The sequence below is a fragment of the Coregonus lavaretus genome (genome assembly GCF_964263955.1).
Source record: "Coregonus lavaretus genome assembly, chromosome: 30".
Classification (NCBI taxonomy): Eukaryota; Metazoa; Chordata; class Actinopteri; order Salmoniformes; family Salmonidae; genus Coregonus; species Coregonus lavaretus.
Window position 1 is genome coordinate 4,569,990 of NC_140017.1, and position 72,089 is coordinate 4,642,078.

At 44.1% G+C, this 72,089-nt stretch overlaps 1 protein-coding gene and 1 pseudogene across 2 annotated transcripts; both read left to right on the top strand.

The window, feature by feature from the left end:
• The first annotated feature begins 5,779 nt into the window (after positions 1 to 5,779).
• On the top strand, positions 5,780 to 8,742 carry LOC311105718 (octanoyl-[acyl-carrier-protein]:protein N-octanoyltransferase LIPT2, mitochondrial-like; annotated as a pseudogene). Its single transcript has 3 exons — positions 5,780 to 5,853; positions 8,035 to 8,421; positions 8,526 to 8,742. The product of its transcript is annotated as an octanoyl-[acyl-carrier-protein]:protein N-octanoyltransferase LIPT2, mitochondrial-like (transcript).
• A 428-nt stretch (positions 8,743 to 9,170) lies between these two features.
• Positions 9,171 to 26,113, top strand: pgm2l1 (phosphoglucomutase 2-like 1). Its single transcript, XM_084148359.1, has 14 exons — positions 9,171 to 9,786; positions 10,661 to 10,828; positions 15,489 to 15,595; positions 16,786 to 16,870; positions 17,227 to 17,310; positions 17,766 to 17,959; positions 18,353 to 18,542; positions 18,817 to 18,914; positions 19,158 to 19,338; positions 20,016 to 20,109; positions 20,522 to 20,651; positions 22,179 to 22,368; positions 22,477 to 22,610; positions 22,897 to 26,113. Exons 1-14 carry the CDS (start codon positions 9,694 to 9,696, stop codon positions 22,991 to 22,993), a joined length of 1,845 nt encoding a protein of 614 aa, XP_084004485.1. The 5' UTR covers positions 9,171 to 9,693; the 3' UTR covers positions 22,994 to 26,113.
• The last annotated feature ends 45,976 nt before the right edge of the window (positions 26,114 to 72,089 follow it).

The following is a 72,089-nucleotide window of genomic DNA, read 5'->3' on the forward strand; positions in this document are numbered from 1 at the left end:
TCAGACACAAGTCACGTGGCCAGGAATCAGATTTGTATCTGACTTCAAACTACCTACGAAGGTGGTTTGAAATGTGGTTTGAAATATTTGATTTCATGTGCTTTTTGGCTGTTCAGGCTGCAGGAAAAAGAACAGACTCAAATCAGATATGCAAATAAATAGGAGTTGAGTCACTTCCAACTGCCAATGTGAACAAGGCTTTAGAGATCGGATTGCACTGTTGTCTCAGCTTCAGACTTAGTTCAAGTTTTTCTCTACACTGTACCCAACCACATCATACCCAGTATTATTCAAAACTCAGCAGAAATGTAATATCTTCCATTCTCATTTTATTCTGAAGTAGAGTGTTTTAAAATGTCTAACCATTTCATTTCAAAACATATTGTATGTGTGATAATCATGTCAGGGAAGCTGGAATTGAAGCAAAGTTTGAGGTGCATGACAATAATATGTGAAAAAGAAAAGGAGAGCTGCACACTAGGGGCTCAGATGGAATAATTTAATAACCAACGTTTCAACAGACAAGCTGTCTTCATCAGGGTATAATGACAAACACTGCAGTTCACTAGTTTATATAGTGTCACACACAGGTGTCTGTAATCATGGCCGGGTGTGGCTTGATATCATTGGTTAATTTACAGATATAAATATAACATATAAAAAACATTAATGGATAGCATACGATCATATCTACAATTTGGCTACATAGGCCTCCAAACATTTACAATGAATAGCAAAATCACAATAATCACAAGAATGGCTTCAGATCAAAGTCTACGTTGAGACCGAAGGGAGCAAGGGTCTTTAAATTAAAGATTTCGATGTTAAGAAACATCCATTTAAGGGAATACTTTAGCTCCCCAAATCGTGATATTTCAACTGAACATGTAGGCTGCTCACCTGCACATACTCCGACTCCTTTTAGAAGCCAATCGCAATCACTCTATTGAGACATATTGCAGACTCGTTGAAAAATATGTTGGTGATCTCCTTAAGAACAAACATGATTACATATCTTTCCATAATTTACCTAAGGATGAAAAACAAGCTTTGCTTGATTTACAATCCGATACGTCAGTCCTTACCCGCCCTAATGATAAGGGTGGGTCGGTTGTACTCATGAATAGGACAGTTTATGTAAATGAGTGTCATAGACTGCTTGACAACACCTTTTAAAATAAACTCAGAAGTGACCCCCACTTCCCAATTTCAGAACACTATCTTTACTGTCCTAGATGGGTATTTAAGTTCTGGTCAAATCACCAAAAAAGGACACGACTTTTTGGCTATTCAACACCCTAAAATTGCCACTTTCTATACTTTGCCGAAATTACACAATAATGTTACAAAACCTCCAGGGCGCCCTATTGTAGCGGGCAGCAAGGGTCTTTAAATTAAAGATTTCGATGTTAAGAAACATCCATTTAAGGGAATACTTTAGCTCCCCAAATCGTGATATTTCAACTGAACATGTAGGCTGCTCACCTGCACATACTCCGACTCCTTTTAGAAGCCAATCGCAATCACTCTATTGAGACATATTGCAGACTCGTTGAAAAATATGTTGGTGATCTCCTTAAGAACAAACATGATTACATATCTTTCCATAATTTACCTAAGGATGAAAAACAGGCTTTGCTTGATTTACAATCCAATAATCACAAGAATGGCTTCAGATCAAAGTCTACGTTGAGACCGAAGGGAGCAAGGGTCTTTAAATTAAAGATTTCGATGTTAAGAAACATCCATTTAAGGGAATACTTTAGCTCCCCAAATCGTGATATTTCAACTGAACATGTAGGCTGCTCACCTGCACATACTCCGACTCCTTTTAGAAGCCAATCGCAATCACTCTATTGAGACATATTGCAGACTCGTTGAAAAATATGTTGGTGATCTCCTTAAGAACAAACATGATTACATATCTTTCCATAATTTACCTAAGGATGAAAAACAAGCTTTGCTTGATTTACAATCCGATACGTCAGTCCTTACCCGCCCTAATGATAAGGGTGGGTCGGTTGTACTCATGAATAGGACAGTTTATGTAAATGAGTGTCATAGACTGCTTGACAACACCTTTTAAAATAAACTCAGAAGTGACCCCCACTTCCCAATTTCAGAACACTATCTTTACTGTCCTAGATGGGTATTTAAGTTCTGGTCAAATCACCAAAAAAGGACACGACTTTTTGGCTATTCAACACCCTAAAATTGCCACTTTCTATACTTTGCCGAAATTACACAATAATGTTACAAAACCTCCAGGGCGCCCTATTGTAAGGGAGCAAGGGTCTTTAAATTAAAGATTTCGATGTTAAGAAACATCCATTTAAGGGAATACTTTAGCTCCCCAAATCGTGATATTTCAACTGAACATGTAGGCTGCTCACCTGCACATACTCCGACTCCTTTTAGAAGCCAATCGCAATCACTCTATTGAGACATATTGCAGACTCGTTGAAAAATATGTTGGTGATCTCCTTAAGAACAAACATGATTACATATCTTTCCATAATTTACCTAAGGATGAAAAACAAGCTTTGCTTGATTTACAATCCGATACGTCAGTCCTTACCCGCCCTAATGATAAGGGTGGGTCGGTTGTACTCATGAATAGGACAGTTTATGTAAATGAGTGTCATAGACTGCTTGACAACACCTTTTAAAATAAACTCAGAAGTGACCCCCACTTCCCAATTTCAGAACACTATCTTTACTGTCCTAGATGGGTATTTAAGTTCTGGTCAAATCACCAAAAAAGGACACGACTTTTTGGCTATTCAACACCCTAAAATTGCCACTTTCTATACTTTGCCGAAATTACACAATAATGTTACAAAACCTCCAGGGCGCCCTATTGTAGCGGGCATTGATGCAGTAACGACCCCTTTATCGACTTTTGTTGACTTTTTTATTAGACCATTCGCAGAACAGCTCCCCTCCTTTGTAAAGGGCACAAGCGGTATGATCTCTATTATTTAATCTCTTGATCCTCTCCCTGAGAATAATTTGTTAGTTACTTTTGATCTATATCAATATTCCACACGAGGGCGGTATTGAAGCCATGGAACATTTTCTTCTGCAACGTGACCCTAATCAACTACCTTCCAGTGCATGCATTATAACATTGGATGAAACAGGACTCACACACTACTATTTCATGTTTCTAAATTATTTCTTTATTCAGAAGAAGGGTACTGCTATGGGAGCCCCTATGGCTCCTAACTATGCTAATTTGTATGTGGGTTACATGGAGAAACAGTCAATTCTCAATCCTCTCAAAAATGTTTCTTGCCTAACATTATTATTTGGAAACGGTACCTTGATGATATTTTTGTTCTATGGAGGGGGGTGATGCAAAACAGTTCCCGGCATTCCATGCTTTTCTTAACTCTTGTTCTGAGCACCTGAGATTTACTATGCAATCGCGGGGCAGAAATCACAGAGATCAATTGGTAAACTCTGATTTACCAACCCAAAATACCCCTGCACAACGACTATTTGCGCCTCTACGGGATGGAAACTACACGTGTAATGGCTGCGCTCAATGCAATGACACTTACAAATGTAGATCCTTCAAACACCCCCAAACAGGGAAACAGATCCCAATCAAAGGTGTTATCACGTGCTCAACTAAGGCAGTTATTTATCTTATAACTTGTCCTTGTGGTAAAAAGTATGTGGGTAAAACGAAGCGCGAATTAAAAGTTCGGAGCATCATAGCACCATTAGGTTAAAAAACTCGACGTACCCAGTTGTGGCCCACTTTTTGGAAGCGAACCACTCGATTTTCTCCCTACTATATAAACTAGTGACCCGCAGTGTTTGTCATTATACCCTGATGAAGAGAGCTTGTCTGTCGAAACGGTGGTTATTAGGTTATTACATTATTGCATCTGAGCTCCTAGAGTGTGCGGCTCTCCTGTTATTTTTCAAGTGTTCTACTCCGCTAGCCAGCACCTCGCCTAAACAGGTGTGCGTTTCTTTCGCCTCCAGCATGACAATAATATGTCTAATTTCATGGGGACATCAATGCAGACCAATGGGGTAGCTGTGAATGTCTGTCTTATAATCACGGTCTTCAATTGCAAGAGGATAAATGCCAAAGTGCATTGAAAAGTAACTGTTGCATTGATTCAGCTGGAAGTTTAGGCGCAGGAGAAAAACTGCATTTTAGAAGACATGGGCGACACAGCATCTGAAAGTTATAGATTTTTTTATAGTAGTCCTTTACATTGGCAGCCACTAAATCAATATTCAACACAACATTACAGCATTTTGAAAAGTACACAACGTAGCTCTCAGAAACAGAGCCTATGCATCATATTTTATGTACACACTACTACAGTCGTTTTATAACGTTAGTCAAGGTAATAATAAACATACACAAATCCTTTAGCACATCCAAAAGGTCCAAATGGTAGTTCTGCTGACAGGCAGACAGCACGGCAGACCCCGCTGTAGTTTGAGCATCCCCATGGAATTGGAAAAGCAGCTGCCTCATCTACATCACCTGTTTTTGTATAATTTTAAGTATCTTCATTTGATTAAATTACCTTTCACACTTTCATGAAATGTATGTACAGTATTATAAATAGGTTCTTAGATGTTTATAGCAATTACGTACTTATCAAGAGAGAAAATGTATCTGCTGAGCAACTATTAACAGTGTCACAGTTTACAGTTTTGTAACAGTTTAAAAAGACACGCAAATTATGGTCTGTGGTAAAACGAAATAGCAAAATATCACTCATAAACTTTACAGATAGATGAATCAATCATCATTTCAGTAATTCTGACCTTGTCTGTTTCACAAGTTGGTCGTTTTCAAGACTTACATGCAATGGCCAAGAAAGCGAGGAGCACCAAGAGCATCATGCAGTGATATTTCATGATAGTTTTCTGATATTGACTGTTCTTTAGAACAGTTGCAATGCGACAGTTTCTCTCAGGTTTAGCCTATTCTTTGCAATCAGTCCCAGTTAACTTAATAAGACTAGTAGTCAGAGCTTGTGCTTTAAATAAGGAGGGGGAAAAATGACCGGGAACATAGGGACCAGTGGGCAGTACATTTTGGAATTGAATCCTATCATGTGTAATTACATTAGCCTAGACCTGCCCTTCTTGTTCTTGTCTGAATAATGTTACAGAGCTACCTGTGAAATTAAAAATAGGTTCCACTCAATGTAAGACATGTCGCCCCACTTAATTTAAACACTCAAGGAACCTATCAGAGCTGCATGACAATAATCTAAATTGACTCCCTCATTCCATTCCTTTCATCTGCGATTATAAAAAAATACTGGATAGGTGAAAGCAATGTGGTGTGGTCCCCTATCCTACCTGGCATATGCTTTTACCAGTCCTGTTTTTCCAGGTCAGTGTACAGTAGATGGAGGGACATTGACAAGAAGGTAGATACCACCTCTACCCCCCAACACCCAGGCCTGGTTCAAGTACTTATGAAATCAATGTATTATTGTCTCCATATCCTGGATCTAACAGGATAGATGGGTGAAAGCAAGGGGTTCCATTAACTTTCACAAATCTACTACAGGCCTACTAGACTACCTTAGGAAAAGGGGGAATTTGCATTTTCAAAGTATTCAGAGGGGGCTCCATAAATATTTTCTCTCTGATGTTGTTCGAACACTGAAACGTTAGAGGGTGGTAACGTGACCCTCTGTGCCTCAAATCAGAAAGGCTTGCGGTTACAACCCCGTCCAGTTGGAGGCGATAACGCACCACTCACTAAAGATAAAATAACGAATCCAATATGGCTGTGCCCATGGCGACACCTGTGGGAGAAGTGTGGGGGATGATTAAGAGGATGAGTGTGGTCAGAAGAGAGTAGGATTATCCAGTGTTGACGAGTGGGGAGGATGTGGCAGTAACAGATGAGGAGAAAGCAGAGATGATGGCCAAAGCATTTGTCCAAGTGCATAGATCCGCAAATCTGTCAGAGGAGGGGCAGAGGGGGAGAGAGGTGCATCCTGGAGTGCTGGGAAGGAGGGAGGGTGTAAATGATGTGTTGAATGCACCATTTACCAGGGCAGAGGTGAAAAGAGCAATAGGTAAGGCTGGGTTAACTTCACCTGGGAAAGATGAGGTGTGCTATGTTATGTCAGAAGGTGCTAAATATGAAGGAGTGGGGGGCTGGGCGTTCCTTATTGAAGACCATGTATGTTGCATTGATCCGATCTGTAATAGACTATGGCAGTATAGCATATGGTTCGGCAGCCCGGACCTCACTGGAAAGGTTAGATATCATACAGGGGCAGGGACTCAGAATATGTAGTGGGGCGTTTCGGACGTCCCCAGTGGCTGCATTACAGGTGGAGATTGGGGATATGCCATTGCAGATTAGGAGACAGCAGCTGGCAATGAATTATTGGGTCAACCTACAAGGACATGGGGTGTCTCATCCTGCGAAAGGGATTTTACAGGCATGCTGGGAACATGAGCGAAGACAGAACACGAGCTTTGGGTGGGTGGGTAATACCCAGGCGAAGGAGATGGGACTGTATGGAAGGGAGTTTAGTCCAACGGTAGTTATTCCTGTAAATCCATCATGGCTACTCCCACCTCCAGTAGTTGATCTAGAAGTGTTGGAGAGACTACAGAAAGATAGGGAGGGTGTTGATCCAGCTGATTTCTTTAAGAGACATCTGGAAACTGTGTATCAGGATTTTGTGGCCATTTACACAGATGGGTCAAAAGATCCAAGGACAGGACGTACTGGGTCAGCATTTGTAGTGCAGGAATGTGGGGTGGAAGTCAGGAAACGTATTACAGATCATATGGCTGTATTTACGGCGGAGCTGATGGCCATAATGTTGGCCTTGCAGTGGGTGGAGGAAGTCAAACAAGACAGAGTAGTTATTTGCTCTTATTCATATGCAGTGTTAATGAGTCTCCAGTCCTTTAGCTCACGTAGCAGACAATACCTGCTTTATGAGGTGCTTCAAACCCATGGCAGGATTAAACAGATGGGTATTCAGATAAGATTTACTTGGGTCCCAGCCCATGTGGGGGTGGAGGGGAACGAGGCTGTAGATGAACAGGCTAAACAAGCACTTAGTATTGGGGATGTTGATGTTGAAGTTTCAATGAGCAAGGCAGAGGCAAAAAGACTGATATATACAGTGATGGTGCAGAGATGGCAGGAGCAGTGGAATAGAGATAATAAGGGAAGGCATTTATTTCAAGTACAGAGGAAAGTCGGGGAGGGGAGGACGGCAGGAAGGGACAGAAGAGAGGAGGCTATTTTTACAAGATTAAGGGTGGGACACAGCCAGTTGAATAAGACATTAAATGTGATAGGAAAGCATCCATCAGGAAAGTGTGATTATTGTCAGGAAATAGAGACCGTGGAGCATGTATTGCTACAGTGTGGGCAGTATCAGAGGGAAAGAGAGAGGATGAGATCTAGTATGAGGGAGAAGGGGATACAGGAAATTAGTTTAAAGAGTATATTGAGTAGAACGTCATTAGATATAGTCTCAAATATGTTGTTATCTTTTTAAAGAGAAACAGGGTTGGAAGGTATGATTTAGTTTCTCCCTGTCTCTGGCCCACACTCCAGTACCGTAGGTGGCGGTAATGCACCATTACGTTGGATGCCAACCGCCGATAAACCCCACTGAAGAAGAAGAAGAAGAAGAAGGGCTGCGCCCATGGCATGGATGTCAAGTATGTACACTATTGATTATGTCGCTAATGTCCAGTCATTAACAAAGATTACAAGTGATGACTAGCGACTTTCAACGTATCTGGCCCCATCTACGAGATCTCGACACTGGAGAACCTGAATCATGGAGCCAGGCATGATCAAACACAGGCAAAGGATGCAAAGTTCGTTGTGAAAGACGCGAACTGCATGGTCTACTGTACTTTATGTCCTTCAGAATAGAAACTTGGCATTGTCTGTCTATCGAAAACAGTGAACAAGGCCTTTACACTCAATTATCATAAAAAATGCACCCTTCAAAAGCAGCAGTTGAAGTGATCTAGTTGGGTCGTATTTCCTAGGCGCGTGCATTACAAGTACAGCAACTCTGTTAGGAGACATCTGGATTCTAAAGACAAATTGCACAATGCTCTGCTACTGTGTGAACACCCGCCTGTCTACACCATTGGAATCAGACAGGCCCTATACCCATTCGAAGAGGAGCAAAGACAAACTCCTTGGTGCTGAATTCTTTCGTAGCAACCGTGGCGGACTCATAACTTTCCATGGCCCAGGGCAGTTGGTGTGCTACCCAATACTCAATTTGGGCTGCTTCAAGAAAAGTGTGAAATGGTACGTGTTTTAGCTGGAGAGGACTGTCATCAACCTTTGCAGGAAGTATGGGATAAAAGCATCCACCTCCCCAGACACTGGGGTCTGGGTTGGAGACAACAAGATATGTGCCATAAGTAGGTTAACCTTTGATTGAAATAACCTATTTTTTGCTATGTTTACAACAACAGAGCTACAATGTGTCATGCTTGATATTACAGTCAAATGTTTCCTCTTTCAGGAATCCATTGTGGGACATACATACCATCTCATAGCTTGGCACTGAACTGCAACACAGATATGGGCTGGTTTGAAAACATTGTGCCATGTGGGATTGTTGGCAAAGGTGTCACATCCCTCAGTGAATAACTGGGAAGAGATGTCTCTATTGAAGTACCATCCCACGACTGCTGGAAACTTTCAGTGACCAGTTTGACTGCACACTGCTTCATGGATAATATTCTAATAACAATTAAACAATGCACGGTAAATAAAACATGTATATTTTGACAATCATGATGTTGTTTTCACTCCCTCTCCCGGGTGTACCTGTCAGCAAAGAAACTACGTTTCCCAGATTGCGCTATGATGGCGTGAGCCCGCTGTTTTGGTAGTCCAAATGTAGCCGCGCGACTGAAGGCTACTAGTTGGTCGTCATTAGTTACCACAGCCACAAAGTCATAATTATGGCTAAACCCCGCCTATTTCAAAAAATAATAATCTTACAATGATTTTAAAACTATCCTTAACCACACTGCTAACCTTATGCCAAACCCTAACCTTAAATTAAGACCAAAAATATATGTATTTATTTCATGAATTCTTACGACATAACCAATTTTGACTTTGTGGCTGTGGTAACTAGTCCCAACTTCAGTCTACTAACTAAGGTAGCTAGCTAACTAGTTTAACATAATAAAGACAACTTGAGTGCTAAGATAGGACAAGCCTGATAAGGAGGGGTCATTATGCTGCTACGCTTGATAACTAGTTATAACTAGCTAGCGTGCTGTTTTTCAAGGGTGATCACGCCAGCCAGATGTCTACTGCAGATGATAACATGACATGGTACTACTTACTACTAGTAGCTAGCTAGCTAGCTCGGTCGCTCAACAACAGTCAACACCACCACTCCAGCGCGTCAAGCTAACGTTAGCTAGCTAGCGTCCTAACGGTTTGTTAGACAATACATTTCTCATCTTATCTTGGCTGCTGTTAGCTAGTATATATCTGTTTTGTGAGTTTCGGTAGCCAAAGCAAACACTCACACAGAGACAACGTCAAGACCGATAGCTAGGGACGTTCTGTCCTGCCTGGCCTATTGCTAGCTTGCTAGTTTTGTAAACTAACGTTAACAACGTTAGCTACGTAGTTAGCTAGCTTTATGTTTTGCTGCACAATATCTTGCTATGGAGAACAACGGAGACCTGGACCTAAATTGCCATGCAACTGGGGACGTGCGACTTGATAAGGCTATTTACCAATGGATAACGTGGGATAAGGTCAGTGAGTCAACTGTCAGTGGCGTCATCATAGTTAACACTTTTTATTGACGGTGTACTGACTTGGGTTGTCACTTGCCTGGTATGTCAGGTGCAAATGCCTTATGTCCTTCAGATCGATGGTCTTCTGAAATCCCTATGTGTGTGTCGCATAGTGGCAGGTAGCCTAGCGGCTAAGAGCGTTGGGCGAGTAACCGAAAGGTTGCTGGTTGAAATCCCCAAGCCGACTAGGTGAAAAATCTGTCTGTGCCCTTGAGCAAGGCACGTAACCCTAATTGCTCCTGTAAGTCGCTCTGCATGAATGCTAAATTACTCAAATGTAAAACATGTTAAGGAGGGCAAGACCTAGCCATTGTGCCAGATCTGTTTGTGCTAACATTCCACACCTTGTCATATGCGCACAAACAAGTCTGGTATCAGGCTACAATTTTACCTATTTTTCTTATTACTAATCGCATGTAGCCTCTACTCCACCCCTAACACTTGCACTGGAGCCCTAGTTTAGAAAGGGCATAAAAGCAATGGATATGGCTGACCCCCACTCTCTAAATGTCAGACTTCTTAACCTGATTTGGACTGTCAGATGCAGTAAGGAACTGTAAGGGCCCAGATCTATGTCTAGATTTAAGAAGATATTCTGTATAAACAAATGCTGATTGAACAAACAAGATTAGGCTACTTTTAGCAACAGCCAAGATTATATTTTTGTTCAGTTCCAGTGTAGCGCAACCATAATGCTAAAGCAGTGGGAATTGTATATTTGACTCAATCAGCAAGCAAGTCAGTCTTCAATTAAGGGGTGTGCAACTGTGTTGAGTAATGATGTCAGTAAGAGAGTGCTGAATGTGTAGCTAATGTATTTTTTCCCATTCAGAATCCACGGACCAGAGCTCAGATAGAGGCCCTGTTGCTGGATGGGCAAGTGGAGGAGCTGAGGCGTAGGCTCTGCTCCAGGATGGCGTTTGGGACGGCAGGGCTGAGGGCAGCCATGGGCGCAGGCTTTGCCCTCATTAATGATCTGACTATCATCCAGTCCACACAGGTTAATAATAGTTTATTTCTATAAGCAAACTATTCTGGCACAAGTTATGTTAAAGATATAGACTCATTCAGCTATATGACATCATTGTGTACAGTGGAGCGACTTCCTGGTTACAGATCTCAACAACAACAAAATTGGCAGAGCTGAGATCTTCGTGGCAGTAAATCATCAACCTTGGGTTTATGTGGTACTATGCACCTTTTCAATTTGTTTATTAACTGCCAATAACCTCATTGAAGTAGAAGACTACCAAGTAGAAATTGACTTTTAAAATGGAGATAGCCCACAATGGCGCTTCCTATCATTGAGGGGATTCGATTAATCTGGCCTGGGCCCCTGGGTAGGCGTGTTTTGCACCGGGTGAAAGTTGATTGTATTCCTTTTGGAACCGGGCTGCCTACTGGGCATGAGCAAGGAGCCCCGTTCAGTCCAAACGAAAGTGGCGTAATTAAGCACGTGGAGTAATAACTACCATTCTGTGTTTTTCACATGCAAAAGTGATTGCTTTTGATAAAAACGCTTTATCTGCCTTCCCAATGAAAAGTAGTTTGAAAATTCAAATATATCGTTTATGGAAAAGAGATGTTCTATGTTTCTGGACGATGCACCATGCTGCCTTGTTGACAACATGACCGAGCTGTGCAGATTATTGTTCGATTTGAGAAGGGCGCTCTTCCCTCATCACTTTTGCCTGTTCACGTCACGGGCCATAGACCGGTGCCCCGCGGCTCAGCATAATCCAATCCACCCCTTGCAAAAATAGGTGTTCTCTCTTTTCCATCTTCAAGGAAACAGCCAATAGATGCAGCCTTGACAGATTTGAAGGTTGTTGCAGTTGTCTGTAAGCAGGTAGGCAGCCCGCTGTGTATGATGTCATATAGATGATTTTACCTTATGATTAAGTACAATGCTGTCCAATGAGTATGCATAATATATAAATCACAGGTTAATGTAAAACCCCTATATCAATGTTTTAAAATAAAAAGTGTCAGAAGTAACAGTGGTTTCTATATATTGGTATCAGCCATTTTAAGGTCCACCATTAATGAGATCAATGACTTCAGCATTGCAATATGGTGGTGGAGTACCTACCTCCCAGTAGTTTTTAGATATATATTGAAGGTTTATTTTGAATTGTACACATTTGCAGCAAAAAAGCTGAATTGCAGCATACATAGGCCTATGTAACTAAATCAAATTAAATAAAAACTAGCAGTGTCACAAAGGCATAGGGGCTGTTGTAGTATATACACTGAGTATACAAAACATTAAAAACACCTGCTCTTTCCACGACAGACTGACCAGGTGAAGGTTATGATCCCTTATTGATGTCACTTGTTAAATCCACTTAAATCAGTGTAGATGAAGGGGAGGAGACAGGTTAAAGAAGGATTTTTAAGCCTTGAGACATGGATTTTGTATGTATGCCATTCAGAGGGTGAATGGGCAATGACAAATTGAGGCTGTTCTGAGGGCAAAAGGGGGTCCAACTCAATATTAGGAAGGTGTTCCTAATGTTTGGTATAATCAGTGTATATAAACTCAGCAAAAAAAGAAACGTCCTCTCGCTGTCAACTGCGTTTATTTTCAGCAAACTTAACTTAACATGTGTAAATATTTGTATGAACATAACAAGATTCAACAACTGAGACATAAACTGAACAAGTTCCACAGACCTGTGACTAACAGAAATTGAATAATGTGTCCCTGAATAAAGGGGGGGTCAAAATCAAAAGTAACAGTCAGTATCTGGTGTGGCCACTAGCTGCATTAAGTACTGCAGTGCATCTCGTCCTCATGGACTGCACCATATTTGCCAGTTCTTGCTGTGAGATGTTACCCCACTCTTCCACCAAGGCACCTGCAAGTTCCCGCCCATTTCTGGGGGGGAATGGCCCTAGCCCTCACCCTCCGATCCAACAGGTCCCAGACGTGCTCAATGGGATTGAGATCCGGGCTCTTCGCTGGCCATGGCAGAACACTGACATTCCTCTGTCTTGCAGGAAATCACGCACAGAACGAGCAGTATGGCTGGTGGCATTGTCATGCTGGAGGGTCATGTCAGGATGAGCCTGCAGGAAGGGTACCACATGAGGGAGGAGGATGTCTTCCCTGTAACGCACAGCGTTGAGATTGCCTGCAATGACAACAAGCTCAGTCCGATGATGCTGTGACACACCGCCCCAGACCATGACGGACCCTCCACCTCCAAATCGATCCCGCTCCAGAGTACAGGCCTCAGTGTAACGCTCATTCCTTCGACGATAAACGCAAATGACTCGTCAGTGAAGAGCACTTTTTGCCAGTCCTGTCTGGTCCAGCGACGGTGGGTTTGTGTCCATAGCCGATGTTATTGCCGGTGATGTCTGGTGAGGACCTGCCTTACAACAGGCCTACAAGCCCTCAGTCCAGCCTCTCTCAGCCTATTGCGGACAGTCTGAGCACTGAGTGAGGGATTTTGCGTTCCTAGTGTAACTCGGGCAGTTGTTGTTGCCATCCTGTACCTGTTCCGAAGGTGTGATGTTCGGATGTACCGATCCTGTGCAGGTGTTGTTACACGTGGTCTGCCACTGCGAGGACGATCAGCTGTCCGTCCTTCCTCCCTGTAGCGCTGTCTTAGGCATCTCACAGTACGGACATTGCAATTTATTGCCCTGGCCACATCTGCAGTCCTCATGCCTCCTTGCAGCATGCCTAAGGCACATTCAGGCAGATGAGCAGGGACCCTGGGCATCTTTCTTTTGGTGTTTTTCAGAGTCAGTAGAAAGGCCTCTTTAGTGTCCTAAGTTTTCATAACTGTGACCTTAATTGCCTACCGTCTGTAAGCTGTTAGTGTCTTAACGACCTTTCCACAGGTGCATGTTCATTAATTGTTTATGGTTCATTGAACAAGCATGGGGAACAGTGTTTAAACCATTTACAATGAAGATCTGTGAAGTTATTTGGATTTTTACGAATTATCTTTGAAAGACAGGGTCCTGAAGAAGGGACGTTTCTTTTTTTGCTGAGTTTATATACAGTATATACACTGAGTGTACAAAACATTAAGAACACCTTCCTAATATTCAGTTGCACCCCCTTTTGCCCTCAGAACAGCCTCAATTAGTCAGGGCATGGACTCTAGAAGGTGTCGAAAGCGTTCCACAGGGATGCTGGCCCATGTTGACGCCAATGCTTCCCACAGTTGTCAAATTGGCTGGATGTCCTTTGGATGTTGGATCATTCTTGATACACATGGGAAACTGTTGAGCGTGAAAAACCAAGCAGGGTTGCTGTTTTTGACACAAACCGTGTGTGCCTGGCACCTACTACCATACCCCGTTCAAATGCACTTAAATATTTTTACCGAAACTTTCGTAATTTTTCGATACTAGAACATGAAAAACGGTTCAGTCATAGATAAAAAAAAATAAAAAAAACTTCTGGTGCTTCTGTTAAATGTGTCTCACGGATCAGCGCAGCCGATGTCCCGCATATAGCGCGAGGCGCTCACGGTGCCTGCTCCACTTACTCATTGCTAGCCTGCACTGGGAGTCTTGGCTGCATCATGTTAGCTCCCCACTCATGCTGCACAGAAGTTAACACACTTGAATAATGCAACAAGGCATGTAGAAATGTTAAAACTGTTAATTACTGAATTACTGTTCGCGAATAAATGTCCATACAAGCTAGAACACTTTACAATGCAATAAGATACCGGTAGCATCCAACTTTGTATGCTAATTTTTCTTACTAGCTTACAGCTGAAGCGAACACATTCAAAACCCTTGTACTTTGTTTGTGATTATGTGCCATAACGCAAAATATGCTGATTTCCAAGCTGACTGCCTCTAAAAACATGTAGTTCAACTGACTGTGCGTGTGAATAGGGCTCATACGGGTTGCACCGTCTTGCCTCACGAATTACGTCATTACTTGTTTATAAAATAAGGTACTTCTATGCAAATGTTGTTGATCAGTACAATAAAATAAGGCCCAAATGGAAGGGAAACAGATTGTTTGTTATCTGTAGCACCATGAAATCAGCTAAAACAAGCTCAAGAACTCACTGCATGCACACACTCCTATTCACCAGTATTGTGAATAGGCCTAGGCTAAATATTGATTTACCCATTTTATCAAAAGAGATTTACCATTCAAATAAATGATTACCATTATATTATGTAGTTCGATTGGTAAAAACAAAGTCAAATTGATTGTATCATTTGTATAATTGATTCATTAATGTAAACATGGCTGTCTCTGAAAAATTTACGTAAAAATATTCTAATACAATTATATTGAACTCAAAAGATTCCCTACGGTTGAACAGAGCAGTAGCAAAGTTTATCTGTCTGGATCAAGTGCCATTCTGTGACTGGCTAATATACATTTCCTTTTTTTGCTGGGGTATCGTTTTGGTGTTGAGTATCGTCATGTTATCGAGTATAGTGATACCAAACCTGGTATCTGTATCGAATTCAAAATTCTGTTATCGTGACAAACTGACTGTGTCTCATGGAGCAGAGCACACAAAAGTCTAACAACCCACCTACCTACCAGAGTTTCCCTTACCTCCTTTACAAAGTGAAAACATGAAGGATAATAGGAAAGAATAATTTTAAAGAGGTATAGACATGGCCTCATCATTCCATTCTTTTTCCATTCCTCCTCACTGCAGGGAATATACAAATATCTGGCCAGGTTTTTCCCCGACTTCGGTAGCCGTGGCATAGTGGTTGGATACGACACTCGAGCGCAGGAGGCCAGTGGTTGCAACAGTGAACGGTACTATACTATACCTCCTCCTTCTCCTCTGCAGATCATACCACCACTTGCAAACACGTATAACTGGCTACATATTAGAAAGTCTGATTTAATGTAAATGGTTAAAAACTGGCTGTAAATATCAGTGGGCCTTTTAGTTATCTAATAAATAACTCCTAATGTAATGCTGATTGTGGCTTTGGATTGCTCTGTCGACAGTGCAGTGTGATAAAGTTTATAAAGAGGTCACATTCCTGCCTGAAGTTGTGTGATGGCAAAATAGTCGTGAATACAGATGGACCGAGTGAGAACATTGATTGCATTCTTGGCCTACTGTTAACTGCACACATTTCTAGAGCCGAAATAATAACAGGAAATAGATTTTTTTAGGGCATTGTGTGTGTAGGCTATTTCCCAGTTGACAAGCAGGGAACCCACAAGCTAGAGTTTTAGAATATTAGAGAGTTTGGAGCAGCAGGTAGCTTAGAGGTTAGAGAGGTGGTAACAATAGAAAAATCTAACATGTTTCAATGCCCAGAGCATTATGAATGAAACGGAACAATAGTACCGCCGCTTTACTAAAATATAACTACTCTAGAATGAGTGGCCTAAAGCAACTAACTATTTGGCTTTGTTCACACACATTAGATCAGTGACCACAACGCTAGTACAGTACTGAACCCAAAAAAACGATAAAGAAGTGTCACTTTTCCAAACGATTGTCTGATGCATTTTGTGTATTGTATGCTTTAAATGCCATGTCCTGTTTGAACGGGAATTTACCCCCCCCTATTTTTTAACACTCAAAAAAACATTTAATCAATAAAACATTTAATCAGTCATCTTCCTCAATTGAAAGGGATGATGACTCAATCTTTGGGAGAGGGAGGGAATCTGATTTCATTGGTCCTCAACTCGTGGTTCAGACACTTCATTTAGGATAAATAGAGTTAGCCAGAGTTATTCTGCCCAGGAGCAGGTTAGTTCTGAAGGATTCATTGCAATCGAAATTGACCTGGCTAAAAGCTGAGCCACTTTCGTGGTACCTGTTATCCCGAGTTGAACTCAGAGTTGACCAAAGTTACCTCGCTAACTCTTCAAACCACATACAGTACATAGTATAGGGCTCTGGTGTGTATGTGTGTGTCTGACAATGGACTATTGGTGTTATTCTTCTAAAGAAATATTACGATTATTTTTCTATTCCACAGACTTGCCCGGTTGACTGCAGCTGTGATGCTTTGTAAAGATATTCCAGTGTTTCTCTTCTCCACATATGTCCCCACTCCCTTTGTGGTAAGATCAAATAGTTTGATTTGAACTATTCCATTAAAATTTAAAACCTGGTCACTTTATCCCTCCTTGGACATAAATCACTTGTTTCTTGGTTGCTTACCAATTTGTTTCCTATATACTGGTGATGTCATACATGTAGGGTCAGGTGATTTACCTGGCCATGTGACCTGACCAGACCAGGAAGGAGTCTATGCCTTAGTTATAATGGTTTTTAATGGCCAGATTGTGTCGTCAAGAAAAACCTCTGGATGTACTTATATGGCTATACAGCTGGTAAAGTCTCAGCGCTTTCAGATTAGGCTAAGAATTACACTAATTTAGTTCCAAAGGCCTTACTGTTTTGTGATCTCTCCTAGCCATATGCTGTAAAGAGGCTGGGTGCTGCAGCTGGTGTGATGGTCACTGCCTCTCACAACCCTAAAGAAGACAATGGATACAAGGTATCAGACTTCTGCTTTCCATCTTACCAGGGTCACTTGAGTCAAGGCATGGAGCGTACAGCATCTAGAATCCTTATTGAACTAAAAGCTTTTAACACTGCATTTTGTAGGGGACTGTATGCTATTTATCATACAAGAAAACAGTTATCCCTCTTATAAAATATGCCTTTATTCCTAGTGTTGTATTACTAGCAGGGTTTACAAACTCTGTCTTGGGGGCCCCGCCTGGGTGCACGTTTAGTGTTTTTCAAATAATAATCAAAGCTTGATGATGAGTTGGTTATTTGAATCAGCTGTGTAGTGCTAGGGCAAAAAACTAAACGTGCACCCAGGGGGGTCCCCAGGACTGAGTTTGGGAAACCCTGTCCTAATGGGAGGATGAATTAGGTATGCCATACAATGGCAAGATAAGCTGTGCATTAGCATTTGGTACAGTGTCTTGCTTTTCTTTGAAGGTTTACTGGGACAATGGAGCCCAGATCTCTTCTCCTAACGACAAGGAGATCCTGAAGTGCATTGAAGAGAGCTTAGAGCCATGGAGCGAGTCCTGGAACGAGAGTTTGGCAGACAGCAGTCCACTGAAGAGCGATCCGCTGAGGGAGATATCCAAAAAGTATATGGAGGACCTCAGCTCTGTTTGTTTCCACAGGTACCAATTCACAGTGCTAGGAGTCTGTACTTTAGAAAGTGATCACAAGTAGTCTATGCTGATTTATTCACAGTGACGTGTGCTGCCTTTAACAATTGGATATTAATTCAGAAAATTATGATTTATGGTGTAATTGGGAGTCGGCAAACACATTTTATTATGAAGCAGGGAGCGGGCAAACACCCTCACACTGGCTGTGAACGTGTTGTAGTTATCACATATTGTTTTTAATGACCCCCGATGACCTTTTCTTATTCAATTTGTTGAATTGTTTGAATTCAGATTCAGCTAACTTTAATTTCCTTTGTCCACAAATAATTTTGCAGCAAACACAATACATATTTGTGTTATAAAAAACATACTCATACATGTTTTTACTTGCTTGTTTCTCAGAGAACTGAACACCAAGTCCCCATTGAAGTTTGTGCACTCGTCCTTTCACGGAGTAGGGCATGACTACGTCCAGCAGGCTTTCCGGGCGTTTGGGTTCCCTCCTCCTATCCCTGTTCCAGAACAGAAAGATCCTGATCCGAACTTCTCCACTGTCAGCTGTCCAAATCCAGAGGAAGGAGAGTCTGTTTTGGTGAGGAAATATTCAAAATTCACCAAACTTTTCAGTGCTATCTGTGTAACAGAGTTGCTACACTAGATGCACAATTCTCACTGTGTGTCAATGCAGCCTACTACTCTGGCCATGCGAGCAGCACGTGAAGGAAGTGTTAATGTGGCAGCCTCGTGTCTCTGTAGCATAAAATGACACTGTCTTTTTTCTACAAATTGGTGTGCATCTCACTCCCGCGAATATAAAGTGGCTTGTGCGTCCTCCATGATTGTTGTTTTGATATTTGGTGTTGCAGGAGCTCTCCCTTCGCCTTGCTGAGAGAGAGAATGCCAAGATTGTCATGGCAACTGATCCTGATGCAGATCGTTTGGCTGTTGCAGAGCAATCTGACAGGTAAAATACCTGATACAAATGTAGCCTACTCTCTTAAAATATAATTATAATACTGAATATTGGACCACAAGCTATTACTGAGATGCACAGATCGAATGTCATTTTATTCAAAGGCCAAGAGCTTTTCCTGACCATGTGATCTGGCTAGGGAAAACTCTGGGCCATGGTTGTTAGCTACAACACGTTTTTCCTGCTGAGATGACAAAACTCTTGACCTTAGCTTTGTCGTCATGTTCTGTCAAGGTGCGGATGGAAGGTTTTCACAGGTAATGAACTTGCAGCTCTGCTGGGCTGGTGGATGCTGTTCAATTGGAAGGAGACTCACTCAGACCCGGCTGATATGGAGAGGATGTACATGCTGGCCACCACAGTCTCCTCCAAGATCCTCAAGGCCTTTGCACGGATAGAGGGCTTCCATTTTGAAGTATGTACGTTTTCCTCCTCCAGGTGAATGAAGGATGGTTGGAGGTCGAGCAATATACACCCTTAGCTTTCAGACTTGCTCTGGTTGCACTGCCTGCTGTCACGATAGTAGCATGAGAGCCCTCTGCCAGGTGCTCAAAAACCTCACCTCTGGGGTGTATTCACTAGGAACCAAATGGAAGCAGAGGGGAAGAGGCGAAGCGAGAGGGATAACTAGGCCCAAAATCTGTCTCCTCCAGCAGGTGGTGTTTTTTTGTTAATTTTATGCTCACCAAGCGAGGAGTTTTTGTATGAAGGTCAATGAGTGAACAACAAATGTAATGGCTTATTTGCTACGTGAGGCTTATTTAATCTAATAGAAGTTTCATAATGCTTAGGTTGTTACGAGTGTACTGATATAAGTAAGGACATGTGACATCCCATCAACTTTGGAAAAAAAATACGTTGTATCGGAATGGTTGAATGGTCCCAGCTGATCTTGCCTCCCGACTGCATTTTTGAAGACATTTATTTAAATTTTTAGAGCGGCCACTTGAGTATCTGGTCAATATAATGGAGAATCTGTGACGGAAGCAAACGGGTAGAAATGGGGAAGGACCTGAATTTGTCCAATAAACACTTGTTTTAATATTTCTACATTGTGCGCTAATGAATGCACCCCTGTTCCCTCTGTTTCAGGAAACATTGCCTGGTTTCAAATGGATCGGAAAGAAAATACACGAGTTGGCAAAAACAGGGAATGAAGTGATCTTCGCCTTTGAGGAGTCTATAGGTTAACAAATCTCTTTCAGTTCTTATAACATTTGCTTTGTCCTTTATGGTGAAAGCAGTTTGAAACTTTGAATATAAAGTCATGGTGGTGGTATCCACTATTGCAAACAATTAATGATCAATCCTGAACATAATATAAGGCTTTATCAAATTATTTTGAGTTGATCAACCTATTTGCCTATTTCTTACATGTCAAGTTATCTTTAATGCATATTATAGAAAACAGTTCAATTTAATTGAGAATATGATGTGAAAATGTTTAAATTTGCATTTCTACCAAATGGGTTGATCAGTACACTGTTTACCTGAGGTACAGACAGGCTGCTAAGGAGGGAGAGTTGCAGTGACCATTGGACTAGTATTTGATAAATATGCCCTGATATGTCTTTTTTGTTTTGTCTGCTGTGTTTCAGGATTCCTGTGTGGCAGCATGGTCCCAGATAAGGATGGAGTGAGTGCAGCTGTGGTTGTGGCTGAGATGGCCTCTTATCTCTACAACAAGAACCTGACCCTCCATCAGCAGCTAGAGAACATCTATGAAACGTAGGTGTCATTCCAGTTTCCTCCTATACCCCATGTTCTGGTTTACTGAGTTTATTTGGTGTCACTTTACATGAAGTGGCCTAAAATCTCAGTATCTACATGGTAGTTAGTTAGACAAGTACAGTGGAATAACTAGGTAGTAGGTACACGTTGTTACAACTGTGATACCATACCTAACTATGTACCTAACACAGTATACTAAAACTTTGGGTACTTTTTTTTAGTTGTCATTTAGCAGACGCAGTTAGTCAGTGCATACATTTTCATACTGCTATTTCAGGCACACTCGTTACTGACTGGTGTATAAAATCGAGCACACAGACATGCAATCTCCATAGACAAACATTGGCAGTAGAATGGCCTTACTGAAGAGCTCATTGACTTTCAACGTGGCAACGTTAGAGGATGCCACCTTTCCAAAAAGTAAGTTTGTCAACTTTCTGCCCAGCTAGAGCTGCCCCGGTCAACTGTCTGTGCTGTTATTGTGAAGTGGAAACGTCTAGGAGCAACAACGGTTCAGCCGCAGAAGTGGTAGGCCACACAAGCTCACAGAACGGGACCGCCGAGTGCTGAAGCACGTAGCGCATAAAAATCGCCTGTCCTCGGTTGCAACACTCACTACCGAGTTCCAAACTGCCTCTGAAAGCAACATCGGCACAATAATTGTTCGTCGGGAGCTTCATGAAATGGGTTTCCATGGCCGAGCAGCCGCACACAAGCCTAAGATCACCAATCGCAATGCCAATCGTCGGCTGGAGTGATGAATCACGCTTCACCATCTGGCTGTCCGACGGACAAATCTGTGTTTGGCGGATGCCAGGAGAACACTACCTGCCCGAATGCGTAGTGCCAACTGTAAAGTTTGGTGGAGGAGGAATAATGGTCTGGAGCTGTTTTTCATGGTTCGGGCTAGGGAAATCTTAACGCTACAGCATACAATGACATTCCAGACGATTCTGTGCTTCCAACTTTGTGGCAACAGTTTGGGCAAGGCCCTTTCCTGTTACAGCATTACAATACCCCTGTGCACAAAGCGAGGTCCATACAGAAATGGTTTGTCGAGATCGCTGTGTAAGAACTTTACTGGCCTGCACCGAGCCCTGACCTCAACCCCATCAAACACCTTTTGGGATGAATTGGAAACTGACTGCGAGCCAGGCCTAATTGCCCAACATCAGTGCCCGACCTCACTAATGATCTTGTGGCTGAATGGAAGCAAGTCCCTACAGCAATGTTCCAACATCTAGTGGAAAGCCTTCCCAGAAGAGTGGAGGCTATTATAGCAGCAAAGGGAGGACCAACTCCATATTAATACCCATGATTTTGGAATGAGATGTTCGACGAGCAGGTGTCCACATACCTCTGGTCATGTAGTGTCGTTTCCGATAAATGAAAGTTTGGTGTTTTTGCACCATAAAGTTGGGCCGTTTTATTTCTGCTTCACTTTATTGAGCTACCATAAATCTCCATTGTGTCTCTCTCTTCTCCAGTCAAATGCTAATATCCTTTATTGTTGTTGTCTTTCAGTTACGGTTATCACATTTCCACAACGTCCTATGTCATCTGCCACGACCCCCCTACGGTCAAGAGAATATTCACACGTCTTCGGAACTTTGAGGGAGAGAACACTTACCCCAAATCCTCGGGTGGACACAGCATTGTTGACGTGAGAGATGTGACTACAGGATATGACAGTAGTCAACCTGACAAACTTTGCGTAAGTGTAATGTTGTGGTTTTATTTTTTATTTCATACATTAGTGTGCTTCAAATTGAATGGTTCATAGTGAGAGGTATAGTTAAAAACTCCTCATCCTCTCTCTCAGGTGCTTCCTGTGACAAAGAGCAGCCAAATGATCACCTTCACTCTGCAGAATGGGATCGTGGCCACACTAAGGACCAGTGGCACAGAGCCAAAGATTAAGTTCTACACAGAATTCTGTGCACCGCCCGGAAAAAGGTTTGTGTTGAGTGTAACGACGCCCCCTTCTACTAGCAATGACACACTCTGGAGGACCAGTTAGAGCTAGCCACAGTGTTACGGAATAGTTAAAAAAGAACCAGTATAATGTCTCCGTATTGTAGTGGCAGAGATGGCAGGAAAAAGTAAGTTGGACCTTGTTTAAGCTATAGTGTAAGACGAATGGCTGCGCATTTGGGGCAATTAAGGTAAAGCCAAGCCATAGACCAGCTAGCATCGTAAAAATGTTTTGCATTTTACATTTTGTTTTTATTTTTGCTTTCAGTGACATCTCAAGTCTTGAGGAGGAGCTTAAGAATGTACAAGATACTCTTGTCGAGGAGTTTCTGGAGCCTGATAAAAACAACTTGATTCGCCGATGAATCTAGTTGGGCTTTTCATCTTGGTCTATATACAGATGCATCGGTTCGTATTGTTGTTTTATCCTGCTTGTGTTCTATTAATGTTTTTCCTAACTGTGAAACCAAAATGTATTTCAGACTATTGCTTGTCTGGGTTTTTTCATTTGTGTGCAAGGTGGGTTACGTGGATTACTATGCAGGAGTAGAATTTGTAAACCAGAATCTGCATATCTGTTTTTGTCATGAGGATTTTCCATTTATCTAAAATAAGGAGCCTAAGATAAACATCAGGACGGTCTGTGCCGTTCCATGAGAAGAAATCGCAATGAGGTGAGATGACATGCAGTCCCCAGCCAAGGTTTACTAATGAAAATTCCTCTTCTCCATTGTAGTGCACATAACCATACCGCTAGTACTTCTGTTCCTAGCAGGCTGTGCTAATAGGCTACCTAATAGATGTGTATGTGGTGTATGAACAGTACCTCTCACTTATCACATGCTGCTTCTAATCTATGTACAGTTGATAAACTGTACCCAAAGGCTAAGTATTGTAAGGTATGACATTGCACATGTACGTAACGTAGATGGCACTCCTGCCTCCCCATCTGTTACGTTGCATCAGTGAGCGTTACAGCTTCAATCATTTCATAGTCTTAACACCTGTACTCTGTAAGTACCCATACCAAAATGACAATCCAGAAAGGAAGAAGTACACTACATGGTCAAAAGTATGTGGACATCCCTTCAAATTAGTGGATTCGGCTATTTCAGCCACACCCGTTGCTGACAGGTGTACAAAATCGAGCACACAGCCATGCAATCTCCATAGACAAATATTGGCAGTAGAATGTCCTTACTGAAGAGCTTAGTAACTTTCAACGTGGCACCATCATAGGATACCAACTTTCTAACAAGTCAGTTTGTCAAAGTTCTTCCCTGCTAGAGCTGCCCGGTCAACTGTAAGTGCTGTTATTGTGAAGTGGAAACATCTAGGAGCAACAACGGCTCAGCCGCAAAGTGGTAGGCCACACAAGCTCACAGAACGGGACCACTGAGTGCTGCAGCGCGTAAAAATCGTCTCTCCTCTGTTGCAACACTCACTACCGAGTTCCAAACTGCCTCAGGAAGCATCGTCAGCATAAGAACTGTTTGTCGGGAGCTTCATGAAATGGGTTTCCATGGCCGAGCAGCCGCACACAAGCCTAAGATCACCATGCGCAATGCCAAGCGTCGGCTGGAGTGGTGTAAAGCTCGCCGCCATTGGACTCTGGAGCAGTGGAAACGCGTTCTCTGGAGTGATGAATCACGCTTCACCATCTGGCAGTTCGACGGACGAATCTGGGTTTGGCGGATTCCAGGAGAACGCTACCTGCCCGAATGCATAGTGCCAACTGTAAAGTTTGGTGGAGGAGGAATATTGGTCGGGGGCTGTTTTTCATGGTTCGGGCTAGGCCCCTTAGTTCCAGAGAAGGCAAATCATATCGCTACAGCATATAATGACATTCTAAATGATTCTGTACCTATAACTTTGTGGCAACAGTTTGGGGAAGGCCCTTTCCTGTTTCAGCATGACAATGCCCCCGTGCACAAAGCGAGGTCCATACAGAAATGGTTTGTCGAGATTGGTGTGGAAGAACTTGACTGGCCTGCTCAGAGCCTTGACCTCAACCCCATCGAACACATTTGGGATGAATTGGAACGCCGAATGCCCGACCTCACTAATGCTCTTGGCTGAATGGAAGCAAGTCCCCACAGAAATGTTCCAACATCTAGTGGAAAGCTTTCCCAGAAGGGCAAAGGGAGGTCCAGCTCCATATTAATGCCCATGAATTTGGATTGAGATGTTTGACAAGCGGGTGGGAGGTGGGGTTGGCCCAATTGTTTGTGTGCAGTTTGATTGTGAACATGACAATTGACTAGTTTCCATGCATTATTAGCCCTATGTTCACCTGAATGCCAACGTCTGTTTCTATTTGTTGCTTTGTAGCTAAACAAGTCACCTGTTTTGCACCATTTGGTCATTTTTAAATTTTATGACAATTTTCTTTTTTCTCATTTAGGAGACTTTGTAGTTACAGCAATATGTTTTAACTTACTGTTATCATTTTGAAACAGGAATTCACATATAACACATTTACATATTAGACCAACAATTGTAACCCTTAAGTTAAAAAAATTTAGTGGTGTGGAATTCCAAAGTGTTCCTGCAACTGTCATTTTGAAAATGACCTTGTGTTAGTACTTTTTTTGTTGTTTCAGGTAAAAAATGATACGAAGTGTTACTGTGTCTGTACAATTTAGCGCAGGTGAGTAGTTGACTTCCTTGAATTTCAAAATATTAGCTTGTATGTATTGTCAGCCTAAAAAGGATGAATGTTGTATTACTTAAAGGAAAACTCCACCCCAAAACTATCTTTTGGTATTTGTTTAATTTGTCCATTGTTGATATGTTGCATGTCAGCAATCAAGTTGGACTAATGAAACAAATACCAAAATTATTTTCCTTTAAGCAAATGTTTGTAAAACAATTGTTGTGTAATTTTATTATGTAACTGTTTGTTTACTCTGTTCTCCAGACACACCTAAACTTAAATTATTTAATTTGAGTACATTATATATATATATATATTTTTATGCAACACATTTAGCCAATGCCTGTAATTAATTTCAATACCATAACCTGTACGAATGAATATTGTACATATTTAAGATATTGGATGGCAATCCGAAAGTAAAGACATTCTATTGAATTGTCAGAATATGAATATAGAGCATATATTTTCAATTGTATCAGGAGGATAAGAAAAATGGTTGGAAGTTTTTGATGAGATGAAATGTTAGTTCAATGTAAGACTCTTCTGTCCAGTATTTGTTTCTTGTTTATGCAATTATATCAGTATACCAATCCAAATGTGTACATTGACACATTTCCTTGTAACATGCATATTATAGTTATTGCACCAATGAAAACTCCGGTTTGCCTAAAAAGTGGTTGTGATCCATTTATTTTGAGGAACACTAAAGAGCCTTCCTGCTAACACTAAAAAGGGGCATGATGATGAGCACAGAGGGGCATGACTTACAGCTGTGTTTGTCACCTCTCAATAATCTTAAAACAATCATTTCCCCCAGTATTATAACCACAAGATGTATTGACATATGCATAATAAATCGTATTTCTAAAGCTTTCATTTACAGAAAAAAATCAATCATTGTAATTCGCTCTGGATAAGAAGAGCTTAATGACTAAAATGTAAATGTCTCAACAAAGGTAAAACACAACCCTATATTCAGGCTTAGCAAAATGAAAAACTTTACTTCCGTTACCTTCTCAGGTAGCCTACATTTTCCTTTCAAACTCTAATCTACAATTCATGCTGTGCAGATGACAATACACTACAGGTAAAACTTACATTGAATTGGAATAGTTTGTTTCCACTCTTTATGAACTGGATGCTGTTTGCCTCCTATTGGCTGTTTTTAGTTTTTTTTAATGAAATTTTTTTTTTATTATTATTTTTTTTTTTTTCGTGCCAATCTGAATGTTGGTATGTACTGTACTGATCAATATCAGTGTGTTTCAACCAATGGTGTATACGGTTCTAAAACACATTAGGAACACCTGCCATGACAGACTGACCAGGTGAAAGCTATGACCCTTATTGATGCCACTTGTTAAATCCACTTCAAATCAGTGTAGATGAAGGGGAGGAGACCGGTTAAAGATAGTTTTAAGCCTTGAGACAATTGAGATGTGGATTGTGTACACTACCGTTCAAAAGTTTGGGGTCACTTAGAAATGTCCTTGTTTTCGAAAGAAAAGCAATTTTTTTGTCCATTAAAATAACATTAAATTGATCAGAAATACAGTGTAGACATCTTAATCTTTTCTTTTTATTGGCCAGTCTGAGATATGGCTTTTTCTTTGCAACTCTGCCTAGAAGGTCAGCATCCCGGAGTCGCCTCTTCACTGTTGATGTTGAGTCTGGTGTTTTGCGGGTACTATTTAATGAAGCTGCCAGTTGAGGACCTGTGAGGCGCCTGTTTCTCAAACTAGACACTCCAATGTATTTGTCCTCTTGCTCAGTTTTGCACCGGGGCCTCCCACTACTCTTTCTATTCTGGTTAGAGCCAGTTTACGCTGTTCTGTGAAGGGAGTAGTACACAGCGTTGTACGAGATCTTCAGTTTCTTGGCAATTTTTCGCATGGAATAGCCTTCATTTCTCAGAACAAGAATAGACTGACGAGTTTCAGAAGAAAGTTATTTGTTTCTGGCCATTTTGAGCCTGTAATCGAACCCACAATTGCTGATGCTCCAGATACTCAACTAGTCTCAAGAAGGCCAGTTTTATTGCTTCTTTAAATCAGCACAACCGTTTTCAGCTGTGCTAACATAATTGCAAAAGGGTTTTCTAATGATCAATTAGCCTTTTAAAATGATAAACTTGGATTAGCAAACACAACGTGCCATTGGAACACAGGACTGATGGTTGCTGATAATGGGCCTATGTACACCTATGTAGATATTCCATTAAAAATCAGCCGTTTCCAGCCATTTACAACATTAACAATGTCTACACTGTATTTCTGATCAATTTGATGTTATTTTAATGGACAAAAAAAATACTTTTATTTCGAAAACAAGGACATTTCTAAGTGACCCCAAACGTTTGAACGGTAGTGTATGTGTGCCATTCAGAGGGTGAATGGGCAAGACAAAATATTTAAGTGCCTTTGAACAGGGTATTGTAGTAGGTGCCAGGCGCACCGGTTTGAGTGATGGCCTCTATTAAAAAGAGGAGGATCCCATCAGCTTTCTATAGGCTAGGCCTACTATATTTATTTCTCAACTTTCCTAATAATATGCACATTGCTTATCTTTACAACAGGAGTATAGCCTACCTGGCCGGCATGAAAATGAACCACGGGAAAAGCGTCCTCCATTCGCTATTTAAGTGCATAGATGACATGTATTTTTTTTTGTTTCGAGACAGGTGCATGATAATGTTCCCTTCTAAATCAAAATAAATGTCATACATATATTATTTAGTATATTATAATAATAATATGCCATTTAGCAGACGCTTTTATCCAAAGCGACTTAGTCATGCGTGCATACATTTGTGTATGGGTGGTCCCGGGGATCGAACCCACAACCTTGGCGTTACAAGCGCCGTGCTCTACCAGCTGAGCTACAGAGGACCACATATGTAAAGACAAGATTAAATCAAGAATAGTCTGATGGGTGACAATATTAGCCTATCACTTGTGAATTATATATTATCACTTGTGAATGATGCCCAGTGTAAGGCAAGTAACAATGCTTTTTTTAAAATCATAATTGAACCTAAACGTCTGATCTGTTGCATCAGCCTCATTTCAACGTTTTTTTGATGCTAGTGGTTGTATTAATTTGGGATCAATCGCATGGATTCTTTTAGGGTGCATTACAGCTACACAAAGGGGATGCCACCGGGAAATTTGAGGTATTATCAAGTGCTTGTCAAATTATGAATGAGAGACTGATGAAGTGTGTACAGCCTGCGCAAAAAAAACTAAGCAGAGCTCATGCCTTTCAAGCATCATTAGAGTCGCATCATGCAGCCTTACCATGTAATACAAATCAAAACGTATAGCCCAACATTTGTAGAACTAAAGTTACGTTAACTCTAAATTAAGCATTTAGGAGTACCTATTTCTTTGTTAACCGCTCAACACAAAATAGCTTCATGTGTGCACTCCCTCAAATCGTTTGGAGAAAATATCCTTTCTATTTTATTCAGCTTTGTTCAATTGTATTCTTCATACTATAAAATAATGCCATGGAAATCGTTTTTTTTTTTAATCCCTTTTTCTCCCCAATTGGTAGCTTTTTTTTACAGTCTTGTCCCATCGCTGCAACTTCCGTATGGACTCGGGAGAGGCAAAGGTCGAGAGCCGTGTGTCCTCCGAAACACGACCCCGCCAAGCCGCACTGCTTCTTGACACAATGCTTGCTTAACCCAGAAGCCAGCCGCACCAATGTCTCCGAAAAAACACTGTACACCTGGCGACTGTGTCAGCGTGCATGCGTGCATGCGCCCGGCCCGCCACAGGAGTCGCTAGAGCGCGATGGGACAAGGACATCCCGGCCGGCCAAACCCTTCCCTGACCCGGACGATGCTGGGCCAATTGTGCGACACAGCCCGGTATCGAACCTTAGACCGCTGCGCCACTCGGGAGGCCCTATGCCATGGAATTCTAACCAAATCTTGTCTGCTAAATGAACTAGTGTAGCCCACAGCCATATGGCATAGCCAGATCAGGACCTAACATAAGGTCAACTCAGAGTATGCTATTCTGTTCTTCTGAAATAGACTACATTTTCTTCATATCATGTTTCTTTTGACCTGTCTAAAATAAATTATGGATTTATTGTGAAGGTGTAGGCTATCTTACATGGATTTAGACTTTTTTAAATGTAGATGTTCCAAAAGTCTGTATCAGTGGCTTGTAGGCTATGTGTGGAAGCCAGGAGATGCTAAATGTTTGTTAATTAACAGTCAATTACCATCAGACCGACAGTTATCTGCTTAACAATCCCTGGCTGACAATTTCGTGACCGCCACAGCCCTAGGTGTTCCTAATATTTTGAACACTCAGTGTATGAACCCTGGATTGCTGATCCTATGTACTGGCCATTGAGAGGCTTTGAAGCCACCGGTCAGCCATATTGGCACTCCCCAGTAGGAGCAGTCCTCCATAGGAATGAATATATTTCAATTAAATGTTTAAATGACAATTAAGTATTTTTGTTGTCAGGACAGTAACATTACTCATCTCAAAATTATACTTTAAGGAAAATGTTTTTTATATATTTGTTGTTTACCTGGCAAGTGTATTAAGGTGTCTAATATAATAAATGTGGCAAAACGAATGCAGACATTAAATGCATTTCTATAGCTTCCAAAATATTGTATACACTGGTGGGGAGTGCCAAGATGTAGGCATGGTGGCTTCAACACAGTGCCCCAATGTCATCTAGTGTGTATATATAAATAATTGGTTTCAACACTGGAGAGCTATGATTTCTATAACACTGCCACTACCAGCAACTTAATTGTTCTGATACCACAAAGTAGAATCCCTTTGGTGGTTTATGAAGAAATCCTGTGTTGAATTTTGGAAGTCTCAAAATGCCTGAGGCCACTTATCAATATTGCATAGAAACTATTCTAAAATACTACTGGTCAAAACAAGCATGATTGGTTGAGACGGGTTCTAAGCCCGTTTAGCACGGTAGGCCTATAATGCAAACATGTGCATCTTTTTTTCAGCCAAGAAATTCATTATCTTGATCGCCACTGTAAAAAGCATCTAGACATTGTCCCCTTGCTTCTAGCCTAATATTTGGTTTGCAACAACGGGGGTTTGTACAAACGTTTGTCTGCCTCAGACCTTTTGAAACAATGTTTACATTTTGAATAGCGATCTCCACCATCCCATTCATTAAAACTATAATTGCGCAATACATTCAACATTGGCAATATAAAACTATTCAAGTATGGTCTAAATACTGTAGTATTACTATATATACACACACACTAGTATTCACTGTGTTTTTGCAGACGTTACTATAGTACACACTGTAGTGTTTTTGCAGAATGAAATCCGCAAAAACATTAGTGAATATTGGAGTATTTACTGTAGTGTTTTGCAGACGTGTATACTGCAATATTTACTGTAGTGTTTTGCAAACGTGTATACTGCAATATTTACTGTAGTGTTTTGGGAGAAATGACTGTAGTACACTGCAGCGTTTTTGGGGACATGACTGTAGTAACACCTGCTGACTAGGGTTAGCTTAAATGGCACACCTACAAGACTACCAGTACCCCAGTTACTGTTTAATGAGGGGAACACCTCAACCAGAACATAAGACAGGTTCGTGATAGGCCACCTATTGAGTTGGGTCAACAGTTCTGAGCAATGCAACGGACCAGACGACACCTTCACAAAAATATAAATGTTTTATTACAATTGTAATATTTAAACGTTAGACACGTTCTAGGCCCATTAAAGGGAAATATTACAGACGCAGATATAAAGAACAAACAAAGGTTATTAAAGCTTAGAGGATTAGGTTTGCTTGTTTGACAAAAATACACATTAACAAGATTACACCAAAATGACTTCTTAGATCTGTTACTTCCACTAGATAGCTTTCTGAAATACCACAGTGCTTTCAGAGATTCAGCTGACCAAGTTCACAAGATTACCAAAAACAGTGACAAACAATACTGTACGTCTGATGTTAGAAAAGAAAAGTTAACCACTGCATTTACATAAACAGATATTTTAGAAATACAAATTACTTTACTTAAAGACAGTCACCTTATTGGAGGTTGCTGCCAATAAACTGCCTGGACCTCAAACCAGCAAAGCATCTCCAAACAAACAAACTAACAACAAAATGACATTATTGCAGTGACTTTACATAATGAACATCTTGAATATTGTCACAAATGAATGATGATCAAACTCAATACATACCATTCAGAACAACCCCAAACATTTCAAGACAGCATGGGCATGAAACGCCGCTGATGCACACAACCTTCCAGGTGCAAAGCTCTCACCTGAACGTGACCAAGGGGTGCTTTTATACATTTCCCACATGTCCTCCCCTAATAAGGGTCACCAGGGAAACACTGACCAAAATGTTGGTTCCTAGCCTGTCACACAATATTCTTCAGTTACAAGATTTTAACAGTTACAAGATTGTAACTGATTGAGGTTTAGGTGAGGGTTATGGTAATGCACATCTACTGTGGGACTCCAGTTAAAGGGGGAATTGTTTGTAGAGCTCCGAGACAGGATTGTGTCGAGGCACAGATCTGGGGAAGGGTACCAAAACATTTCTGCAGCATTGAAGGTTCCCAAGAACACCCTGGCCTCCATCATTCTTAAATGGTAGAAGTTTGGAACCACCAAGACTCTTCCTAGAGCTGGCCACTCGGCCAAACTGAGCAATCGGGGGAGAAGGGCCTTGGTCAGGGAGGTGACCAAGAACCCGATGGTCACTCTGACAGAGCTCCAGAGTTCCTCTGTGGAGATGGGAGAACCTTCCAGAAGGACAACCATCTCTGCAGCGCTCCACCAATCAGGCCTCAGTAAAAGGCACATGACAGCCCGCTTAGAGTTTGCCAAAAGGCACCTTAAGACTCTCAGACCATGAGAAACAAGATTCTCTGGTCTGATGAAACCAAGATTGATCTCTTTGGCCTGAATGCCAAGTGTCACGTCTGGAGGAAACCTGGCAAAAATCCCTACGGTGAAGCATGGTGGCAGCATCATGCTGTGGGGTTGTTTTTCAGCGGCAGGGACTAGGAGACTAGTCAGGATTGAGGGAAAGATGAACGGAGCAAAGTACAGAGAGATCCTTGATGAAAACCAGCTCCAGAGCGCTCAGGACCTCAGACTGGGGCGAAGATTCACCTTCCAGCAGGACAACGACCCTAGGCACACAGCCAAGACAACGCAGGAGTGGCTTCGGGACAAGCCTCTGAATGACCTTAAGTGGCCCAGCCAGAGCCGGACTTGAAACCAATCGAACATCTACGGAGAGACCTGAAAATAGCTGTGCAGCTACGCTCCCCATCCAACCTGACAGAGCTTGAGAAGATCTGCAGAGAAGATTGGGAGAAACTCCCCAAATACAGGTGTGCCAAGCTTGTAGCGTCATACCAAAGAAGACTCGATGCTGTAATCGCTGCCAAAGGTGCTTCAACAAAGTACTCAGTAAAGGGTTTGTATACTTATGTAAATGTGATATTTCAGTGTTTTTATTTTTTATAAATGAGCAAAAATTTCTACAACACTGTTTTTGCTTTGTCATTATGGGGTATTGTGTGTGGATTGATGAGGGGGTGGAAAACAATTATCAATTTTAAAATAAGGCTGTAACATAACAAAATGTGGAAAAGTTTGAGGGGTCTGAATACTTTCCGAAGGCACTGTACATACAAATCTGTAAATGGCAATAAGCAATGACAATATGCAAATGTCATAAGCATATAAAATGGTTAAAGCTATGCATAAATATAGCAGCAGTTAACAATGACTGGACAGAAAGTGGTTGCAATAGCATGCGGCATGGTAGGCCAAAGCTATAGCAGGATAATCTATCAATAGCTACATAGCATGACAACCAAACAAACAATATAAAGCAGGCTTAGTTAGCATATTAGGCAATCCACAAAAAGTGCAACACTTGAAGGAAAATTCCACCCAAAACCTACAGTAAATACTATAGTATACTACAGTCATAAATGTGTAACATGTTTGAACTAGCACCACAATGGAAATAAATATTCTCTAGAAAATGTCTAAATGCATTGCATCCACATTTGTGGTTGTATTGTGCTTTTAAAAAGTCAGATAAAATCAAACAATCAAGGGATACTACAGTGTGGAGTATAGTATTCTACAGTATACTACACAATTCTATAGTAAGCACTTCACAATCCCCGGCATGAGCTCCCCAAGGACAGCACATTCAAAATCAAAACAGTATACTACAAAATTATATAGTAAGCACTACACGATCGAGGGATACTACAGTATACTACAACATTCTATAGTGAGCACTACACATTTGAGGGATACTATAGATTGTAGCATATGATTCTCCAGTATACTGCAAACTTCTATAGTAAGTAGTAAGCACTACACAATCGAGGGATACTGCAGTGTGAAGTATAGTATTCTCTATTATACTACAAAATTCTAAAGTAAGCACTACATTATCGAGGAATACTACATTGTGTAGTATAATATTCTACAGTGTACCAAAAAATTATATAGTAAGCACTACATGATCGAGGGATACTACAGTGTGGAGTATAGGATTCTATATTATAATACAGTTTACTACAGAATTCTATACGAAGTACTATAGTATTCCATATTAAGCTGAAGTTATTTGTTACATGGGTGTAGCCATTGTTTACGTCCGTTACATAGCAACCCATTACTACCAGCCACCTGATCCACCTTGTTCCATTGTTTCCAACTGTTAGCTAACTATCTGCAACTAGCTATAGTGGACAAATGTAATATCACCTTTGATTTTACTTTTCATCCGACGGACGACGAAGAAGTTGAAGTAGGCCTACATGTGGATCAGCCCACCGTAGAGACATGCCGTTACAAGTGAAACTGCGGTCAATGACATTGAGAAGGGGAGGAACGAAGTCGGGACGACAAGGCAAACTGAATGGACAGTCAAGTTCTTTACGAACTGGCTCTCGGAGAAGGCCATTCTGGTGGACTTCAAGACCATACTGAAGTGTGACCTGAATGTCATCCTCCGAGATTTTTATGTAACAGTGCAGAATGGAAATGGAGAGGAGTACGGCATAGCCAGCTATACCGAGTTGCGGGCCGGGCTAAACCGCTTCATTAATGACCCTGCCATGAGCCTGTCCTGGTGCCTGATGCGGGACACTGAGTTCACCACTTCCAATACTGTTTTCACTGGTGTGGTGAAAATGCTAAGAGGAAAAGATCAGACAGTTCACCACACAGCGATCACCAGCCAGGATCTAGCAAAGATCAGAAGCACTCAGCCCAACCCAGCCAGAACCCTTCTCCACAAGGTCTGGTTTGATATCCAGTTGCTTTTTGGCCACAGAGGGAAGAAGGGAAAGACAAAGCGGGATGAAAACATCAAATACGCCACACTGTCATTTAATGAGGACAGATAAGAACCATAAAGAAAGACAAAACCGACATGGGTGCATGTTTGAGGACCAAGGGAACCCTCTGTGGCCCGTTACTTCATTGGAAAAATATGTTAGCAAGCTCCCGCAAGACCGGCCTTCTACCTGCATCCCAAGAGGGTGGTCTCCGGGGGCGACAGTGTGTGGTACAGACGGGAGCCAGTCGGACTTAACACACTACAGTGATCCCATGCTGCTCCGACTGTGCAAGGTTTGTTGTGCAAATAAATAGCATACACATTTTGACATTAGAGCTAAGACACAGCCTTCTCAAATTAAGTTGTTGCGTCCAAGTTACTAATCTCTCTCTTTCTCTCTAGGAGGTCAGCACACAAAAATACATAAACCATTCCATCAGAAGAACCACCATCCAGCAGCTGTCTCATGCTGGCCTGGAGGCAAGAGAGATTAGGCGATGACCGTTATTGATTTATTGATTTGATTGGGATCCCCATTAGCCGACGCCAATGGCGACAGCTAATCTTTCTTGGGTTCGACACAAAGAAAATGACATTACAGACAAAAATACTTTACAATTGACATACAGTACCAGTCTAAAGTTTCCAGGTGAAGCTGGTTGAGAGAATGCCAAGAGTGTGCAAAGCTGTCATCAAGGCCAAGGGTGGATACTTTGAAGAATCTCAAATATAAAATATATTTTGATTTGTTTAACACTTCTTTGGTTACTACATAATTCCATATGTGTTATTTCATAGTTTTGGTCCATGAGTTTTGGTGGGCGGCCCTCTCTTGGCAGGTTTGTTGTGGTGCCATATTCTTTCCATTTTTTTAATAATGGATTTTAATGGTGCTCCATGGGATGTTCAAAGTTTCTGATATTTTTTAATAACCCAACCCTGATCTGTACTTCTCCACAACTTTGTCCCTGACCTGTTTGGAGAGCTCCTTGGTCTTCATGGTGCCGCTTGCTTGGTGGTGCCCCTTGCTTAGTGGTGCTGCAGACTCTGGGGCCTTTCAGAACAGGTGTATATATACTGAGATCATGTGATACTTAGATTGCACACAGGTGGAGTTTATTTAACAAATTATGTGACTTCTGAAGGTAATTGTTTGCACCAGATCTTATTTAGGGGCTTCATAGCAAAGGGGGTGAATACATATGCACGCACCACTTTTCCGTTATTTATTTGTAAAACATTTTTTAAACAAGTTATTGTTTTAATTTCACTTCACCAATTTGGACTATTTTGTGTATGTCCATTATATGAAATCCAAATAAAAATCCATTTAAATTACAGGTTGTAATGCAACAAAATAGTAAAAAACGCCAAGGGGAATGAATACTTTTGCAAGGCACTGTATGCCCATTCAGATCGACTACAGGGTGGCACTATAACGGGCACATGTTTATATCTCTTGATCTGTTTGACTCAGAGTGATGAAATTTGGCACACATGCTCAGAGATATGACTCTAGCTAACCTGTAAAGTATGGTTCAGTGTGGCTGCATGGTGGTGCTGTTGGACAGGAAAAAACATTAATGCAAGCTCATCGGCTCATAACGGCCATATTGTTTTAGTCTTGGAAAATATTGCGTTTGGAGATATGCATTGAGGGAAAAAAGTATTTGATCCCCTGCTGATTTTGTATGTTTTCCCACTGACAAAGACATGATCAGTCTATAATTTTAATGGTAGGTTTATTTGAACAGTGAGAGACAGAATAACAACAAAAAAATCCAGAAAAACGCATGTCAAAAATGTTATAAATTGATTTGCATTTTAATGAGGGAAATAAGTATTTGACCCCTCTGCAAAACATGACTTAGTACTTGGTGGCAAAACCCTTGTTGGCAATCACAGAGGTAAGACGTTTCTTGTAGTTGGCCACCAGGTTTGCACACATCTCAGGAGGGATTTTGTTCCACTCCTCTTTGCAGATCTTCTCCAAGTCATTAAGGTTTCGAGGCTGACGTTAGGCAACTCAAACCTTCAGCTCCCTCCACAGATTTTGTATGGGATTAAGGTTGGAGACTGGCTAGGCCACTCCAGGACCTTAATGTGCTTCTTCTTGAGCCACTCCTTTGTTGCCTTGGCCGTGTGTTTTGGGTCATTGTCATGCTGGAATACCCATCCACGACCCATTTTCAATGCCCTGGCTGAGGGAAGGAGGTTCTCACCCAAGATATGATGGTACATGGCCCCGTCCATCGTCCCTTTGATGCGGTGAAGTTGTCCCCTTAGCAGAAAAACACCCCCAAAGCATAATGTTTCCACCTCCATGTTTGACGGTGGAGATGGTGTTCTTGGGGTCATAGGCAGCATTCCTCCTCCTCCAAACACGGCGAGATGAGTTGATGCCAAAGAGCTCGATTTTGGTCTCATCTGACCACAACACTTTCACCCAGTTCTCCTCTGAATCATTCAGATGTTCATTGGTAAACTTCAGACAGCCCTGTATATGTGCTTTCTTGAGCAGGGGGACCTTGCGGGCACTGCAGGATTTCAGTCCTTCACGGCGTAGTGTGTTACCAATTGTTTTCTTGGTGACTATGGTCCCAGCTGCCTTGAGATCATTGACAAGATCGTCCCGTGTAGTTCTGGGCTGATTCCTCACCGTTCTCATGATCATTGCAACTCCACGAGGTGAGATCTTGCATGGAGCCCCAGGCCGAGGGAGATTGACAGTTATTGATGTCTGAAAAGGAGAGATCCTAAGGTTGGCGGGGCATGCGCGTTGCTAGACACATGGTCACCATAGTCACCAGGCAAAGGACAGACATCTTTATTCGAATTACAACCAACAGAAAACTGACTATCTGGATTGAGGGTGGTGAGGTGGAGATCAGTGCAATATACAGTCTAGATGAAGGGAAACAATAACTTAAATCAAAGTGACCAGTGTCCTGGACACAGATTAAGCCTAGTCCTGTACCTAAAACCTGTTCCAATGGTCTAGCGCTCAAAGTTCATGATGCAATACTGACCAGTTGGACACAGCAACCAGTTGTAGGTTTCAGTCTGCTCATTTCCCTCAGCCTGAGAGAGAGCGACAGAAACCGATAGAGAAGGAGAGAGAGAGGGATAAAGAGAATAATTGTTTTTCATCAGAAGCAGTTACACTACTGTAACACTAGATAGATAATAATTGTGTAACTTAATGGTAAATGTGACAGAGTAATCCAAAGAGGTTCACATTTTTCACTACAGCAGTACATACCTTCACCAGCAGGGTCCGTGTGACTGTGGCGATGCGTCCTCTCTCCGGTACGATCACAATCTCATTGTCACACTCAACATGTGACTGGACAGCCTCTGCACTAACAGACACGTTCAAAACCCTTAAAACACATTCACAGACAGAGGTACAGCACAGGGCTGGGTTTCCCAAAAGCATCGTAGCATTAAGATCATTGAAACTAAATGGATGAAAGATGATCTTAGTGCTACGAGGCTTTTGGGAAACCCTGGTCTGCCCGGAGTTTGTCTATAGTTAGTATGGACATCTAAAACTAAAATAAAGGGCCCTGAAAATAATGTTTTGGCTTTCTTTAGCTTGTAAGAAGGGTTGAATGGAGGCTGGCAATTTACCTAAGACAGAGGGTGCCATTGTCCAACTGAACGTCTTTCGTCCGTTGGCAAACAAGCATGATGATGAGTACTGGATATCAGAGAGGGGTGTGAGTGTGTAGTCTAAGGAGTGAACCGGAGTCACAGAAACCTGCCCGAGAGGAACACTTGTAAGATAACATGGAAAACACAAGAATGATATCCTAGCCTAGCTAGAGCAGGGGTTGCTTCAGCCCAACACACCTGAGGTGCGTTCAACAAGGGAAATATACTGAACAAAAATACAAAACGCAACACACAACAATTTCAAAGATTTTACTGAGTTACAGTTCATATAAGGAAATCAGTCAACTGAAATAAATTCATTAGGCCCTAATCTATGGATTTCACATGACTGGGAACACATATGCATCTGTTGGTCACAGACACCTTAAAAAAAAGGTCATCTGGTGTGACCACCAATTGACTCATGCAGTGCAACATATCTCCTTTGCATAGAGTTGATCAGGCTGTTCATAGTGGCCTGTGGAATGTTGTCCCACTCCTCTTCAATAGCAGTGCAAAGTTGCTGGATATTGGCGGGAACTGGAACACATGTTCGTAAACATCGGTCCAGAGCATCCCAAACATGCTCAATGGGTGACATGTCTGGTCAGTTGAAGAACTGGGACATTTTCAGCTTCCAGGAATTGTGTACAGATCCTTGCGACATGGGGCAATGCATTATCATGCTGAAACATGAGATGATGGCGGCGGATGAATGGCACAACTTGGGCCTCAGGATCTCGTCACGGTATCTCTGTGCATTCAAATTGCCATAGATAAAATGTTGTTGTGTTCATTGTCCGTAGTTTATGCCTGCCCATACCATAACCTCACCGCCACCATGTGCACTCTGTTCACAACGCTGACATCAGCAAACCGATCACCCACACAATGCCATACACGCTGTGTTCCATCTGCCCAGTACAGTTGAAACCAGAATTCATCCGTGAAGAGCACACTTCTCCAGTGTGCCAGTGGCCATCGAAGGTGAGCATTTGCCCACTGAAGTTGGTTACGACGCCAAATTGCAGACAGGTCAAGACCCTGGTGAGGACTACTAGCATGCAGATTACCTTCGCTGAGACGGTTTCTGACAGTTTGTGCAGAAATTCTTCGGTTGTGCAAACCCACAGTTTCATCAACTGTATGGGTGGCTGGTCTCAGGCGAACCCGCAGATGAAGAAGCCAGATGTGGAGGTCCTGGGCTGGTTTGGTAACACGGGGTCTGCGGTTGTGAGGCCAGATGGACGTACTGCCAAATTCTCTAAAATGACGTTGGGGGCGGCTTATGGTAAAGAAATGAACATTCAATTTTCTGGCAACAGCTCTGGTGGACATTCCTGCAGTCAGCATGTCAATTGCACACTCCCTCAAAACTTGAGACATTTGTGGCATTGGGTTGTGTGACAAAACTGCTCATTTTAGAGTGGCCTTTTATTGTCCCCAGCACAAGGTTCACCTGTGTAATGATCATACTCTTGAATCAGCTTCTTGATATGCCACACCTGTCAGGTGGATGGATTATCTTGGCAAAGGAGAAATGCTCACTAACAGGGATGTAAACAAATTTGTTCACAAAATTTGAAAGAAATAACCTTTTTGTGTATATGAGACATTTCTGGGATCTCTTATTTCAGCTCATGAAACGTGACCAACACTTTACATGTTACGTTTATATTTTTGTTCAGTATATATGATATCATATGTATTGTTAACCTTTATATTTTTATAATATTATTTCCTTGAGCTCCCTATAATTAGTTAAAATGTATATATATTTATATTTCCAGAGATCCATACCTTGCCAGAATCAAGCCCCTTTCCCGGCTCCATGATGCGAACACTCTGGTCCACATCACTGAGGCCACAGAGGGAGCCGGGCTGGGCTGAGAGCTGCAGGGTTTTCTCCTCCCCTGGCACTGCTTTGGAGGGAGAGAACTCCACCAACACATGGCACACATGACACACACACATACTGGATGAGTTGTTGAAAGCATGTAACAGCCTGACTGAATACATTATATCTATGTACATTTTTACATACATTTACCTTATATTAATTGGTAACACACACGTTGTGTCTGAAGCATTTCTCAGTGGGGAAGTCCATGATGTGGGCGATGACAGTCTCGCTGGGTAGCATACTGTACACCAGGACCTGCACCAGCGGCGCCATCTCTGGAACCACTGCCAACTTCACTGTGACTTCACCCTCAGTGACTGCAATGCAAGTGCATGTCACTATCATCAAGCACCTTCCAGTGTGTTCACAATCACTATTTGGGGGGAAATCTTACTCACTCACTCAATCACTCACCAGAACTCTCCTGCATGGCAACCTTCATGTATCCATGCTGAACTATCACACCTCTGGATAAGGCCTGGAGGAGAGAAAGGGAAAACATGTATCCAATCAAATCAGAAGGAAGTGATGAGTATTGGTACTGTGGGGCATCCTTCCTATAAAGGTGAGTGTGGATTTGCAGGTTGTCACAGCTTGTTCCTTGGCCCTATAGTTGGTTGTAATAGGTAAGTAATATGGTAAGTTAACCATATCCAATCTCTTATACACTGAGTGTACAAAACATTAGGAACACCTTCCTACTATTGAGTTGCATCCCCTTTTGCCCTCAGAACAGCCTCAATTCGTCAGGGCATGGATTCTACAAGGTGTCGAAAGCATTCTACAGGGATGCTGGCCCGCATTGACTCCAATGCTTCTCACAGTTGTGTCAAGTTGGCTGGATGTCCTTTTGGTGGTGGACCATGCTTGATACACACAGGAAACTGTTGAGTTTGAAAAACCCAGCAGCGTTGCAGTTCTTGACACACTCAAACCGGTACACCTGGCACCAACTACCATACCCTGTTCAAAGGCACTTAAATATTTTGTCTTGCCCATTTACCCTCTGAAATATACACAATCACAATCCATGTCTCAATTGTTTTGAGGCTTAAAAATCCTTATTTAACCTGCCTTCATCTACACTGATTTGAAGTGGATTTAACAAGTGACATCAATAAAGGATCATTGCTTTCGTCTGGATTCACCTGATCAGTCTATGTCATGGAAAGAGCAGGTGTTCCTAATGTTTTGTACACTCAGTGTAGATCTATGCTCAAAGAAACAAGGATGGAAGGAGACTTTTCTGAAGTATTCGAACAGGGCCCTTGTTCTACTCACCAGGTAGATGAAATCAACAGAGCCCCTTGGGACGGTCTCTCCTACGATGGTGTAGTGTATAGTGATTGACCCTTCCTCCCCACATGCCAGTGGTTTCTCCATCTTCTGAATAGCCAGTGAGCTGGATGTTTTACTGTGAGGGGCAGTGGGCTGGATCAGTGAAAGTCTGTGTTCCCCTAATTCTAGTGTGTGGCTTATCTGGGAAGCAAGAAAAGGAAGCAATATTATTTTTTCTCCAATGTTTACAGCAGTCAAAAACAAAGGATTGTGTAGCTGAGCTCAATAACTTAGTTTGAAGTTAGTTTCAGATGATTTGGGCATGACATTTGAAACATGATTATATCGGGTACATTGACTTTCAATAGTTTTGGTTAGAGAATGCTGAAGTTTGCAGTTGGTGACAATTGCTAGGAATACAAAACCAAAACATGTTTTGCACCCTGTCCTTGTCCATGGATTGCATACAAGGTAAAGTAAACACATTTCGTAATTTGGGTGAACTATTCATTTAAAAAGTAGGAGGAATCACACTTACTGTGAGAGCAATATCATCTTTGGGCATTCCAGTTGTGTTTAGTGAGAAACTGACAATACCATGACTGTCCGTGGTTAGGTTCTGTAGATGATGTGCTGACCACCTTTGGCCCTCAAACAGATAGACTGACTTGTTGGAAATAGGGGTGTCATTGAAGTGAACAACTTTAATCTGAGGAAAGGTATGTGTGTGTGTGTGTGTGTGTGTGTGTATGTGTGTGTGTGTGGGGGGGGGGGTTATGAATGGTAATGTATTTCATTTTTACCAGCCACATTGAGTGAAGCAGAAATCTCAAAGAACAAATGGCATCCACAATACAAAAATGACACTTGTGTACACAAGTCTACAAAATGCTGTATTTGGACATACCTTGCTCTCTACAATTGATCCATGCTCATACATTTTGGGTGTGTCGACAAATGAGAGCTTTCCAATGACACAGGAAAGTGCTTTTCTTGAGAGTGTGTTATATCTGTCAATGGAAATACATTGTAATGTAGCACCAAAGGACAAACAAGGCAGGCCTAATCATTATGATACAATTAAACGTGTTTCATTTAAATCTTATCTTCACAGTGCCGCCCTCCTCTATTTTTGCATTAAATATAAGATCGTCTCTGACGATTTTCTTTCTATCATCCTTGAAAGTTGACATGTTGAAGACGTGAGAGGCACAGCCAGTTTGGGCCATCTAGAAAAAGCAAACAAAGCTACTAACATTATAATTGGGGAGACTTGACAGAGTGATTTAAATGTACTTAATTCAACCCTATCACAAAATTTAGAAAGTTGTTGTCACAAACAATCCTGGTGAAAACTATGTTAGGAAGGCATTCAGACCTCAGGGGGGTGTATAAACAGGAACTCCTTGTGGATTGCCTTCATCAATGTCAAGTGTTATCAATACATTGTCCACTAAGTGTCGGCACAACTCTACCTCTGCTTTACCAGGTACAGGCTGCCCATACGTGTATCAGATTTTAAATTTTAAATGTGTAACTCTTAATACACATTGACATCAAACATCAAACCATTTTCAATTGTCAGATGTACTAACCCTAACCCCAACGTTTAAGTCTCAGGGACTCAAACATAGAAGACTCACTTTGCACACACGTCCACTTTGTACTCCTCTTGTCCAACGCTGATCTCATCGCTGAGGTTCAATTTGATCTCAAACTTTGGCAAAACTAAAGATAAAAAGACAGTGGTCATCACATTAGATGTTCCAAGATACTGATGCATTCATTCAACTGGCAGAACCATTAACATAATGCTTTACATGAAAGGTAAAATAAAGTAAATCAACCTACCATACTGTTCTACCTTGAAGCTATGGAGTATTTTATTTTCACCAATCCACACAATAACATAATAGGTTCCCTTAGGTGATTTAGAGTTCAGGGGGTGAGAAAACTGTAATATTTTGCCACTGGATGTGGTGTTGACCCACTGTCCAATCCTGTTGCGATTTACATCCTTTTTGTGAAGGAATGGAAGAAATAAAGCAAAGCTGATTGGACGTTTTTTAACTTTTCGCTATGATGGGAAATACACTATACTGTATTTACAGAAATATGTGGACACCCATTCAAATTAGTGGATTCGGCTATTTCAGCCACACCCGTTGCTGACAGGTGTATACAATCGAGCACACAGCCATGCAATCTCCAAAGACAAACATTGCCAGTAGAATGGCCTTACTGAAGAGATCTGTGACTTTTAATGTGGCACCGTCATAGGATGCCACCTTTCCAACAAGTCAGTTTGTCAAATTTCTGCCCTGCTAGAGCTGCCCTGGTCAACTATAAGTGCTGTTTTTGTGAAGTGGAAAGGTCTAAGAGCAATAACGGCTCAGCCCCGAAGTGGTAGGCCACACAAGCTCACAAAACGTTACCGCCGAGTGCTGAATCACATAGCGCGTAAATATTGTCTGTCCTCGGTTGAAACACTCATTACCGAGTTCCAAACTGCCTCTGGAAGCAACGTCAGCACAAAAGTTGTTCGTAGGGAGCTTCATGAAAATGGTTTCCATGGCCGAGCAGCCGCACACAAGCCTAAGTGTTCTCTGGAGTGATGAATCATGCTTCACCATCTGGCAGTCCGACTGACAAATCTGGGTCTGGCGCACGCCAGGAGAACGCTACCTGCTTCAATGCATAGTGCCAACTGTTAGATTTGGTGGAGGTGGAATAATGGTCTGGGGCTGTTTTTCATGGTTCGGGTTAGGCCCCTTAGTTCCAGTGAAAGGAAATCTTAACGCTACAGCATACAATTACATTCTAGACGATTCAGTGCTTCCAACTTTGTCGCAAGAGTTTGAGGAAGGCCCTTTCCTGTTTCAGCATGACAATGCCCCCGTGCACAAAGCGAGGTCCATACAGAAATGGTTTGTGGAGATCGGTGTGGACGAACTTGACTGGCCTGCACAGAGCCCTGACCTCAACCTCATCGAACACCTTTGGGATGAATTTGAACGTCGACTGTGAGCCAGGTCTAATCGCCCAACATCAGTGCCCGACCTCACTAATGCTCTTGTGGCTGAATGGAAGCAAATCCCCACAGCAATGTTCCAACATCTAGTGTAAAGCCTTCCCAGAAGAGTGGAGGTGTCACGCCCTGACTCTGGGGACTCGTATATGTTGAGTCAGGGTGTGTATGTTCTATGTTGTGTATTTCTATGTTGGGTTTCTATTATGTGTAGATCTATGTTGGCCGGTGTGGTTCCCAATCAGAGGCAGCTGTAGCTCGTTGTCTCTGATTGGGGACCATACTTAGGCAGCCTATTGGCACTAGTGGGTTGTGGGATCTTGTTCCGTGTTAAGGTATGTTGTGTTGTGCTGCCTTGGACTTCACGTTTCGTTTTGTTTGTTATTTTGTCGTTGTGTTTAATATTTAATAAACATGTACGCATATCACGCTGCGCCTTGGTCCGTTCCGTTGATGAACGAACGTGACAGAAGATCCCACCAAACGAGGACCAAGCAGCATGTCCAGGAGCAGACAGCCTGGACCTGGGAGGAGATCCTGGATGGTAAGGGATCCTGGACTTGGGAGGAGATTCAGGCCGGGATGGATCGCCGTCCTTGGGAGGAGACAGTGGAGGCGCGGTATAGAGAGGAGCAGCGGCAACGCGGAAGGCGCCGGCCGAGGAAGAAGCCCGAGAGACAGCCCCAATAATTTTTTTTTGGGGGGGCTAAAAGGGTGGTTGGCGGAGCCTAGTGTTAGAGCAGAGCCAACTCCCCGTACTCATGCGAGGAGGCGTGTGACTGGGCAGGCTCCGTGTTATGCGGAGCTACGTACTGTATCGCCAGTACGCGTGCACAGCCCAGTGCGTCCTGTGCTAGCACCACGCACGTGCCATGCAAAGATGGGCATCCAGCCAGGACGGGGTGTGCCGGCTCAACGCTCCTGGTCTCCAGTACGCCTCCTCGGTCCCGTGTATCCTGCGCCAGTTCTACGAGCTGTATCGCCAGTGCGCGTGCACAGCCCAGTGCGTCCTGTGCCAGCGCCCCGCACGTGTAGTGCGAAAGTGGGCAGCCAGCCAGGACGGGTTGTGCCAGCTCTCCGCTCCAGACCTCCAGTCCGCCTTCGCAGTCCAGTCCGGCCTGTTCCTGCTCCTCACACCAGGCCAGTGGTGCGCGTCGCCAGCCCGGTCCGGCCTGTTCCTGCCCCTCGCACCAAGCCAGTGGTGCGCGTCGCCAGCCCGGCCCGGCCTGTTCCTGCCCCTCGCACCAAGCCAGTGGTGCGCGTCACCAGCCCGGCCCGGCCTGTTCCTGCTCCCCGCACCAGGCCAGTGGTGCGCGTCGCAAGTCCGGTACGGCCGGTTCCTGCTCCTCGCACCAAGCCAGTGGTGCACGTCGCCAGCCCGGTCCGGCCTGTTCCTGCTCCTCGCACCAAGCCAGTGGTGCGTGTGTCCAGTCCGGCACGGCCCGTGCCTGTTCCACCAGTGCCTGATCCAGCTCCGGTTAGCTGCTCCACTCCGGAGCCAGAGCATCCGCTCCACCGGGGTCCAGTCCAGCTCCGGTCAGCGGATCCACTCCGGAGCCAGAGTAGTCCGCTCCACCGGTGCCTAGTTCAGCTCCGGTCAGCTGCTCCACTCCGGAGCCAGAGCAATCCGCTCCACCGGGTCCGGTCCAGTCCAGCTCCGGTCAGCGGCTCCACTCCGGAGCCAGAGCAGTCCGCTCCACCGGTGCCTGATCCAGCTCCGGTCAGCGGCTCCACTCCGGAGCCAGAGCAGTTCGCTCCACCGTCGTCGGGTCCAGCTCCAGTCAGCGGTTCCAGTCCAGACCCAGACGTCAGCCCCTCTCCAGGTTCGGGGTCTCCCACACCAGGGTCCAGACAGGGCTTGGTACTTTGTGGGAGGAAGGAGAGGGCAAGCAGCGCGCCGAGGTCCAGACCAGACCAGAGCCGCAACAGGGAGGCGGAGAATCGGTGGTTGTCACGCCCGGAGCCGGATCCGCCTCCGAGGCGGAATGCCCACCCGGCCCCTACCCTGTTATGTTTATGTTGTGCGGTCGGAGTCCGCACCTTTGGGGGGGGGGGGTACTGTCACGCCCTGACTCTGGGGACTCGTATATGTTGAGTCAGGGTGTGTATGTTCTATGTTGTGTATTTCTATGTTGGGTTTCTATTATGTGTAGATCTATGTTGGCCGGTGTGGTTCCCAATCAGAGGCAGCTGTAGCTCGTTGTCTCTGATTGGGGACCATTCTTAGGCAGCCTATTGGCACTAGTGGGTTGTGGGATCTTGTTCCGTGTTAAGGTATGTTGTGTTGTGCTGCCTTGGACTTCACGTTTCGTTTTGGTTGTTATTTTGTCGTTGTATTTAATAAACATGTACGCATATCACGCTGCGCCTTGGTCCGTCCCGTCGATTAATGCTGTTTTAGCAGCAAAGGGGGGACCAACTCCATATTAATGCCCTTGATTTTGGAATGAGATGTTCGATGAGCAGGTGTCCACATACTTCTGGTAATGTAGTGTATTAATACATGATATTGTGTGTGTGTGTGTGTGTGTGTGTGTGTGTGTGGAACTGAAAGATGGCACACCGGGCTATTTTCTTATGATAATGGAGGAAAATGTATTATCATGTTTCGATTGCACTTTATTTACAACGTTAGTCATTATAAAGTTAGGGACTAGTTGGGATCTTACCTCAAGCTCCACAATGTAATGTGAAGGACAAAAATACATGACATTGATTAATGTTTTATAATGTTAACTTTCAAATGAGTATAAATAGAAGAGCATAGTGTGGCCTAATACTCAAGGAAGGTGACTGGCTTGAAATGTAAATCAGTCACATATCATCTGGGACTCTCTCACTGCTTGCCTGATTCTCCTCAGAGCATTGACGATATACTTGGGGTCTACAGAAGTAATTCCCCCCTTTAATTCCTTGGCTTTCCTCTGATCTTAGCCTCTAAATACCAATGTCTCAAGAATAAGCCACACTCCAATTTGGCGTTTGGGAATGGTGCCTCATGCTCTATAGCCCTCAAACTCAACTCTGGACCTCGAAGATAGTTCCACTGCATTTTTTCATTGTTCCCCTCTAATCAGGGACTGATTTAGACCTAGGACACCAGGTGAGTGCAATTCATTATCAGGTAGAACAGAAAACCAGCAGGCTCCGGACCTCTTAGGGTAAGAGTTGAATACCCCTGCTCTACAGTGTCTGGCTTGACAAATGCGAGACTACAGAGTCTGACTTGGGAGACTACATGCTCCAAGGGGGCTTCTCTGTGGCTGACGATGTGCTGCTCCCAACATATCGTGTGTGTTTGTGTGTTCCATTCAATTCCATGACCCATGGTGAATGTTTGAAAGCCTTCAAATCAGCCCACACATGTTAACTTAGAGGACCTCAGCTGATGGATGCACTTTTGCCCTGAGTATTACAATCTTCAACTTTGAGTTGAACAGACAGCCCAGGCTACATATAGAGAATAGATAGCATCAGTACTGTTGATTTCAGTACAGTTACTAAGTTATTGTAGCGTTTATTTTTTACAAAGTACTTTTCTCTATCACGCATGACTAATTATAATCTATCGCACAGTACTGTTCAGGTTGTGGTAGCCTACTTGTGATTCTTCCACATCTGTATTTTTTGTTTGAAATAGTGCTTTGAAATAATGATCTACAGGGTGTCCGAATAGGTAGATATTGTCAACTTTGGTTTCATTATCAAATGTTGCACATTTTCAACACTCACCAGCTGATTGACAGTGCAACAATTGGTATCCAAGGACATGACTCTAAAATGCACTGTAGAAAAAACAAGGAAGCACACACTTTATTTTAAAGGCACTCAATTAACATTTTAGGCGGATAAAATAAGCAAGCTATAGATGTCTGTAAGTAAGGCTGAACATTGTCACATTAGAGACTACATGACCATTGCTCTGCCTAAAATTACCTATTTGTGCTGTCATGGGGCTGTAGGGTTTGATCATGACCTTTCTCTCCTCTGTCGATAGAAATGTTTCACATCGAACCTCCACCTTAAAGTTTTGCTCTCTTTCTTCCTGCAGTTGAGGGGCCTATCAGGCAAAGGGTATGGAGCAACAGTAACATCCAACCAAAACCAGGTAGAATTCAGCCTAAACTCCAGAACCATATTGATATGACCCACAGGATGACGTTTAACAAAAATCTAAAGATTCATTATGAGCCAACATTACACAGCTTTTCCAATTAGCCCTAATTTGAAGAGGGAGTGGTTACAAAGTTGATTGGACACACCTAGTAAGCAATACTATACACATTAAAAAAGTGAAAAACAGTAACTATGTTATCATACAAATACAATTCCAAATTAGAAGGATCAGAATACTTAGAAAGGTAGTTGTAACCTTAAATATGACTGGGAAAGGTGTCAAAAATAAGAAAGCAATATATTCCATAGTACACTACAAACCAACAAAAGTCTAAACATAGCTGAGGACAATTGAGCACAATGTCCACTAGATGACAGCAAATGGACCTATCACAACCCTACAGAAAGGGTGAGAAATCCATATCTTCATTTAAACCAGGGTATTTAGTGGCCTGTAGTTTGTAAATCCAAAAACTTTCCCTTTGGTTTAACTGTTTAAGACGGTCCCCTTTTCTAATAAACGCCGGAATATGATCAATACCCATAGCTTGTAGGGAGGCAGGGTTACCATGGTGTAAGGACTTGTAGTGCCTTGCCATGGGGTAGTCTTCATTGCCTACTCGTATGGCGTACTTGTGTTCCGCTAAGCAGTCTTGAAGGCGTCTCTTTGTCCGTCCAATGTAGAACACCTTGCACTGTGGTCAGTTAATGAAATGCTTGACGCAATACTCCATTTTGGAAGCTGTGTCAACAAAATACTATTTCTGTGCAATATTTCTGCAATGGTTGCACTGGTTACATTTACAAGAGCCCTTGGGTTTGTGGTCAAGCCAAGTTTTTTGAGAGTCACCCGGAAGATAACTGTGGATTAATTTGTCATTTAGGGTAGGACATCTCTTAAAGCTTTTGACTGGTGGCTCAGGGAAGACTTGGCGTAGTAGTGTATCACTTTGGATGATTCCCCAATTATTTTTAATGATTATTTTAATGTTCTCTGCTTCAGTGCTGTATTTTGTAACAAAATACACTCTCTCTGATGTATCACGAGGCACTCCCCTTCGCAACAAGTTCTCTCTGTCAAGTAATCCAGCCCTTATACCTGCATCTTTCAGGACCTGAACGCTGTAACCCCAATTCAAGATTCTCCAATTCAGCAGATTTGACACTGTAGTCTGTTTCCTGATCGCAAATTCTGCGGACTCTTTGGAATTGGCCATATGGAATATTCTCTTTTAGCCTTCTGGGGTGAAAGCTGTGTGCCCTCAGAATGGTATTCCCATCTGTAGGCTTCCTAAAGATTGATGTGTGCAAACCACCTTTGTCATTTTTACTAATGTCGAGGTCCAAAAAATGAATGTTATCCTTGCTGTACTCCATAGTTAGTTTGATGTTAGGATTAATGCTGTTAAGGTATTGATGGAAGGAAATAAGTTCATCTTCTGAGCCGGACCAAAACAGGCAAACATCATCAATATAGCGTCCCCACCATATAATCCGGTCAAAGAAATGGTTATTATGGTTATTAGAAGGATCCAAAATGAAGTCATTTTCCCATTTACCCAAGTACAAACCAGACTTAGAATCTGGTTCGAACGACTTATTTAAAAAAAAGTAGTTTGAACAACGAGATAATTCCAAGACTCTAAATTGACATTTTTGGTCTTGGGCTTCAGGGCTTCCGTAAACATATAATAGCCAAATCATTGTCACAAGGGGTTTTATGGCTGATTTAAAAACGTCAACCTTGTTGACTTTAATGGCACTTTATTGGGACTTACTATAGTCTTTTTGAGTTATTTATTATGCCAGAATGTTAAAATTATGGTGCTGAGGAGTATGTTTTGCTCATACATTTACACATTTTAGTAGACACTCTTATCCAGAGCGACTTACAGTTAGTGAGTGCATACATCTTTCATACTGGCCCCTCGTGGGAATCAAACCCACAACCCTGGCGTTGCAAGTGCCATGCTCTACCAACTCAGCTACATGGGACTACAGGAGTAATAAAGCAACAGCTCTTCTACTTCCTCAGGCGGCTGAAGAAGTTCGGCTTGTCCCCCCCGACCCTCTCCAACTTTTACCGCTACACCATCGAGAGGGTCCTGATCGGCTTCATCACTGACTACAGTTCGGCATTCAATACTATTGTTCCCTCCAAGCTCATCACCAAGCTCAGGGCCCTAGGTCTGGACACCACCCTCTGCAACTGGATCCTGGACTTCCTGACGGGCAGACCACAGGCTGTGAGGACTGGCAACAACACCTCCTCCACACTGACTCTCAACACGGGGGCCCCCCAGGGATGCGTGCTCAGCCCACTGCTTTACTCCCTGTTCACACACTGTGTGGCGAAGCGCGGCACAAACTCCATCATCAAGATTGCTGATGACACCACGGTTGTACTGTAGGCCTGATCACCGACCACGGCAAGTCAGCCTACAGGGAGCCCTGGCAGTGTGGTGCAAGGACAATAATCTCTTCCTCAACATCAACAAAATGAAGGAGCTGATTGTCGACTTCAGGAAGCAGAGAGGACACGCCCCGATCCACATCAGCGGTTTTAAGTTCCACGGCCTGGTACGGAAACTGCTCCGACCGCTAGGCCCTTCAGCAGGAAGTAAAGACGGCCCAGTCCATCACTGGGACCGTGCTCCCGCACATACATAGTTTTATTCATTTTCCTCATTTTCTCATTTAACTGTAAGATGTAAATATTGTGTTTTTTATTGTTTGTGGAGGCTGTTGCTGTAGTGATAACCAAAATATACCTGTGTTGTTCAACAAACACATACCTTATCTTATCTGACCGGACATCCAAATGCTGAAGAGAATCAAACTTCAGAAACGTTAATGGTCAACAGCGCCATCTCGTGTCAACAAATATGTTTTCCTCCATTGATACACATTTTGAAGGATGCGATATAATGTTGCAAAAGGAGAAAGACTCAATAATTCACTTAAAAATATCTCCCATGTTTTATTGATGGAGAACACGTTTTGAATGATTGATCTCTCTGCAAATCAAATATGACAGATAGTGAATAGAACAATAAGGCAAATATCCAGTATTGATTAGGGAAAAAATGTCCTTTTTTTTTTTTTTTTTTTTCACCTTTATTTAACCAGGTAAGCCAGTTGAGAACAAGTTCTCATTTACAACTGCGACCTGGCCAAGATAAAGCAAAGCAGTGCGATAAAAACAACAACACAGAGTTACATATGGGGTAAAAAAACAAAGACAAAAAGTACAACAGAAAATATATATACAGTGTGTGCAAATGTAGCAAGTGTAGCACGTATAGAGTATACAAGTAATAAAGTACACACTTATTATACTTCAAAGAACAAGTTAAATCAAACTCATCAAATCTTTCAAATAAAAAAATACAATGTGTTCGAAGACACTAATGAACAACATGCAGATACACATTTTTTCACAAATCTTAAGCAAGTCACAAAATTGTCTTGCATTGCATTTCATTTTATACAATATTTACTCTAAAAATGTTGGATTTTTGATTGTTATGACAACATTAATAAAAGTGGTTTCACACTAACTAAACAAACATCCCCTAAAATGATATCCTGGAACCATAACAGTGTGAACCTAACTAAAAAGTTATACTACATTTCCTCAAAGCTCTATAATATTATTCTGACATGAGTAGCCTATCATTCATTTGTACAATTCCCTCACAGAGGCCACCTCCATTTAATCTGCATGAGGATACAGGTAGTTATTCTATCTTCCATAACTGCCGAGTCCAAACTATACTACAGAATCTGAGATCTGTTTCAGAGGAGCCAGTCAAGCTCCTACTCAGAGTGATTACTTAAGCAGCATGTTCACACACACTGTTTATTGCTCTCAGGCAGTGCATCTTTCACAGACATGGGCATTCCTGTGCCGTTGCCTCATCAGAAAGTTGAAGAAAAATACGAACCACTGATGCATTTTGTTCATGTTTTATCAATCTTGGGCAAATTAATATAATACTGTAAGTTCAACACATTGTTGATTTCCTACTAAGTTCAATAATTTTTTGGAATATTGATGAATTTTGTTTAAAATGATTCCGTCCGTGTTCTACGCATCTGATTTTATAGGGCCCTACAAGTGTCACACCATATCAGAACAAATTGATAACCTCAACACAACAGTAGCTTTGGATAAGACAGTGGTACAGATCTTGAAATACTTAACATTACAGTACAGGTTCAACACAACATTCACATATCACAGTCAGAGGCTGCAGGCATCTATACAAATCAAATAATTCCATGTGTCGACCTTTTGTCCTTATTCACATTCACACAGTTATTCCATGATATGGGGTAATAATCAAACACTGCACTTGATTGTCAGCGATCATCATTCATCAATTAGGCAAATTGTCACGATCGTCTGAAGAAGCGGACCAATACGCAGCGCGTGGAGTGAACATAATGACTTTATTTAATAAAGCAACCACGAAAAACAACAAATGACGATAGTGAAGTCCTCTGTAACACTGACAGAAACATGGAACAAAAACCCACAAAACCAAGGTGAAACCACACAGTATAAATATGGCTCCCAATCAGAGATAACGAGCCGACAGCTGACACTCGTTACCTCCGATTGGGAGTCATATGACTAAATCAACATCAAAACCAAACATAGAAATGAAACAACCAGATCCCACATAGAACTACACCCAAACGAAAATGACAACCCTGGCTCACTACTAAGAGTCCCGGAGCCAGAACGTCACAGTACCCCCCCCTAAAGGCGCGGACTGCGACCGCGCCTCACAACCCCACAATAGGGGAGGGCTGGGTGGGTGTTGCTCCCCGGAGGCGGTTCCGGCTCCGGGCTTGACCACCACCCCACTATAGTTACTACCCGCTTTCTTAACCTCCTCCCAATGACCACCCTCCACTTAAACCCACCTGGATTAAGGGGCAGCACCGGACTAAGAGGCAGCACCAGGCTGAGGGACAGCACCGGACTAAGGGGCAGCACTGGACTAAGGGGCAGCACTGGACTAAGGGGCAGCACCTGACTAAATGGCGGGTCCTGGCTGGCTGGCTCTGGCGGATCCTGGCTGGACGGCTCTGGCGGATCCTGGCTGGACGGCTCTGGCGGATCCTGGCTGGACGGCTCATGGCTGGCTGACGGATCTGGCTGCTCATGGCTGGCTGACGGATCTGGCTGCTCATGGCTGGCTGACGGATCTGGCTGCTCATGGCAGGCGGAAGGCTCTGGCTGATCCCGTCTGGCGGAAGGCTCTGGCTGATCCCGTCTGGCGGAAGGCTCTGGCTGATCCGGTCTGACGGAAGGCTCTGGCTGCTCCTGTCTGGCGGAAGGCTCTGGCTGATCCTGTCTGGCGGAAGGCTCTGGCTGATCCTGTCTGGCGGAAGGCTCTGGCTGATCCTGTCTGGCGGAAGGCTCTGGCTGATCCTGTCTGGCGGAGAGCTCTAGCGGCTCCGGTCTGGCGGACGGCTCTGAAGGCTCATGGCAGACGGGCGGCTTTGGGCAGACGGACAGTTCAGACGGCGTTGGGCAGACGGGCAGTTCAGGCGCCGTTGAGCAGACGGGCAGTTCAGACGGCGTTGGGCAGACGGACAGTTCAGGCCCCGTTGGGCAGACGGCAGACTCTGGCCGTCTGAGGCGCACCGTAGGCCTGGTGCGTGGTGCCGGAACTGGAGGTACCGGGCTGAGGACACGCATCTCAGGGCTAGTGCGGGGAGAAGCAACAGGGCATGCTTGGCCCTGGGGACGCACCGTAGGCCTGATGCGTGGTGCCGGAACTGGAGGTACCGGGCTGAGGACACGCATCTCAGGGCTAGTGCGGGGAGAAGCAACAGGGCATGCTTGGCCCTGGGGACGCACCGTAGGCCTGATGCGTGGTGCCGGAACTGGAGGTACCGGGCTGAGGACACGCATCTCAGGGCTAGTGCGGGAAGCAGCAACAGGGCATGCTTGGCCCTGGGGACGCACATAAGGCCTAGTGCGGAGAGCAGGAACAGGCCGGGCTGGGCTGGCGACGCGCACCGTATCTCTGGTGCGAGAGGCCGGAACAGGCCGGGCCGGGCTGGCGAAGCGCACCGTATCCCTGGTGCGTGGAGTAGGAACAGGCCGGGCTGGGCTGGGCTGGCGACGCGCACCGTATCCCTGGTGCGAGTGGCCGGAACAGGCCGGGCCGGGCTGGCGAAGCGCACCGTATCCCTGGTGCGTGGAGTAGGAACAGGCCGGGCTGAGCTGGCGACGCGCACCGTATCCCTGGTGCGAGTGGCCGGAACAGGCCGGGCCGGGCTGGCGAAGCGCACCGTATCCCTGGTGCGAGTGGCCGGAACAGGCCGGACCGGGCTGGCGACGCACACCGTAGACTTGGTGCGGGTGGCAGGAACAGGCCGGACCGGGCTGGCGACGCACACCGTAGACTTGGTGCGGGTGGCAGGAACAGGCCGGACCGGGCTGGCGACGCACACCGTAGACTTGGTGCGGGTGGCAGGAACAGGCCGGACCGGGCTGGCGACGCACACCGTAGACTTGGTGCGGGTGGCAGGAACAGGCCGGACCGGGCTGGCGACGCACACCGTAGACTTGGTGCGGGTGGCAGGAACAGGCCGGACCGGGCTGTGGAGACGGATAGGAGGCCTGGAGCGAACAGCGGACACCACCCGTCCTGGCTGAATGCCTACCCTCACACACTCTGTGTGAGGCATCCGCACAGGACATACAGGGCGGTGTACCCCTGGCCTGGTGGCCTCCTGGATACTCCCCCTTTTCTCCTCCGTCAGCCCCGTCGTCCATGCCGTGTGCCCCCCCCTAAAAATTTTCTGGGGTTGACTCACGACCCTCCGACGATGGCCCTGCTGCCGCCGTTGCTCCTCTCTCGCCAGGGCCTTGATCCTTCCCCAAGGTCCCTTGCCTCCGAGCATGTCCTCCCAGGACCACGATGTGCCCACCTGGGCCATCGCCAGCCTCTCTATCTCCTTGCCCGGTGCCTCCTCCCATGTCCAGTCTCCTTGCTCCTGGACACGCTGCTTGGTCTTTCTTTGGTGGGTTTTTCTGTCACGATCGTCTGAAGAAGCGGACCAATACGCAGCGCGTGGAGTGAACATAATGACTTTATTTAATAAAGCAACCACGAAAAACAACAAATGACGATAGTGAAGTCCTCTGTAACACTGACAGAAACATGGAACAAAAACCCACAAAACCAAGGTGAAACCACACAGTATAAATATGGCTCCCAATCAGAGATAACGAGCCGACAGCTGACACTCGTTACCTCCGATTGGGAGTCATATGACTAAATCAACATCAAAACCAAACACAGAAATGAAACAACCAGATCCCACATAGAACTACACCCAAACGAAAATGACAACCCTGGCTCACTACTAAGAGTCCCGGAGCCAGAACGTCACACAAATGCTATATATAATCAATACACAACTTTCAAGGACTGGTAATTTGATGCAAACATATGGAGTGATTTCAGTGCCAACAGAAATTGTATTTTCATTTTATAATATTGAATTTGAATTTTATAATTTTGAATTGGTGTTAGGATATTGAATTTGAATTCGTAATGTACAAATTGAATCATTACATTCCTAAATTGAACTTGTATTTCATGATTTCAAACAGAATTTAATGAATATTGCATTCAGTAAAAAAAATGTATTTCAATGTAATTCAAAATTCAAATTCAATAGTTATATATTCAATTTCAATATGGTAGATATTGCATTCATTTTCTGTGTATCAAGTTTACAAACTATCATTTCAAGTTGACCAAAGTTTCATATGTTCAATTTCTCAGATTCATTCAGATTCAGTTTACAAATACAGTTTCTAAATTCTGATTGAAAACGGCTCTCAACAACATCCTGGTACTTTGCCAGCCAGGAAAAGTAGAAGAACAATGATAAATCTAATTCCCTTCCAGCCAATCGCAAAGTAAAACAGGCTACCACCTGACCTCATTAATGGCTGTTGCGTTGACTGTCTTTGCATGGCAGTAGAAGCAAGAGACAGTAGGGATCACTGAGCAGTCATTAAATAACTCTTCTAAGAAAGGAGTCGTCTTTGATATTACACCTGATACATTTCTGTCTTGTCCGGATAATAAAGTATTCTAATTCTATTTTCTTCTTCTTCTACACAACATCTGCAGATATAAAGGACAAATTCCTTATCATAGGATTAATCTACAGCAGGCAGGCCAAGAAGGTGGAGGTCTGCCGGCAGTCAGGGGCAGAGGCTGATGGGTACACTTCACCCAGCTGGACTTCCTGGGGACCGGACACATTTAGACCGTGGTAAAGCTAGGAAAATATGGCCACACCTTCATCTCCAACTACAAGAACGGTAAGTGTTCCTTGTCAAAAATCCCAAGGTTTACACCAGTGTCTCTCAATCCATTCCAAGGGGACTCCCAAAGTCCAACACAGTAGTCAACAAATAACCAAGCAGCTGAACAGTCAGTCATTCCTTATCCTCTGCTGCCAACTTGTGGCACATTTATTTATACATCAATTATGTTGTTTTACAATAAGATTCACAAGCCAAGATGGAGGCTTTGAATTATGATTTCATAATTAGCTATAATTATAGCTGTGATCTGCGAAAGGTGAAACGGCATAACTGGTCGCTCCCAGGCACTTGTTCTTATTGTTTTCTTAATCAAACTGAGGAGATCAGCATCCAGCGCTGTGGGGGGGAAAAAATATGTACTGAAAAAAATATAAACGTAACATGTAAAGTGTTGGTCCCATGGTTCATGAGCTGAAATAAAAGATCCCAGAAATGTTCCAAATGCACAAAAAGCTTATTGCTCGCAAATCTTGTACACAAATTTGTTTACATCCCTGTTAGTGAGCATTTCTCCTTTGCCAAGATAATCCATCACCTGACTGGTTTGGCATATCAAGAAGCTGATTAAACAGCATAATCATTATACAGGTGCACCTTGTGCTGGGAACAATAAAAGGCCACTCTAAAATGTGCAGTTTTGTCACACAACAAAATAAGCCGCCACCAACGTCATTTTAGAGAATTTAGCAGTACGTCCAACCGGCCTCACAACCGCAGACCACGTGTAACCACGCCGGCCCAGGACCTCCACATCCGTCTTCTTCCCCTGCGGGATCATCTGAGACCAGCCACCCAGACAGCTGATGAAACTGTGGGTTTGCACAACCGAAGAACTTCTGCACAAACTGTCAGAAACCGTCTCAAAGAATTTCATCTGCGTTCTCGTTGTTCTCACCAGGGTCTTGACCTGACTGCAGTTCGGCGTCATAACCGACATCAGTGGGCAAATGCTCACCTTCGATGGCCACTGGCACACTGGAGAAGTGTGCTCTTCACGGATGAATCCCAGTTTCAACTGTACCAGGCAGATGGCAAACAGCGTGTATGGCGTCGAGTGGGCGAGTGGTTTGCTAATGTCACCGTTGTGAACAGAGTGCCCCATGGTGGCGGTGGGGTTATGGTATGGGCAGGCATAAGCTACAGACAACAAACACAATTGCATTTTATCGATGGCAATTTAAATGCACAGAGAAACTGTGATGAGATCCTGAGGCCCATTGTCTTGCCATTCATCTGCCGCCATCACCTCATGTTTCAGCATGATAATGCACGGCCCCATGTCGCAAGGATCTGTACACAATTCCTGGAAGCCGAAAATGTCCCAGTTCTTCCATGGCCTGTATACTCATCAGACATGTCACCCATTGAGCATGTTTGGGATGCTCTGGATCGATGTGTACGACAGTGTGTTCCAGTTCCCGCCAATAACCAGCAACTTCGCACAGCCATTGAAGAGGAGTGGGACAACATTCCATAGGCCACAATCAACTCTATGCGAAGGAGATGTATCGCGCTGCCTAGAAGCAAATGGTGGACACAGCAGATCCTGACTGGTTTTCTGATCCACGCCCCAACATGTTCTTTAAAAGGTATCTATGACCAATAGAAGCATATCTATATTCCCAGTCATGTGAAATCCATAGATTAGGGCCTAATACATTTATTTCAATTATCTGATTTCCTTATATGAACTATAACTCAGTGAAATCTTTGAAATTGTTGCGTTTCTATTTTTGTTCAGTGTAGTACGTACTCTGCTGTTCTATCGAGTGAGCAATGATGTACAATGATGTCCAAGGGGGGAAAAACAGTGTTCCTTTGTTTAAGTAACGTCTGTTGTTATATCGCAAACGGACGAGGCAGTTTCACCACAACTTATTCAAGTCCGACCCTTGAAGTCCTCTAGGAATTGATTGAGAAACACTGATTTACTGTAGGTCATGTGATTAAACTACTGTTATAAGATATCTTTGGGAAAAAATATATTTTACACAAACCAGCTAGGTTCTTGGGTAGGGCTTCAGAGTGTTGGCTTTGAGGGCGAATGCCTTATCAGCCACCACAACATGTGGCACTGGGTTTGTTCTTAGGCAAGGGGATTGGGTCTGGCGTGTCCAGGGTCTCGTTCATAAGGGCTCAGCAAAGGCTGGTCTTGTTCCAAACACCATCATTACCCACTCTGCCATTTGTCCCCACATCCACCTAAACCAATTTCAGATCAGCATGTAGTTGTGGTAATAGAAGCCACTGTGTTGGGGGGACTGGAGGATGACATGTTTTCCATCCAGAGTGCTTACACATCTTGGGAATTGCCATAACTCCTCATCTAAACAAATCAAATGTTATTGGTCGCATACACATATTTAGCAGATGTTATTGCGGGTGCAGCGAAATGCTTGTGTTCAAAGCTCCAACAGTTCAGTAATATCTAACAACACACACAAATCTAAAAGTAATTAAGAAATATATAAATATTAGGACTAGCAATGTCGGAGTCCGGAACACATACATACAGTACCAGTCAAAAATGTGGACACACCTACTCGTTCAAGGGTTTTTCTTTATTTTGACTATTTTCTTCATTGTAGAATAATAGTGAAGACATAACACAAATGGAATCATGTAGTAACCAAAAAAGTGTTAAACAAATCAAATTCTTCAAAGTAGCCACCCTTTGCCTTGATGACAGCTTTGCAGACTCTAGGCATTCTTTCAACCAGCTTCATGAGGTAAATAAAATGATATTTTGATTTGTTTAACACTTGGTTACTACATGATTCCATATGTGTTATTTCATAGTTTTGATGTCTTCACTATTATTCTACAATGTAGAAAATAGTAAAAAATTAAGAAAAACCCTGGAATGAGTAGGTGTGTCCAAACTTTTGTCTGGTACTATATATATATATATATATATATATATGATGGGATGTATAGACATTATGGATAGTATGTGGATAGAATATACAGTGGGGGAAAAAAGTATTTAGTCAGCCACCAATTGTGCAAGTTCTCCCACTTAAAAATATGAGAGAGGCCTGTAATTTTCATCATAGGTACACGTCAACTATGACAGACAAAATGAGAAAAAAAATCCAGAAAATCACATTGTAGGATTTTTAATGAATTTATTTGCAAATTATGGTGGAAAATAAGTATTTGGTCAATAACAAAAGTTTCTCAATACTTTGTTATATACCCTTTGTTGCCAATGACACAGGTCAAACGTTTTCTGTAAGTCTTCACAAGGTTTTCACACACTGTTGCTGGTATTTTGGCCCATTCCTCCAAGCAGATCTCCTCTAGAGCAGTGATGTTTTGGGGCTGTCGCTGGGCAACACGGACAACTCCCTCCAAAGATTTTCTATGGGGTTGAGATCTGGAGACTGGCTAGGCCACTCCAGGACCTTGAAATGCTTCTTACGAAGCCACTCCTTCGTTGCCCGGGCGGTGTGTTTGGGATCATTGTCATGCTGAAAGACCCCAGCCACGTTTCATCTTCAATGCCCTTGCTGATGGAAGGAGGTTTTCACTCAAAATCTCACGATACATGGCCCCATTCATTCTTTCCTTTACACGGATCAGTCGTCCTGGTCCCTTTGCAGAAAAACAGCCCCAAAGCATGATGTTTCCACCCCCATGCTTCACAGTAGGTATGGTGTTCTTTGGATGCAACTCAGCATTCTTTGTCCTCCAAACACGACGAGTTGAGTTTTTACCAAAAAGTTCTATTTTGGTTTCATCTGACCATATGACATTCTCCCAATCCTCTTCTGGATCATCCAAATGCACTCTAGCAAACTTCAGACGGGCATGGACATGTACTGGCTTAAGCAGGGGGACACGTCTGGCACTGCAGGATTTGAGTCCCTGGCGGCGTAGTGTGTTACTGATGGTAGGCTTTGTTACTTTGGTCCCAGCTCTCTGCAGGTCATTCACTAGGTCCCCCCGTGTGGTTCTGGGATTTTTGCTCACCGTTCTTGTGATCATTTTGACCCCACGGGGTGAGATCTTGCATGGAGCCCCAGATCGAGGGAGATTATCAGTGGTCTTGTATGTCTTCCATTTCCTAATAATTGCTCCCACAGTTGATTTCTTCTAACCAAGCTGCTTATCTATTGCAGATTCAGTCTTCCCAGCCTGGTGCAGGTCTACAATTTTGTTTCTGGTGTCCTTTGACAGCTCTTTGGTCTTGGCCATAGTGGAGTTTGGAGTGTGACTGTTTGAGGTTGTGGACAGGTGTCTTTTATACTGATAACAAGTTCAAACAGGTGCCATTAATACAAGTAATGAGTGGAGGACAGAGGAGCCTCTTAAAGAAGAAGTTACAGGTCTGTGAGAGCCAGAAATCTTGCTTGTTTGTAGGTGACCAAATACTTATTTTCCACCATAATTTGCAAATAAATTCATTAAAAATCCTACAATGTGATTTTCTGGATTTTTTTTCCTCAATTTGTCTGTCATAGTTGACGTGTACCTATGATGAAAATTACAGGCCTCTCTCATCTTTTTAAGTGGGAGAACTTGCACAATTGGTGGCTGACTAAATACTTTTTTCCCCCACTGTATAGTATATCTGAAGAATACGTGGATAGAATAGTATACAGTGGCTTGTGAAAGTATTTACCCCCCTTTTGCATTTTTCCTATTTTGTTGCCTTACAACCTGGAATTAAAATGGATTTTGGGGGGGTTTGTATCATTTGATTTACACAACTTGCCTACGACTTTGAAGATGCAAAATATGTTTTATTGTGAAACAAACAAGAAATAAGACAAAAAAACAGAAAACTTGAGCGTGCATAACTATTCACCCCCCCCGCTCCTTCAAGTTGGATGGGTTCCGCGCTTGTGTACAGCAATCTTTAAGTCATACCACAGATTCTCAATTGAATTGAGGTCAGGGCTTTGACTAGGCCATTCCAAGACATTTAAATGTTTCCCATTAAACCAGTGGAGTGTTGCTTTAGCAGTATGCTTAGGGTCATTGTCCTGCTGGAAGGTGAACCTCAGTCCCAGTCTCAAATCTCTGGAAGACCAAAACAGGTTTCCCTCAAGTGTTTCCCTGTATTTAGCGATATCCATCATTCCTTCAATTCTGACCAGTTTCCCAGTCCCTGCCGATGAAAAACATGGTGTTCTCGGGGTGATGAGAGGTGTTGGGTTTGTGCCAGACATAGCGTTTTCCTTGATGACCAAAAAGCTCAATTTTAGTCTCATCTGACCAGAGTACCTTCTTCCATATGTTTGGGGAGTCTCCCACATGCCTTTTGGCGAACACCAAATGTGTTTGCTTATTTTTTTATTTAAGCAATGGCTTTTATCTGGCCACTCTTCTGTAAAGCCCAGCGCTGTGGAGTGTACGGCTTAAATTGGTCCTATGGACTGATACTCCAATCTCCGCTGTGGAGCTTTGCAGCTCCTTCAGGGTTATCTTTGGTCTCTTTGTTGCCTCTCTGATTAATGCCCTCCTTGCCTGGTCCGTGAGTTTTGGTGGGCGGCCCTCTCTTGGCAGGTTTGTTGTGGTGCCATATTCTTTCCATCTTTTAATAATGGATTTAATGGTGCTCCGTGGGATGTTCAAAGTTTCTGATATTTTTTTATAACCCAACCCTGATCTGTACTTCTCCACAACTTTGTCCCTGACCTGTTTGGAGAGCTCCTTGGTCTTCATGGTGCCGCTTGCTTGGGGGTGCCCCTTGCTTAGTGGTGTTGCAGACTCTGGGGCCTTTCATAACAGGTGTATATATACTGAGATCATGTGACAGATCATGTGACACTTAGATTGCACACAGATGGACTTTATTTAACTAATTATGTGACTTCTGAAGGTAATTGGTTGCACCAGATCCTATTTAGGTGCTTCATAGCAAAGGGGGTGAATACATATGCACGCACCACTTTTCCGTTATATATATATTTTGAATTCTTTGAAACAAGTAATTTCTTTCATTTCACTTCACCAATTTGGACTATTTTGTGTATGTCCATTACATGAAATCCAAATAAAAATCAATTTAAATTACAGGTTGTGTCACGTCTCCTCCCGTTGCTCCCCTCCGGCGCTCTGATTCGCCGGTCTACTGAGCCACCGGTCTGAGCGCACCACCTCGGCAACACCGGAATGGAAACCCAACGCACCCTAATTACCTCCAGCGCACCTGCACCTCATCATCTCATCACCGCCCCTATTTAGTCCTGGACTGTTCTGTAATATGTTGTGTGTGATTGTTTAGCTTTGTGTCGTTTACTCTATCTTTGTTATTTGTCATTGTTAAGTAAACCTTGACCTTGTTAATTCCTGCGTCTGCCTCCTGCCTATACTCAGTACTCGTCACAGAATCAAACAACAAACGAAAATGGATGCAGCAGGAGTTTCCCAGTGCCTCGAACAGCACCAGCAGCAGCTTGCCCAGTTGAACGCCGCCATGCAGGAAGTGCTCCAAACTCTCCATAATCTGCACAGCGTTCCGGTTCCACCTCAGGGAGCGGCGAGTGCCCCCAATCAAATAAAATAAAATCAAAAATGTATTTGCCACATGCGCCAAATACAACAGGTGTAGACATTACCGTGAAATGCTTACTTACAGCCCTTAACCAACAATGCATTTATTTTTTAATAAAAAAGTAAAATAAAACAACAACAAAAAAGTGTTGAGAAGAAAAGAGCAGAAGTAAAATAAAATAACAGTAGGGAGGCTATATACAGGGGGGTACCGGTGCAGAGTCAATGTGCGGGGGCACCAGCTAGTTGAGGTAGTTGAGGTAATATGTACATGTGGGTAGAGTTAAAGTGACTATGAATAAATAATTAACAGAGTAGCAGCAGCACAAAAAGATGGGGTGGGGGTGGGGGACAGTGCAAATAGTCCGGGTAGCCATGATTAGCTGTCCAGGAGTCTTATGGCTTGGGGGTAGAAGCTGTTGAGAAGCCTTTTGGACCTACACTTGGCGCTCCAGTACCGCTTGCTGTGCGGTAGCAGAGAGAACAGTCTATGACTAGGGTGGCTGGAGACTTTGACAATTTTGAGGGCCTTCCTCTGATACCACATTTACATTTTAGTCATTTAGCAGACGCTCTTATCCAGAGCGACTTACAGGAGCAATTTAGGGTTAAGTGCCTTGCTCAAGGGCACATCGACAGATTTTTCACCTAGTCGGCTCGGGGATTAGAACCACCTGGTATAGAGGTCCTGGATGGCAGGAAGCTTGGCCCCAGTGATGTACTGGGCCGTACGCACTACCCTCTGTAGTGCCTTGCGGTCGGAGGCCGAGCAGTTGCCATACCAGGCGGTAATGCAACAAGTCAGGATGCTCTCGATGGTGCAGCTGTATAACTTTTTGAGGATCTAAGGACCCATGCCAAATCTTTTCAGTCTCCTGAGGGGGAATAGGCTTTGTCGTGCCCTCTTCACGACTGTCTTGGTGTGTTTGGACCATGATAGTTCGTTGGTGATGTGGACACCAAGGAACTTGAAGCTCTCAACCTGTTCCACTACAGCCCCGTCGATGAGAATGGGGGCGTGCTCAGTCCTATTTTTTTTTCCTGTAGTCCACAATCATCTCCTTTGTCTTGGTCACGTTGAGGGAGAGGTTGTTATCCTGGCACCACACGGCCAGGTCTCTGACCTCCTCCCTATAGGCTGTCTCATCATCATTGGTGATCAGGCCTACCACTGTTGTGTCGTCGGCAAACTTAATGATGGTGTTGGAGTCGTGCCTGGCCATGCAGTCATGGGTGAACAGGGAGTACAGGAGGGGACTGAGCACGCACTCCTGAGGGACCCCAGTGTTGAGGATCAGCATGGAAGATGCGTTGTTACCTACCCTTACCACCTGGGGGCGGCCCGTCAGGAAGTCCAGGATCCAGTTGCAGAGGGAGGTGTTTAGTCCCAGGATCCTTAGCTTAGTGATGAGCTTTGAGGGCACTATGGTGTTGAACGCTGAGCTGTAGTCAATGAATAGCATTCTCACGTAGGTGTTCCTCTTGTCCAGGTGGGAAAGGGCAGTGTGGAGTGCAATAGAGATTGTATCATCTGTGGATCTGTTGGGGCGGTATGCAAATTGATTGGGTCTAGGGTTTCTGGGATAATGGTGTTGATGTGAGCCATGACCAGCCTTTCAAAGCATTTCATGACTACAGACGTAGAGGGCTGTAAAACGGCAGCCATCTTCTCCGGCGCCTGTTGCCGTACTATCACCTACTTCTGCGGGAACCCTCGCCCTACCGGAGCGCTATGACGGTAAAACTACTAAATGTAGCGGCTTCCTGCTACAGGTATCACTTTATCTGGCACGTCAGCCTGGGGCATATCCATCTGACCAAGCCAGGATAGCGCTGGTGATTTCACTACTTAAAGGAAAGGCGCTAGATTGGGCTATGGCAGTCTGGGAAGGAGTGGAGGCAGTGGCACTGGCCTTCAGGAGAGGCTTACGGGGGGACATCAAGACGGAACTCACTTGTCGGGACGACGAGATGGACCTTGATACCCTCATCACCATGTCCATCCGTCTTGACGACATGTTGAGAGAGAGAGATGGCGTTCCCAACACCTCCCGGAGCCTCGACGCTCACCCCATCTGAGCTATGGAAGCCACCCTGCTTCCGAGTCATCACCCATGGAGGTGAGCAGCACCCCCTACACCACCACAGACCACAGATCTCCTGGCGGCTCCCTATCTAGGTGGTATGACTCCCGTCGCCGCTCCGTGAGTGTTACGTCAGCTCCTATCACAAAACCATTGTTTTTAGTTCCCATAACAGTGTCTGGTTATTCCTTCTCTTCCATTTCTACTGATAATAATAATATAATAATAATATGCCATTTAGCAGACGCTTTTATCCAAAGCGACTTACAGTCATGCGTGCATACATTTTTGTGTATGGGTGGTCCCGGGGATCGAACCCACTACCTTGGCATTACAAGCGCCGTGCTCTACCAGCTGAGCTACAGAGGACCACTGCTATGATAGATTCTGGATCAGCGGGGAACCTTATAGATAGGGAGCTGGTCTCTGAATGGGAGTTGCCCACCATGCCACTGCCATCTCCGCTACACGTCACCTCACTGGACAATAAATCCCTTGGATCAGGCACCATTACACACGTCACTCTCCCCATCATCATCACCTATTCCACACTACCGGAGCACCACGAGGAGTTGTCATTCCACATCGTCACGTCACCCCTTCACCGGATCGTCTTGGGATTGCCCTGGCTCAGACTACACAACCCCACTATCAATTGGAGCACCAAGAGGATCACAGCCTGGTCTACCTCATGCTGGAAGACCTGCCTGCCGGTGGTTTGTTGTTCCACGTCAGTGGAGAGTCCAGAGTCCTCCCTCCAGCCCAACTTTCCACATGAGTACGCAGATCTCTCCGATGTCTTCTCTTCATTAAAGGCTACGTGTCTCCCTCCTCACAGGCCCTGGGACTGCACCATTGACCTGCTGGAGGGACAACACCCCCCGAAGAGTCGCATTTACCCCCTTTCCATGGCGGAGGCCATGGAGAAGTATGTGGCGGAGACCCTGAAACAGGATTCCTTCAGACGCTCTCTCTCTCCTGCCTCCGCCAGCTTCTTCTTCGTGGCCAAAAAAGACAGAGGACTGAGACCATGCATCGACTACAGGGGGCTGAACGCAGTCACCACCAAGTACTGGTACCTCCTCCCTCTGGTTCCGTCGGCCATCAAGCAGCTACGAGGGGCCCGGTACTTTACCAAGTTGGACCTGAGAAGTGCCTACAATCTGATCCGAATCCGGGAAGGAGACGAGTTGAAGACGGCATTTAGCACTACCTCAGGTCACTATCAATACTGCATCATGCCTTATGGCCTCACCAACACACCTTCTGTGTCCAGTCCTTCGTCAATGACATGTTCCGGGACATGCTTAGTAGACGGGTGGTGGTGTACATTGATGATATCCTGATCTACTCGGCTACGTTCGAGGAGCACGTCAGGGACGTCCGAGCTGTCCTACTCCGCCTCTGGGAACACAGCCTGTTGGTGAAGGGGGAGAAATGCAAATTCCACCAACAGGCCATCTCCTTCCTGGGATACCGGATCAGTCCTCAGGGGGTGTTCATGGAAGGAGTGAAGACAGACGCCATCAGGTCATGGCCAGTTCCCACCACCATCAAGTGCCTACTGAGCTTCCTGGGCTTCGCTAATTTCTACCGCCGTTTCATCAGGTCCTTCAGCTCCATAGCCGCCCCGCTCACCTCTCTCCTTAAGGGTGGGCCTCAGAAGCTGGCCTGGAACCCTGAGGCTGACGCTGCCTTCAAGAGGCTGAAGGAGAGGTTCACAACAGCACCCATCCTAAAACACCCAGATCCCTCTTGTCCTTTCATCCTGGAGGTGGACGCATCGGAGGAGGTGCGGTCCTCTCCCAGCAGCACGGTAAGCCAGAGAAAATGTATCCCTGTGCCTTTTTCTCTAAAAAGCTTAGCGCCGCAGAGAGGAACTATGGAGTTGGAGACAGGGAGCTGTTGGCGGTGGTCCTCGCTCTGGAGGAATGGAGACACTGGCTGTAGGGCACAGTCCATCCATTCCGGATTCTTACTGACCACCGGAATTTGGAGCACATACGGGCAGCGAAACGGATGAACTCTCATCAAGCCAGGTGGGCCCAATATCTCACTCGCTTCCAATTCATTCTGTCCTACTGCCCAAGATCCCAGAATGTGAAGGCTGACGCGCTCGCCAGGATGCACCATACCGGAGAAAGGAAGGTTCTGGGGGATCCTATCCTGCCCTCGTCTCTCATCATTGCACCTGTTGTTTGGGATGTGGATGAAGACATCCGCCTGGCGGCTCAGGAGGACCCAGCGCCTGCCAACGCCCCTCCGGGGCACGTGTATGTACCCAACAGTGTCCGTGAACGCCTGCTGATCTGGGCGCACACTACCCTTACGGCAGGGCACTCTGGTATTACGCACACCCTGCATTCTCTAGCCCAAAAATACTGGTGGCCCACCTTGGCTTCTGATGTCTCCCGCTATGTCAACTCCTATTTCGTATGTGCCCAAATGAAGACACCTCGGAACGCCCCGGAAGGCAAACTAGTTCCTCTCCCAGTGCCTCAGCGACCTTGGTCACACCTGTCCATAGACTTTGTCACCGACCTTCCATGTTCTGATGGCTTCACCACAGTCATGGTGGTCGTAGATCAGTTCTCCAAATCATGCCGTTTTTTGCCACTAACTGGTCTTCCTTCTGCTCTCCAGGTCGCTGAGGTCCTGTTCCAACAGGTCTTCTGGCATTATGGACTTCCGGAGGACATTGTCTCGGACCGTGGCCCCCAATTCACCTCCCGAGTGTGGATGGCTTTCCTGGAGAAGATCGGGGCCACGGCCAGCCTCACTTCGTTGCCACTGTCAGGACCGGTAGGATGAGTGGGCGAGGTTTCTTCCCTGGGCAGAATATTTCCAGAACTCCCTCGTTCACTCCTCCACGGGGCTCACTCCCTTCCAGTGCGTCCTGGGGTACCAGCCGGCTCTGGCCCCTTGGACACCCAGCCAGACTGATGCGCCCGCTGTCGACTAGTGGTTCCACAGGGCCGGGCAGGTCTGGGACGCCGCCCATGTCCATCTCCAGAGGGCCATTCGTCGGCAGAAGGACCAAGCCGACCGCCACCGCAGTGAGGCCCTTGTATTCCAGCCTGGGGATCGTGTCTGGCTGTCCACAAATAACCTCCCTCTCCGCCTGCCCTGCAAGAAACTGAGCCCCCGGTTTGTGGGGCCGTTTAAGGTCCTCCGGCGGATAAATGAGGTATCATACCGGCTGCTCCTTCCTCCTCACTACTGTGTCTCACCCACTTTTCATGTTTCTCTACTCAGGCCGGTGGTTCCTGGTCCTCGCCAGTCTACTGAGCCACCGGTCTGAGTGCACCACCTCGGCAACATCGGAATGGAAGCCCAACGCACCCTAATCACATGCAGCGCACCTTTTTAAAATTTTAAAATTTCACCTTTATTTAACCAGGTAAGCCATTTACAACTGCGACCTGGCCAAGATAAAGCAAAGCAGTGCGATAACAACAACACCGAGTTACATATGGAATAAACAAAACGTACAGTCAATAACACAGTAGAAAATCTATATGCAGTGTGTGCAAATGTAGTAAGTTATGGAGGTAAGGCAATAAATAGGCCATAGTGTAAAATAATTACAATTTAGTATTAACACTGGAGTGATAGATGATGTTCAAATAGAGATACTGGGGTGCAAATGAGCAAAATAAATAACAATGTAAATAACAACAACAAATTGTTAAATAACAATATGGGGATGAGGTAGTTGGGTGGGCTAATTACAGATGGGCTGTGTACAGGTGCAGTGATCGGTAAGCTGCTCTGACAACTGATGCTTAAAGTTAGTGAGGGAGATAAGTGTCTCCAGCTTCAGAGATTTTTGCAGTTTGTTCCAGTCATTTGCAGCAGAGAACTGGAAGGAAAGGAATGGCGGCCAAAGGAGGTGTTGGCTTTGGGGATGACCAGTGAGATACACCTGCACCTCATCATCTCATCACCACCCCTATTTAGCCCTGGACTGTTCTGTAATATATAATAATAATATGCCATTTAGCAGACGCTTTTATCCAAAGTGACTTACAGTCATGTATGCATACATTTTTACGTATGGGTGGTCCCGGGGATCGAACCCACTACCCTGGCGTTACAAGCGCCATGCTCTACCAATTGAGCTACAGAGGACCATGTTGTGTGTGATTGTTAAGCTTCGTGTCATTTACTCTATCTTTGTTCTTTCTCCTTGTCATTGGTAAGTAAACCTTGTTAATTCCTGCATCTGCGTCCTGCCTCTTCGTATACTCAGTACTCGTCACAGGTTGTAATGCAACAAAATATGAAAAACGCCAAGGGGGATGAATACTTTTGCACTGTATGTACAGTAATAGTTGAATACGATGGACTTGACTAGAATACAGTATATACACATATAAAATGGGTAAAACAGTATGTAAACATTATTAAAGTGACCAGTGTTCCATTATTAAAGTGACCAGTGTTCCATGTCTATGTACATAGGGCAGCAGCCTCTAAGGTGCAGGGATGAGTAACCAGGTGGTAGCAGGCTAGTAACAGTGACTAAGTTCAGGGCAGGGTACTGGGTAGAGGCCGGCTAGTGATGGCTATTTAGCCGTTGGATGGCCTTGAGATAGACGCTGTTTTTCAGTCTCTCGGTCCCAGCTTTGATGCATCTGTACTGACCTCGCCTTCTGGATGATAGCAGGGTGAACAGCCCGTGGCTCGGGTGGCTGAGGTCCTTTATGATCTTCTTGGCCTTCCTGTGACACTGGGTGCTGTAGATGTCCTGAAGGGCAGGCAGTGTGCTCCCAGTGATGCGTTGGGCTGACCGCACCACCCTCTGGAGAGCCCTGTAGTTGCGGATGGTGCAGTTGCCGTACCAGGCGGTGATACAGCCTGACAGGATGCTCTCAATTGTGCATCTGTAAAAGTTTGTGAGAGTCTTAGTGGCCAAGCCGAATTTCTTCAGCCTCCTGAGGTTGAAGAGGCGCTATTGTGCCTTCTTCACCACACTGTCTGTGTGGGTGGACCATTTCAGATTGTCAGTGATGTGTACGCCGAGGAACTTGAAGCTTTTGACCTTGACACTGCGGCCCCGTCGATGTGGATGGGGGCGTGCTCCCTCTGCTGTCTCCTGAAGTCCACGATCAGCTCCTTTGTTTTGTTGACGTTGAGGGAGAGGTTATTTTCCTGGCACCACTCCGCCAGGGCCCTCACCTCCTCCCTGTAGGCTGTCTTGTCGTTGTTGGTAATCAGACCTACCACTGTTGTGTCGTCTGCAAACTTGATGATTGAGTTGGAGGCGTGCGTGGCCACGCAGCCATGGGTAAACAGGGAGTACAGGATGGGGGCTGAGTATGCACCCTTGTTGGGCCCCTGTGTTGGGGATCAGCGTAGTGGAGGTGTTGTTGACTACCTTCACCAGCTGGGGGCGGCCTGTCAGGAAGTCCAGGACCCAGTTGCACAGGGCGGGGTTCAGACCCAGGGCCCCAAGCTTAATGATGAGCTTGGAGGGAACTATGGTTTTGAAGGCTGAGCTGTATTCAATGAACAGCATTCTTACATAGGTATTCCTCTTGTCCAGATGGGATAGGGCAGTGTGCAGTGCGAAGGCGATTGCATCATCCGTGGATCTATTGGGGGCGGTATCTATTGTGATCTCCTCCTTAACTAGCCTCTCAAAGCACTTCATGATGACAGAAGTGAGTGCTACAGGTCGATGGTACAGGAACAATGGTGTACACCTTGAAGCAAGTGGGGACAGCAGACTGGGATAGGGAGAGATTGAATATGTCCGTAAACATTCCAGCCAGGTGGTCTGCGCATGCTGTCTGAGCGGGGTTAACACGCTTAAATGTCTTACTCAACTCGGTCACGGAGAACGAGAGCTCACAGTCCTTGGGAACAGCCCGTGTGTTATCCTCAAAGCGGGCGAAGGTGTTTAGCTTGTCCAGGAGCAAGATGTCGGTGTCCGCGATGTGGCTGGTTGTCCCTTTATATTCCGTTATTGTCTGGAGTCCATGCCACATACGTTTCGTGTCTGAGCCATTGAATTGTGACTTCACTTCGTCTCTGTACTGACGTTTTGCCTGTTTGATTGCCTTACGGAGGGCATAACTGGACTGATTGTATTCAATCATATTCCCAGTCACGTTGCCGTGGTTAAATGCGGTGGTTCACGCTTTCAGTTTTGCACGAATGCTGCAATCTATCCACGGTTTTTGGTTTGGATAGGTTTTAATCGTCACAGTGGGAACAACATCCCCTATACACTTCCTGATAAACTCAGTCACTGTTTCAGTGTAAACGTCAATGATATTCTCAGAGGCAACCCGGAACATGTCCCAGTCCGCGTGATCAAAACAGTCTTGAAGCATGAATTCCGATTGGTCAGACCAGCGTTGAATAGACCTTAGCACGGGTACTTCCTGTTTGAGTTTCTGCCTATAGGAAGGGAGGAGCAAAATGGAGTCGTGATCTGATTTGCCAAAGGGAGGTCGGGAGAGTGCCTTGTAGCCATCCCGGAAA

What these genes read in the sequence shown, in the direction of transcription:
- pgm2l1 (XM_084148359.1), top strand. Translation starts at nt 9,694, where the DNA reads ATGGAGAACAACGGAGACCTGGACCTAAATTGCCATGCAACTGGGGAC. An exon ending in ATGTCCCCACTCCCTTTGTG is followed by an intron (nt 16,871 to 17,226) that starts GTAAGATCAAAT and finishes GATCTCTCCTAG; the next exon opens with CCATATGCTGTAAAGAGGCT. An exon ending in TGTGCACCGCCCGGAAAAAG is followed by an intron (nt 22,611 to 22,896) that starts GTTTGTGTTGAG and finishes TTTTGCTTTCAG; the next exon opens with TGACATCTCAAGTCTTGAGG.